General features: G+C 50.7%; 1 protein-coding gene across 1 annotated transcript; it reads left to right on the top strand.

Annotated features, from left to right (window-relative positions):
- The first annotated feature begins 37,573 nt into the window (after window positions 1–37,573).
- On the top strand, window positions 37,574–48,774 carry PRDM8 (PR/SET domain 8). The gene is made up of 3 exons (XM_060247461.1): window positions 37,574–37,801; window positions 41,324–41,558; window positions 47,363–48,774. Exons 1-3 carry the CDS (start codon window positions 37,577–37,579, stop codon window positions 48,763–48,765), a joined length of 1,863 nt encoding a protein of 620 aa, XP_060103444.1. The 5' UTR covers window positions 37,574–37,576; the 3' UTR covers window positions 48,766–48,774.
- Window positions 48,775–70,533: the final 21,759 nt, after the last annotated feature.

Genomic DNA, 70,533 nt, shown 5'->3' with positions numbered 1-70,533 from the left:
ACTAGATGGATCTCTGGTCTGATCCAGCATACTCTTCTTATGTCCTTAGGATGCCGGACTGGTCCAGCAGGGTTCTTGTTATGTCCTTAGGATGCTGGAATGGTTGGCCTTCTCATCTGATCCAGCAGACCTCTTCTTATGCGCTTGTGTATCCACACTATTTAACCTGTGATGGCCTTGTGTATCCACACATGCAAGTCTTTCCTGCTATTGCAATCATCAACTGAAGAGCATGCATGTGTGAATGACATTTCTATGCATGACCCCCATGCCTGTGAACATTTGCCTCCTTTCCCTAAGCACAGCTCCAGTGCTGCAAACCCATCCTCATGGGAGCCAGATCCAATCCCTCGTACAGGAAAAGTTCCTCGTGTAGCGTGCCCAGCACTTCCCAGGGCCCTGCTGCCAAGGCGTGGCAAGGAGCCATCCCCCAAATGGATCTGCCTTTGGATTGGCAAGAAATGAATGACTGGCATCAGGCAGGGCTGTCAGGATTTCTGGCATCTCCCTGAGCGCAAAAGCTTGGCTAATGAATGCTCCCCACACCTAGCAGATGTGCCACTGTGTGATTTTCCAAATCTTTGACACACTAGAGCACAGCTGGACACCAGGCGGCACAGGAGGAAGCAGTGGCAGGGTTCCACCTTGAATGCAAATTGGAGTGTAGCTCAACATCTCTGCAGGTGGGGTGGGGGTGGAAGACACCCACAGAGACCACAGAAAAGCTACAACTCTCTCTCACACACACTATATCCCTTGCTCATAATGGAATGCTCTGAACAAATCACATCGGTGTCGCTGTCACATGTATCAATAGCAGGGGTGGGATTCTAGCAGGAGCTCCTTTGCATATTAGGCCACACACCCCTGATATAGCCAATCCTCTAAGAGCTTTCAAGGCTCTTTTTTGTAAGCTCTTGGAGGATTGGCTACATCAGGGGTGTGTGGCCTAATATGCAAAGGAGCTCCTGCTAGAATTCCACGCCTTATCAATAGACCCTCAACAACAACAGCAGCAACAAATCAGGAGTCGGGGCCAGCCCTGCCACTAGGCAAACTAGGTGACTGTCTAGGGTGCCAGCCTTCTGGGGGTGCCAAATTGGGTGCTCCCCATGTGACTCAGTGACATGCAGGGGGTGGGCACCAGAAGATAGTCTTGCCTAGGGTGCCAGACAGTCTAGGGCTGGCCCTGTCAGGAGTAGTACCCATGCAAAGTGGGGCTAGCAACTAGGGATGCCAGTCTCCAGGTGGGACCTGAGGATCCTCCCAGAATTTACAGCTCATCTCCAGACCACAGAGATCAGTTCTCCTGGAGAGAATGGCTGCTTTGGAGGATGGGCTCTCTGTGGCGTTGTACCCCACTGAGGTCCCCATCCTCTCCAAACTCCATCCCCAAGTCTCCAGCACAATCCTTGGCACCTCCAGTTAAGAAACAAAAGGACCAGGCAGTAGGTGAGGTTAAAAGCCTGAGATCCTGGAGAGCTGCTGCCAGTCTGAGTAGACAATGCTGGCTTTGATGGACCAGTGGTCTGATTCAGTAGAAGGCAGCTTCTACTGAACTCCCTTCTGAATTGGTCACTTTGCATGCAGGAATTCAAGAGAACCGACAACTCACCTTGTTAGATGGTGTTGGGAGTGGGACTCCAGACTCACCCTGTGTCGTCTGTAATGTGCAGATGATCACCTCAGCACTTGAGCTTGTGAATGTATTTCAGACTGAACCGGGGCAGAAAAAGAAAGTGCATTAAAAGTTATGTTTACTGAACTATGTAAAATGGCTAGCGTTGGATGCCTCAGAATTCTGCAGAGGGGCAAAAAACACAGAATTCAGAATGAGTTGCAGAATCAGTAGCATTATTTTATTTATTTAGCAAGAGCAATGCGTCTGGTGCTTTCTAGAGTACAAGAGTCGCAGGTCTGTGCCCCAAAGAGCGTACATTCAAGAAAGCTACAAAACTGCTTTACTCAGACAATATAGCTGGAAACAGATTTGGCAAGAGTTGACTGGACAGATAGGTTGAAACTCCCCATCAAGCCAAATAGGAACAATTATCATTGCTTCTTGGAGGAAAAGAAAAATAATTCCTGCCAGTGAATAGGGGTTGCTCTGAGAAGAACTTGGGTCTTGAGCGGAGAGAGATTAAGCTTTGGACAACCTCAGGAGTTACAAGGAAACTGCAGCATCTGAAGAAACCAGATTTCTGAGTGGAGAAAGCAAACACTGTTCTCCTGAAGAAACACTATTAAGAACTGTATTAGAGCTAAACTATATAAGCAAAGTACCTCTTGAAGAAAAGAACTTTAAACACCTTGAAACAACTACAAGTACACTCTCTTGAATGTTCTGAGAAATCAGATCTGTATATTAGGAAGTTTTTACCTTAGCAATCTCTAAATCTTGATTCTTTCTATTCCCTGCCTGTTTAACAAAACCTTTGTTCTGTTTTTGAAAGCTGAGCTGCCTCAAGTGCCATTTTCAACAAGGGCTTAAATATAAGACAAGACATCTCCTGTGTTTTCCCCCGAGCTCCTGCGCTGAGTGCCTAAACCAATATCTACGCAAAGGGTGGGACGGTTTCAATTTATTTCAGTAGAGAAGATATACGTGCTACTGCAGGGCGACTCAGTCACTGAGGGGAACGGAAGTTTTGGCGGGAAGAATCTGCCTGAGAGTTGGGGAGATACAGGGGGCCTATCAGTTGGGAGGTGGATGACTGGGTGGGAAGGGAAGGAGGGCATGGCATGACAGAAGGGGGCGGGGGCTGAGAGCTCTCTGCTGAGGGCCTCTCCAAACCTGGAACTGATCAGTGGCATTTAAGTATTCCAACGATCAACACAATTAAAGCAATCCTGTTTTCAAGCTCCAATGTTTTCATGTTTGCCACCTTGGGGACGCTAATTGAGTGGAAAGGTGGCATTAAAATGTTCTAAATCGATAAAGAAGAATCTAATGTACATGGTTTCTGCAATAAACTATCAAGACACCCCACTAGAGCTGTTAAGTATAATGTGTAGTACATGGGCTTACCAACCTCAAGGTGGGGCCTGGAGATTTCCAAGGATTACAGTTGATCTCCAGGCTACAGAGATCAGTTCCCGTGGAAGAAATGCCAGCTTTGGACAGAAGAGTCTGTGGTATACCAAAAAGTCTAGGAGAAACAGGAGTCCTAGAGTGACATCCTATCCTCACTGTACTCCCTCCTCTCCACAAACTCCCACTTACCCAAGGATTCCCCACTCACCCAAATCTCCAGAATTTCCCAAGCCTAGCAGTCAAAAAAGGCGCTCAGTAGAGTTCAAACTCACCCTGATCTGGATGGCCAGGCCAGTCTGATCCCATCAGATCCCAAAAGCTAAGCAGGGTCAGCCCTGGTTAGTATTTGGTTACAGAGCCAGCTCTACCACAAGGCAAACTAAGTGATTGCCTAGGGTGCCAAACTGGATGCCCTCCATGTGACTTGGTGATGTTATCAGTGCAGGGGGGGGGGGCACCAGAAGTTAGCCTTCCCTAGGGTGCAAGACAGTCTAGGGCTGGCCCAGTTTGGATAGGAGACCACCAAGGAATTCCAGGGTCTCTGTGCAGAAGCAGGCAATGGCCGACCACCTCTGTTCGTCTTTTGCTTTGAAAACCCTCTGTGGTTGGTGAGAATTGGCTACAACTGGATGGCTCGTTCGACGCACTCCTCTAAGGAGAAAAGAACACTTTACACAGAGAGAAGGCGAGATCAAACTTGAGGAAGGGCCGCTATGCAACAGCTTCCTGATTTATGTAGATTGAAATCACTTCTGCAACAGGCATACCTAGCACATCAACCCATTTAACAGTTTTTCAAACCAGTTAAAGTGTGCCAAAGCAGCAAACTGGCCAGAGATCTAGGCATTTGTGCCGAACTATCATGTGCCCTGAAACCAAGTGATGTGTGTGCTATATGCCCTCCCTAAACAGCAACCCCCAAGCCAGTCCAGTATGTTTTCATCCCCCCCCCCCTCACATCCTGAATACTCCAGTAAACATTAATCAAAATGGAAAATATGTCTCTTTGCAATATCTGCCTCTTAATCCCGAGAGTAATTCTGAAAAGCAGCATTATACCAGGAGGCCTCCCATAATCCCTTACACGGAGGACAAATGCCTTTTTTCCCTGACCTACTACATTTATGTGAGCAGGTCTTTTAAGTCTGATTGTCGACTCGTTAGGGAAATACTCATATGCAAAATAAGGAGGGTGAGGGCTCCCCGAGGAAAGACTATTAACATAATCTGATGTATGTGTTCCCCACCCCCCACAAACAGCTTTCTCTTAGGGGAAACAGATAGCTCACGGCTTAATGCTGCATAATTACACCAGGAGGGCATTGAGTGCATTGTTTCTATAACTCACTCCAGTGGGGTCTTTGTGCTTTAGGTTCCTTGGGGATATGGGATGCAGAGAATGCTGCAAAGTTGCACGAGCATGATGTGTGCGTGGGTTGCAGGGAGGGTTGCCAATCCTCAAATGGGGGCAGGGGATCCCCCGGTTTGGAGGCCTTCCCCCCCCTCCCACTTCTGGGTCATCAGAAAGCAGAGGAGGGAAATGTCTGCTGGGCACTCTATTATTCCCTATGGAGAGCCATTCCCATAGGATATAATGGAGAATTGCTCCACAGTTATCTGTGGCTCCGGGATGGTCGTTTTTTGAGGTAGAAACTAAGCAGGGTTAAGCAGGGTCACCCTCCAAGTTTCAAAAGGACTGGACCAGGGGATCCAATTCTATGAGCTCCAAAAGAAGGTGCCCCTATTCTTCATTATTTCCATTTAAAAGGTGTGTGGTCCCTTTCAATGTGATGGCAAGAACTCCCTTTGGAGTTCAATTATGCTTGTCACAATCTTGATCCTGGCTCCACCCCCAATATCTCCTAGCTCCACCCCCCAATGTCTCCTGGCTCCACCCCCAAAGTCCCCAGATATTTCTTGAATTGGACTTGGCAACCTTAGTTGCAGGGGAAGAGTGAGGAGCCAGGAAGGAGAACACAGTGTGCCCAGACAAAGCATTGACTGTGTATCCGTGGTGGTAGTTTTTCTGGCATTTTCCTTGCCATCGTCCCCTGTGGCTGCCATTCCCTCCCGCCTCCAGGCCACTGACATATCACTTGTAACGTACTCAATCGGGAGACGCGAGTAGGGCAACATTTTTTATTGGGAGCACGTTGCAAGAGAGAGAACACGCGGGCCGGGTCCCGCTTATATACAGTCCCCGGTACAGCCTACTGGACAGGTCAGGCCAATCCTGACTTGTTAAACTTCCCGCCACAGCTGGTGATTGGCGGGGGATTCCGCGCCCCGCGCTGGAGGCGTCTGGGACAGCCCAGTCGCCTCTGCGCATGTCGCGTCTGGCTGCTGATACACTACATCACTACAACAGGGATCCCCAACAAGGCGCCTGTGGGCACTAGGATGGATGTGAAGAAATGCATTTTCCCCTGGGAGATTTGAAATGAACAAAACCTTCATTTTGCATTTAAAAGTTTCCTCCCTCTGGGCAGAGACTTCCAGGTGCCACACACAAGCAAACACACAAAATAAAAAACCAAAAAAAAGTTAAGCTGCAACAGCTCCAAGCCCAGGTAAGAAAGAGACAGAAGACTGGCCCTTCCAGTCCAACACTCTGTGTCACACAGTGGCCAAAAAAGAAAGGAGGTTCACAAGTGGAGCTAGAAGCCCTTCTATTTTGCACCCTCCCACCCCAAACACCAAGAATACAGAGCATCGCTGCCTCAGTCAGTTCCAATAATATGCTGCAGCGAATAGCCACTGATGGATCTCTGCTCCATATTTTTATCCAAACCCCTCTTGAAACTGGCTATGCTTGTAGCTGCCACCACCTCCTGTGGCAGTGAATTCCACATGTCAATCACCCTTTAGGTGAAGTACTTCCTTTTATCCGTTCTAACCCTAGTGCTCAGCAATTTCATTAAATGCCCGCGATTTCTTGTATTGTGAGAAAGGGAGAAAAGTACTTCTTTCTCTACTTTCTCCATCCCATGCATAATCTTGTAAACCTATATCATGTCACCCCACAGTCGATGTTTCTCCAAGCTACAGAGCCCCAGCCGTTTCAACCTTTCTTCATAGGGAAAGTGTTCCAGCCCTTTAATCATTCTAGTTGCCCTTTTCTGGTCTTTCTCCAATGCTATAATATCCTTTTTGAGGTGCGGCGACCAGAACTGCACACAGTATTTCAAATGAGACCGCACCATCTATTTATACAGGGGCATTATGATACTGGCTGATTTGTTTTCAATTCCCTTCCTAATAATTCCCAGCATGGCGTTGGCCTTTTTTATTGCACACACACACTGTCTTGACATTTTCAGGGAATTATCTACCACGACCCCAAGATCTCTCTCATGGTCAGTCTCTGCCAGTTCACACCCCATCAACTTGTATTTGTAGCTGGGATTCTTGGCCCCAATGTGCATTACTTTGCACTTGGCCACATTGAACCTCATCTAGCTTTCCACCGCTTAAAGGAATCCTTCTTACCTTTTACAGCTTCCATAACTTTGTTTGTTAACCATGCAGGCCTTTTCTTATACCTGTTTGTGCCTTTCCTAACTTGTGGTATATATTTATGCAGCTGCACCTACTACCCAATGGACAAGGTAGGTGGGGAGGAAGAGGGGGAACCCTCCGAAAGGTCCAGGAGCTGTGCTCCTGTGAGCTCCTGCTGAATCTGAGGCCTGCAGGTGAGAGAGGGGGCAACTGCCAAGTGTACCCCAATGGGAGAATTCTCTTAACCCTTTCCCTCCCAGATCCTCTTTCAGGGGGTGATCACATCAGTCCTAAGTCTCTTAGATGAATGCTAGGATAAGATATCTGACTTCCTAGCTGCGGGTTGGATCTAGACTACATTTTCTAAGGGCAGAATGGAACTCTCCTGCCTTCCACCTCCCATTGCAGCCCCCTGATCTCCACCAAAATGCTGCCACTGGGATCCTGAGGAATGACACAAGAGGGGGGGAGCCATGGGGAGGGGGATTCAGGGGGAATTTTCAGTTCTCTGGCTCTGACCCTATATCTCCGGATAACTCCACGGAGACAGCGCAGGCTAGCCAGATCTTGGAAGCTAAGCAGGATCAGCCCTGGTTATCTGATGAGTACTTGGATGGGAGACCACCAAGGAAGCCCAGGATCTTGACACGAAGGCAGGCAATGGTAAACCAACTCTGAACCTCTCTTGCCTTGAAAACCTCATGGAGGGATCACCATAAGTCAGCTGGGGCTTGAGGGCCAAAAAAGATTGCTGCATGCAGAATATCTCTGGTTTCAGGGTGTGCTTGTCTTTTATTCTCTCCGCTCAACGCAGATTCCTAACATGCGGAACCCACTTAGAAGAAGACAACTGTAGATTTATACCCCGCTCTTCTCTCTGAATCAGAGTCTCAGAGCAGCCTACAATCTCCTTTCTCTTCCTCCCCCCAAAACAGACATCCTGTGAGGTGCTGAGAGGGGGGCTGAGAGAGCTTTCACAGCAGCTGCCCTTTCAAGGACAATCCCTGCGAGAGCTATGGCTGACCCAAGGCCATTCCAACAGCTGCAAGTGGAGGAGTGGGGAATCAAACCCGGTTCTCCCAGATAAGAGTCCACGCACTTAACCACTACACCAAACTGGCTGTCTTGTGTGTCTATATCTCCAAGCTTTTCACAATCCCTTTCTCGCCTCCAAAGAAGCAGGCCGATGGAACCTCTTGCCACAACACATGAGTCTAGCAATGGCCACCTCTTTTGCTTGTTTTTAATTCCCTGGAGACATGTAGATTCCACACAATAAAAGCAGGGCAAGAAAAAAACCGGGGAGGGGGACCCACTCCAAATCAGACAAGGGGGGGGGAATCCCAGATTGCCCCCCTCCCCTGCTTGAATTGAACTCATACTGCGTGGCCGAATGTGAAACATTTTGCCGCTCTCTGCTTTTTGGCTTCCCCCTCTTTATCTTGCAATTGAAAACCAATTAAAGGTTTCTATAAATCTGTTCGTCCCCCCTTTCATGCGGGGACCTCGGATGGGCGCCCTCCTTTGCCCTTTCGATGCCTCCTCCTTTGGGGTTCTTTTTGTGGCTGGGGCCGGACAATTGTTGTATCAATATAATACTTCCTTTCTTCCTCTGTCTCTATAGATACAGATTTACAGGGACAAGGAAAGGGGTTTTTTTTTTTTTGCCCCCGCTATTCAGGGCTCCCTCATTTGTCCCCCTCCGAGCTTTAACAGTGGTGTTCTTTCTCTCCGGGCTCCTTTTCCCCTCCTGCTTTCGGAGCTGCTGTTATGGTGGAAGCAGATGGCGACTGGTCGGGTGAGCATTGTCCCTTTAATTCTGAATACTTTATGGAAAAGGACTTTATCACGCTTCATTGGGCAGAGGAACAAGGAGACAAGGTTTACGATGAGAGCAAATAAATCTTTCTCTCTCTCGCTCTTTTCTGAAAGTTGGAAGGCCCTGCCACTTTCTCGCAGAAAGCCTCCACCTCTCCCCACCACACACACACCACCACTTCCCTCTTTCTTTCTCATGTTGTCAAGCAAAAAGAGGGGGGGGGTTTCCCAGCCTGCCAGCCCAGCTTCTCTTGCAGCTGCCTCAGTCTGTTCAACCCTCGAGGGTGGACGGAGGAGGCAAAGGGTGTTTTTACACTGGCAGTTTGTGACTCTCTATCACCGCATTGGAAACTCACCTTTTACACTACCTAACGTTCTCACAACTGTTTTGCATTGTTGCTGCCCGAAGCATCTACATTTGTTTCGGTGAGATGCATTTCGGAGCTGTTGCTGCAACGTATTTTTCCACACTAGTTTTGATCTGGTCTTTTCTCTACAGGCGTTTCAAACTTGTATTGTAGAAGTTTTCATGTGTTTTAAAAGACTCCTCCAAAAGCCACCTCAAGGTGCAGTAATTTGCATGAGAACTGACAGCACTTGAAATTTTTACATATCATTGCTTGCCTCATCTAGTAATTTAAATTTGTATTGTTTTTACAGTGTTGACCGGATTTCCAAGCAATTGTATACATTTAACGAAGCACTGGTATTCATTTCCAGCTGCCCTCTGATCAGAGACACCCCCCCCCAAAAAAAAAAATTGAAACGCTTAAATGTAAAAGGAAAATAACTAAAGCGGAACAGTGGCAGGCGATTTGAAGACTCTAAAACTCTGGGTCAAACTAAATGTAAAAACACCCAAAGTGAACTGCCAGCCACCAAGCCTCTGTATCACAGCAAAGGGAATGGAAGGGAAACAGTCTTCAAGACTTCTTAATAGTTTTTTTAAAAATGCATGCATACCCCGCCGCTCTCCCCAACAGGGACCCACAGTCGCGGAAATCATTCTCCTCACTTCTCTTGTGATTCTCACAACCATCCTGCCAGGTAGCCTCAATCGACAGGGTGTGCTTGGCCCAAGGTCACCCAGTGAGTTTCCATGACCAAATTAGGATTCCAACGTGGGTCTCCCAATTCCTAGCCTGACACTCTAACTCAAGGGTGTTCAACTCATTTGTTATGAGGTACGGATCTGACATAAATGAGACCTTGTTGGGCCAGGCCATATCCGGCTGGGCCTTGTGTGTTCCTATTTAAGATTAGGTAGCAGAGATAAAAACATAATTAAAGAATTTTTTAAAAAAAAACAACTTAAAATATTAGCACTCATTGGTCTTAAAGGTGTTTTCTTTGTATCTCTCACATACAAGCCAGGGACAAAGGAAGCTCTGGCTCTTTCTTTCCTTCCTCAGGTGACTGGGAGGGGAGCCTCAGCCGGTAGAAGGAAGAGAGGCCTGGCTCAGTAGCTCTGCTATGCAATTGAGAGAGCCTGGCAAAGCAAGCTCTGCTTTCCCCCCTTCCTCTCCAAGGGAGGAGCCTCAGCCAATGAAGAAAACAGAGGTTTTGCTCTGTAGTTCCTGTGCAATTGAGCAAGCCTTGCAAAGCAAACTGTTATGAAGAAGGAAGCAAGAGAAAGGGAGAAGGAAGCAAATTACAGCCAGTTGCTCGGGGGCCTGATTCAGCCCCCGGGTTGCATGTTTGACATCCCTGCTCTAACCACTACATCACAGTGGTGTGTGTGGGGGGGTGCTCCCACTAGAGAGAGAATGATGAACAGATTGAAGAGACAGACAGATAGAGAAAGAGAGACAGATGCATCATCCCTCCGCATCCTAGAGGCTTAGTTCATCCAGAGATACTGATAAGCAGTAGGCTGAGAAAAGATCAGGTGCTGTGTCCTATCACCCACGGTTAATCTGTGGAACTCCCTGCCACAAGGTGAAGGACTGGCCATCAGGGGCTACTAATCATGATGGATATCTGCTCCTTCTAGTACCACAGGCAGTATGCTCCTTTAGAACAGTTTTGTAGGGCCTGTTTTGTAGCAGGAACTCCTTTGGATATTAGGCCACACACCCCTGATGTAGCCAATCCTCCAAGAGTTTACAGGGCTCTTAGTACAGCGCCAGCTGTAAGCTCTTTCACACATATTGTGTGGCTTTCAAAGCCCCCACCACCCCATTGGTCAGCTTGGAGATGGCATTTGTCTCTTTAAATCACTTCTCTAAGTGAAGTCAGCTGGCGACTGAGATAATGCATTTTAAATTGCTTTCTTTCCACCTCTCTCTCCCTCATCTATCTATCTCCCTTCCTTCCTGTCTTGTGGCTCTCAAAAGCTGACATTCATGTCTTGCAGCTCTCAAGCATCTGACGTTTATTCTATATGTATCTTACATTAAGCAAGTTTGGCCATCCCTGGTCTAGATGGACCACTGGCCTGATCCAGCAGGGCTCTTTTATTCTTAAGTTTTATCACTTGATTCTACTCAATGTGTGCAGTCTGACGCAGTACGCACTACAGAGGTTAGTTACGCCAACAGCACACACACGTGTTGGAAGGGAGCCCCACCAGTTCAGAACTACCCCCTAAACTCCTTCTCTCCTCTCCTCCTTCTCTCTCCCAGCCACTCCCCCCCTCCAGCAGTGTTTTGATTCATTCGGTGAACTTTCCCAGTCATGATTGATAGGCACATATGTGCACAAGTAAACAAATGAGCGACAAACTCCTGTCTCGATCTTCTTTTTCGAGCAAGAGAACAGGCAGCGGGAGTTTCCAGATCCTCTCTTTACTTGGGGGGGTCTCTGCTCCAAAGGGATCCACAAGAACCAGAGAGAGAGAGAGATACAGCTTCCTCCTGCTATTGAGCTCTGCAAAGGGCATCCCATTGGTTCTTCATGGCCAACCAATGGCATCCTGTCCACAAAAAGGAAAGCAAGCGATACGGCCAATCCCAGGTTTTGAGGGGTCCTAGGCAGAGTTTCCAGCCCTGCTTCTCAGGGCTTGCCCTAGGATGCCCAGTGCCTTAGGAAGACCTGCTGCCTTCCTCTGCGGCCGCACAGCAAGGGAGGAGAGATGGAGGCAGGAACTTGGCAGGAGAGCAGGGAAGCCAGCATGAGAGCTGGAAAGGCGGAAGGAGAGCAAGAAAGCTGGCACGAGAGTGGGGAAACCAGTGCGAGAGCGAGAGAGCCGGTGCCAGAGCAGGGAAGGCAGTGCCAGAGAGGAAAAGCCTCTGTGAGTCACATAAAAAAGGTAAAGGTAGTCCCCTGTGCAAGCACCAATCATTTCCGACTCTGGGGTGACGTTGCTTTCACGTTTTCACGGCACACTTTTTTTTACGGGGTGGTTTGCCATTGCCTTCCCCAGTCCTCTACGCTTCCCCCCCAGCAAGCTGGGTACTCCTTTGACCGACCTCGGAAGGATGGAAGGTTGAGTCAACCTGGAGCCGGCTACCTGTAAACTCAGCTTCTGCCGGGGATCGAACTCAGGTCGTGAGCAGAGGGCTCCGAATGCAGTACTGCAGCTTTACCACTCTGCACCACGGGGCTCATGAGTCACATGGGGGTGCCCAGTTCAACTTCCCCCAGGGCCAGCACCCTGGACAAACGCCTGATTTGCCTAGTGGAAGGGCCGGCCCTAACCCTTCTTTTTCTACCTCCCCAGCCACCGCCACCCACATGGAAGGAAGTCCAAGGTTGCTACACAGAGGCTCAGTGGTAGAGCTTCTGCTTGGCATACAGAAGGTCCCAGGTTCAATCCCCAGTATCTCCAGCTCGTTCTAAAAAGGTAGGCAATAGCAAACCACACGCCCTCGTTTCCTTCCCCCAGCTGTATACCTCCCATCTGCCAGTGTCTCCTTCCTCTGATTTCTCGTGAGCTCTCCCACTTCCTGTGCTCACTGCTGCTTACAGCCCTTTTCCCAGTGAAACTGGCCAGGGAATGCAGGGCTTTTTTTTAACACCAACCAAGACTCCTTTAGCCAGTTTGGTGTAGTGGTTAAGTGTGCGGACTCTTATCTGGGAGAACCGGGTTTGATTCCCCACTCCTCCACTTGCACCTGCTGGAATGGCCTTGGGTCAGCCATAGCTCTCTCGCAAGAGTTGTCCTTGAAAGGGCAGCTGCTGTGAGAGCCCTCTCCAGCCCCACCCACCTCACAGGGTGTCTGTTGTGGGGGAGGAAGGTAAAGGAGATTGTGAGCCACTCCTTCTTCTTCTTCAGGAATTGGAAGGAGGGCCTTATAACCAAGGATGAATATAAACAAATCACCAGTGCTTGTAGAGAAAAAGTTAGGAAAGCTAAAACTCAGTATGAGCTGAGGCTGGCCAATGATGCTAAAAGCAACGACAAAAAAGAGTTCTTTTCTTTCTAAGATTTTGGGATATGAATTCAATAAAGTGGCAGAGACTTTTCTGCTGGGATTACAAATGGAAAATTTTCCAAAAGAAGACAGAACTTTAATATGGTACTTGCTCTCAGCTGCTAGGACATTGTATGCGCAGCTGTGGAAGCAAGAAAAAATACCAGAGAAATGGGATTTGATTACAAAAGTTATGTCATGGACTGAAATGGACAAATTAACAAGAAAATTAAGAGACTATGATTTGGAACTTTTTAAGTTGGAGTGGAAGAAATTCAGAAGATATGTAGAAAAAGAGTGGAAAATAAAAGGACATTGGACAATCTTTGATAACGATTAAGGTTTTTAAAATAAGAATATAACTTTTGGGTCTTTTTTAACAGTTAAGGGTACCTTTAATATTTGTTTCCTTTAAGTAAATAACACTGGCGGGGGTCAAGTAACGGGGGGAGGGGTGGGGGAAAAGTAAGATATGGGGTAGAAAGTTTTTTCTTTTACTTTAAGTTTTTATAAGTTGTAGATATAGTTTTGCTACCATATGTTACTAATAAAAATTGTTTATTAAAAAAAGGGTTCTTTTCTTATGTTCAGAGAAAGAAAAAGAGCAAGGACATGGTAGGCCCATTGCGAGGGCAGGAAAGTGAAATTGTAACAGGTAATGAAGAGAAGGCGGAACTGCTCAATTCCTAGTTTTCCTCAGTCTTCTCTTCGGAGGGAAACGGTGCTCAACATGGCAAAAACAGAACATATAAGGAGGGTATGAAGTTCCAACCTAGGATCAGCATAGGGAGCATATCTTGCTGGATCAGGGGAAAGCTGTAGACATCATTTATCTTGATTTCGATAAGGTTCCACATACTGTCCTTGTTGACAAGTTGGTAAAAAGTGGATTGGATCCTGTTACCGTTAGGTGGATCTGTAACTGGTTGACAGATCGCACCCCAAGAGTGCTTGTGAATGGTTCCTCATCCTCTTGGAGTGACAAGTGGAGTGCCTCAAGGATCTGTCCTGGGACCTGTTTTGTTCAACATCTTTATAAATGATTTGGATGAAGGAATAGAGGGAATGCTTATTAAATTTGCAAATGATACTAAATTGGGAGGGGTTGCAAATACAGTAGAGGACAGAAACAGGAAACAGGATGATCTTGACAGGCTGGAAAACTGGGCTAAAACCAATAAAATGAATTTTAACAGGGATAAATGTAAAGTTGTGCATTTAGGTAGGAAAAATCCAATGCATGGTTATAGGATGGGAGAGACTTGTCTTAGCAGTAGTATGTGCGAAAAGAATCTCGGGGTCTTAGTGGACCATATGCTGAACATGAGTCAGCAGTGTGATGTGGTGGCGAAAAAGGCAAATGCAATTTTGGGCTGTATCAACAGAAGTATAGTGTCCAGATCACATGAAGTGATGGTATTGCTTTACTCTGCTCTGGTAAGACCTCACCTGGAGTATTGTGTTCAGTTTGGGGCACCACATTTTAAGAAGGATATAGACAAGCTGGAACGGCTCCAGAGGAGGGCGATGAAGATGGTGAGGGGTCTGGAGACCGTCCTATGAAGAAAGGTTGAGGGAGCTGGGCATGTTAAGCCTGGAGAGGAGGCGGCTGAGAGGTGATAGAATCACCATCTTCAAGTACTTGAGGGGCTGTCATATGGAGAATGGTGTGGAATTGTTTTCTGAGGCCCCAGAAGGTAGGACCAGAACCAGTGGGTTGAAATTAAATCAAAAGAGTTTCTGGCTCAACATTAGGAAGAACTTCCTGACCGTTAGAGGGGTTCCTCAGTGGAACAGGCTTCCTCAGGAGGTGGGTGCTCCTTCCTTGGAGGTTTTCAAACAGAGGCTAGATGGCCATCTGACAGCAATGAAGATCCTCTGGATTTAGGGGGAGGTGTTTGTGAGTCTCCTGCATTGCGCAAGGGGTTGGACTAGATGACCCTGGAGGCCCCTTCCAACTCTATGATTCTAAGTTGAATTCTGGGTATGAGGTTTTGTGGGCCTGCGCACTTCTTCACGCACAGGAAAACTTCTACCCAGACTCAAAACCTGGTTGGTCTTCCAGGCGCCAGCTGGACTCTGACGGGGTTCAGACCAACAGGGCGACCCACTCGCTGAATCCACCTCGATGGACCGAGTCTCTCGTTCAGGAGAAGGTTTGCAAACTCGCCAAGAAGCCGGGTCGCCTCCTTTCCCAGCCACGTGGCCGCAGCTCGGGTCTTCTCCGGCAAACTCGGCTTCCTCGTCAGCCAATCAGCCGCCGTTTTCCTTCCACCTTCCCGGCGGGGGGAGCATTTCACTAACTCCCTCCCTCTCGGCTCCGTTCCAAATCGCGGCTGTCAATCAAAGCGCTGGAGGGTGGGAAGAAGACTCATATGAAGCTGCCTTCTACTGAATCAGACCCTGGGTCCATCAAAGTCAGTATTGTCTTCTCAGACTGGCAGCGGCTCTCCAGGGTCTCAAGCTGAGGTTTTTCACACCTATTTGCCTGGACCCTTTTTTGGAGATGCCAGGGATTGAACCTGGGACCTTCTGCTTCCCACACACGCACACCCCTTCTGGAGGCCCCCGGATCCAGCCGCTCCTTCCTTCCCCCCAGCAGCAGGAGCCTGCAGGCTTTCCGGGGAAGCGTCACGTGGCCGGGGCCTCCACAGGCCGGAACAAAGTTGCCATTAAGGGATTCGCCTCGCTCCGGGCCGGCCCGACGGAAGCTGGCTTCTTGCCAAGCAGCTGCTCGGGCCGGAAATGTTGCAGGTTCTTCACAGCCTCCCCTCGAGTCCGGATGGCATCAGCGGCTGGGCTAAGCGAGACCCGCCCTAGCAATTAGGGTTGCCAATCCCCAGGTGGGGGCAGGCGATCCCCCTCCCCCTTCAGGGTCATCGGAAAGCGGGGAGGGGGAAGGAAATGTCTGCTGGGCACTCCGTTATTCCTTATGGAGACTTTCCCCCAAATAATGGAGAATTGATCCGCTGGTATCCGGGGCTCTGGTGGGGGGGGTCTATTTTTTGAGGCAGAGAAATCCTAGTTTCAGCATCGTATCCAGTGCCTCTCCCCAAACTCCCCAAGTTTCAAAAAGATTGGACCAGGGGGTCCAATTCTATGAGCCCCAAAAGAAGGTGCCCCTATCCTGTATTAATTCCAATGGAGGGGTTTAAAAGGTGTTTGGTTCCTTTAAATGTGATGGCCAGAACAACTCCCTTTGGAGTTCAGTGATGCTTGCCACACCCTTGCTCCTGGCTCCACCCCCAAAGTCCCCAGATATTTCTTGAATTGGACTTGGCAACCCTACCTGGCATGGAGGGGTTCTTTCTCCCCACCCCCACAATGCCCTTTGCCAACACGTAGAGCCAAGAGTCATTTTGCAGAAAAAGAGCTAATTAGCACAACTCATTTGTATAACCTCTTTGCATATGCCATGCACCCCTGACATCACAGGAAGGGGGACTAAATTATATCAGCTCAGCATCTCCCTTCAAAGGCTTCGTGCATTAGAATGATCGTCATAAAACCTTACTCCCATCCAGTGTTCCCTCTAAGCTGAGTGAGCGGGAGCTAGCCCACAGTTTTTTAGCTTCCAGCTCACACGTTTGTCTTCGCTCAGGAGAAATGGCCCCAGAGCAAACGAATCGATGCAGTAGCCAAATGGCTTGCTCGCAACTTTAATACCAGTAGCTCACAAAGTAGAAATTTTGCTCACAAGACTCCGCAGCTTAGAGGGAGTATTGCTCCCATCATACTTTTAAAACGACTTTCTCCTCACAGTGGCATGAGGAAGATTTCCATCTGTCTGCTTGATATGTTTTGGTTCTTTCCCCATTTTTTTGTGGGGAGACTATTAGAAAGTTTGTGTTATCTTAGAGTTCAGCAAAATTCACACAGGGGGGTTGAACAATGGAGCTAAGAAGCAAGGGGGGGCGGGTTGGGGGGGAGCACAATAAAATTTAGAGGTTTCAGAGCTCTGCTCCTGTGAGCTCCTGCCCAAAATGAGGCCTGCATGGAGCACTGGTGGGGTTGCCAGCCTCCAGGTGACTTCCTTGTTGACTGAATATTATCAGTTCTTATGAACTGTTTAATAGCTTGAAAAAGTTCACTGTGGGTTGTGGGTGCTAAAAGCTCCAACAGAGAATAAGAGAGAAGGGACTGTTGCCAATACTCCCTCTGAGCTGTGGAGTCTTGTGAGTAAAAATTCTATTTTGTGAGCTACTGGCATGAAAGTTGTGAGCTGCTGCACAAATTAGATTGCTCTGGGGCCATTTTCCCTGAGCGAAGACAAAAAAAGGGTCAGCCAGATGCTAAAAAAACTGTGAGCTAGCTCGCACTAACTCAGCTTAGAGGGAACACTGACTGTCACTCTTTTCACTTTTTTCAAGAAGAGGAAGTGAAGAAGACAAATGTCGACTGCGGGGTGACATGACAGAGGTTTACAAGATTATGCATGGGATAGAGAAGGTAGAGAAGTACTTTTCTCCCTTTCTCACAATACAAGAACTTGTGGGCATTCAATGAAATTGCTGAGCAGTACTTCTTCACCCAAAGGGTGATTAACATGTGAAATTCACTGCCACAGGAGGTGGTGGTGGCTACAAGCATAGACAGCTTCAAAGGGGATTGGATAAGTATATGGAGCAGAGGTCCATCAGTGGCTATTAGCCACAGCTTATTGTTGGAACTCTCTGTCTGGGGCAGTGGTGCTCTGTATTCTTGTGCTTGGGGGGCACAGTGGAAGGGCTTCTAGCCCCACTGGTGGACCTCTTGATGGCACTTGGTTTTTTTGGCCACTGTGTGACACAGAGTGTTGGACTGAATGGGCCATTGGCCTGATCCAACATGGCTTCTCTTATGTTCTTATATTCTTTTGATTTCTCATGGAACTGTGTTCTGTTGTTGTTTGGATGTGAATAATTGTCAAATGAATACTGTTACTATAGGTTATAGATTTAAAAGTCTGAAATGTTCATGTAATGTTTGGGGACTCATTGTGCTCCTATATTTCAGCTGTTGTGTTTATCAGCCTCAATTGATGCTGAAACTCTATTTTGTACTAGCCTCCCCGGGGGTGGCTGGAGGTCTTCTAGGATTTGGGGTTGTCAATTTTGGTTCATTGTTGAGGCTATCACCAGGACCGACATCTGGGTTTGGTTTTGTTTTTAATCTACTCTGTAATAAATCCATGTATATTCTTGTATATCTGTCAATATTTAGTGGTTTTGAGTGATAGAATTGTTGGGCCTAAGCACTCACATCTTCTTAACCTTTAGGTTCTTGATTCAATTCAGTTTGGGTTAAGATCCTCCCCGCCCCCACCACCCTGGTTTTCAGTTGTGATCTCCAGGGGTACAACTGATGTCTCCAGCTGGCTGAGATCAGTTCCCCTAAAGAAAAGGGCAGCTTTGGAAGAAGAAGAAGAAGGTGGTGGTGGCGGCGGTGGTGATGATGATGACGATGATGATATTGGATTTATATCCTGTCCTATACTCTGAATCTCAGGGTCTCAGAGCAGTCACAATCTCCTTTACCTCCCCCCCCCCGCCCCACAACAGACACCCTGTGAGGTAGGCAGGGCTGAAAGAGCTCTTACAGCAGCTACCCTTTCAAGGACAACTCTTGCAGAAGCCCTGGCTGACCCAAGGCCATTCCAGCAGCTGCAAGTGGAGGAGTGGAGAATTAAACCTGGTTCTCCCAGGTAAGCGTCCGCGCACTTAACCACTAAACCAAACTGGCTCTCTAAAGGGGGGACTCTATGGCATTCTACCCCATCCAAGTCCCTTCCCTCCCCAAAACGTACCCTCTTCAGTTTTAGCACCTCAAATCTCCAGATATTTCCCAAACCACCGGAGCTGACAAGCTGATGGAGCAGCCATGAAGACACAAGTGTCTCCAAACTGTTAGATCGAGGGCAGTGGCACCTTGAAGACCCACACAGTATGCGTGGACCTTGAATAGAATTTTGTGCCACTGGACTCTACCTTTGTTCCAAACCATTAGAAAACCAAAGGACCATGCACTGTCTCAATCTTCAGGAGGTCACCATAGATTTAGTCAGATAGACAAGACACATAGAGCAGCCTTTCCTTCCTGTTATCTGATTGTGTCCCTTAGAAGTAACATAGAGCAGCCTTTTCTTCCTATTATCTGATTGTGTCCCTTAGAAGTAGAGTGGTATTTTCAGGGGGGTGAGTTTCCTTCCTCCTCCTCCTCTTCTTCTTCCTTCTCCTTCTCCTCCCTGTTCCATACCTATTTGTTGTAGTCACCATGAACCAAGAGGAAAGGCAGGGCACGGTTGTGTTAATAAATGTAAATAATTTTAATAAATATTTCAATAAATGAAAGGTTTACTTAAAGGTAAAACTCTCCCAGCATTCAGTGAGTTGTGCTCCCAAGTGAGTGTGCTTAAAATTAGGTTATGATTGGAGGAGGGTGCTGTGGCTCAGTGGCATGCAGAAGGTCCCAAGTTCAATCCCCAGCATCTCCATTTAAAAGGAACTGGCGGTAGATGTTGATGTTGCCCCACATGTTCCCCAGAGAGCACTGCAATCAAGCTCTCAAAATCTTTTGGCTGTCCCTGGGCTAAGGAGGATAGGCTCAACTCCACCAGAGCAAGAGTCTTCTCGGTTGTGGCCCCAATACTTTAGAACACCCTTCCAGAAGCCATCAGGGCCCTGTGGGATTCATCGCAGTTCCGCAGGGCTTGCAAGACCGAACTGTTTCGGATGGCATAACATCTAATGGGAGAGGGCTGCCACTACATCTGGATCCATAGCGCTTTTATTATTACCGTACCTCGGATCTGTGCACGTGAGAAAGAAAATATTACATGATCCGCCTGAAGTAGCACCATTGTCATTTATCTGATTGTTTTATTGTTTTAATATTGCTTTTGTTTACTGTCTATTTTATGCTGTTAGCCACCTTGAGTCTGTACAGAATGGGTGGGATATAAATATAACATAAATAAATTGTTGGGATTTGCATGTCTGCAACACTTCAGTAATTATAGAATTAACCCTGTTGTTATTGTTAGTCAACAGGAAGTCACATGTGTTTACTGTAACCTATCTGTTAGCTAGAGAGAAAGCCTGCAAAAGTCTGTAGGAGGTCTTAGTTAAATGACCAGTAACTGAGTGCTGTGATTGGAAATCAATGTATTGCCTATTCTGCATTTTATGGCATCTCTTCCTCCCTTTGTCTAAGTTTGGAGAAGAGGAGCCATTCCTAGCTTTGTACTCAGAGGAAGAAGAAGATTTTGGATTTATATCCCACCCTATACTCTGGATCTCAGAGCGGTCACAATCTCCTCTACCTTCCCCCCCCTCCACAACAAACACCTTGTGAGGTAGGTGGGGCTGAGAGGGCTTTTACAGCAACTGCCCTTTCAAGGACAGCTTCTATGAAAGCTATGGCTGACCCAAGGCCATCTCAGCAGGTGCAAGTGGAGGAGTGGGGAATGAAACCTAGTTCTCCCAGATAAAAGTCCGCACGCTTAACCACTACACCAAACTGGCTCTCTCAGGAGCTCAGGAGGTAAAGATGTAGGAGTTAGCGTCTGCTATTTTACTCCCAGTTTACCCTTCCCTTGTAGTTTTAAGTAAAGCAATCATATTCTTTTAAACACACAAATGATCTCTGCATATTTCTCTGCTGTGCTACTCGTTTCTAACTCTGCTAAATAATATTTTTTTCTCTAAGACTATCCAATATAAATAAATAAATGGTGTAAAAGGCCTCCGCCTGAGGACCCTGGAGAGCTGCTGCCACTGAGTAGACAATACTGATCCTGATGGACCAATGGTCTGCTTCTGTGGAAGGCAAGTTCCTGCATTTTGCCCAGGTAACTGCCAAATGTAGCTGAGAATCCTTACCTCATGGTTGGAAGTGGAATCTAAAAGATCTTGCTGAGCAAGCATGGAACAGGAAGCCCAAACTCAGTGCTTATAAGCTCTATTGAGTCCGGTGAGACAGTTACCATGCACTCTTCTAAATCCATTGAAGTCAGAGGACTTGGAAGAGTGTGACTGTGCTTAGGGCTTCACTGTCATGCAAATCCGACCCTTTGAAATGAATGCGACTCTAAAGCCCTTCACTTTGACTCAGTGGGTCCCTGCCTGCAAAACATCTTAAGTTATGGTTGCATCAGTCACAAACTTCATAAAGTGAAGAATCAGAACCAGCCGATGGATGGCTTTGAGAGCAGTTTGATTTCAATGGGATTGGCTTTCCACAGTGAATTACCCCCTTCTAAATCTTTATTATTATTATGTTCAATGAACTTAGAAGAGTGTTTCTCTGGCCAGAGCTGCAGTGCCTCTTATGTCTGTGAATCTAAAAGGCAGACCTTCATGTCGTCGTTAGTGGAGTCATCCGGGATCCCTCAGGAGTAAATTGAGCAGAAATGTGGCTTAGCCCACTAGTACTTTTTTTTTGTGGGGAGGGGGGAGGTGTTGTGTATGTGGATCTATGTTGCCTTTATCCGGGTTCCTGCCTGGCTCATTGGAGCCTGGAGGACTGAGCTTGGGGACTCAGGAACATTGGGCAGTAGCCTCCAAATCCCTGCTGCCCTTACCCAATCACGAGCCCCCTGCTGGTTGGAATGAGCCAATGGTGTCCTAGCATGGGAATCTGGTCCTTAAACTGCATATAGTTGGCCTCGTTAGCCTAGTTAAGCAGTCTTCTAGATCAGGGGTGGCCAACGGTAGCTCTCCAGATGTTTTTGTCTACAACTCCCATCAGTCCCAGCCATTGGCCTGGTTGGGGCTGATGGTTGGGGCTGGTTGGGGCTGATGGGAGTTGTAGGGAAAAAACATCTGGAGAGCTACCGTTGGCCACCCTGTTCTAGATCACTGCAGATGGTGACTGTAGCCATGAAATTAAAAGATGTTTGCTCCTTGGGAGGACAGCTATGGCGAACCTGGGCGGTATAATAAAAAGTAGAGACATCACCCTGCCAACAAAAGTCCATAAAGTCAAAGCCATGGTATTCCTAGTAGTAGTGTATGGCTGTGAGAGCTGGACCATAAGGAAGGCCGAGCGCAGAAGAACAGATGCTTTTGAGATGCGGTGCTGGAGAAGACTCTTGAGAGTCCCTTGGACCGCAAGAAGATCAAATCAGTCAGTCCTAAGGGAAATCAACCCAGACTATTCCCTGGAAGGCCAGATGCTGAAGCTCAAATACTTTGTCCACCAGATGAGAAGGAGCACTCACTGGAGAAGACCCTGATGCTGGGAAAGACAGAAGGCAGAAGAAGGGGAGGGCAAAAGATGAGATGGCTGGACAGCATTACTATGAAACTAACACGAAATTGAGCAGACTTCGGAGGATGGTGGAAGGCAGGAGGGCCTGGCGTGACTGTCCAAAAAGTCGGACTCGACTGTGGGACTGAACAACAGCAGCAAAAGTTTACACCTTACCATGCTGTAAGCAATAAAGAGAGCTAGGATCCCTGCAAACCGTGTCTCCTGGTGCATTGAACCCACTATATTATTGGGGGGGGGGGGGGGGGCGGCGGTTCGCAAGGTTTCTTTCTGCAAGCAACTTCCCTGGAAAGGGAAGGGATGTTCCTAGACGATCTGAAGAAGTGACTCACGAAAGCTCCTCCCCTGCCACCAATATTAGTCTTTCAAGTGCTCCTGGACTCTTGCTCTTTTCTACTGCTCCAGACCGACTATCCCGGCTCCCCATTTTCATCTGTTCCCAGATGACGTTTCCCAAGAATTAAACTCCGTTGGGACAGCTGCAACAGGATGAAACTGCCTTCAATCCCGAATAAAGATAGCGGGCTGTACTTGCGTGGAAGAGCGGTTGCATTTGTTCCTTTGTCCCCAACAGCAAATGCGATGCAACTCTATAGAAACAGGGCTCAGACACACGTCGGAGAGCGAATTCGCGTGTGCCTTTCACTCATTGAGCGACGGGCAACAAGAGGGCTGCTGCTTTTGGGTGGAGCCCGTTCACACGTTCCGCGGCAAGTCACGGAGAGTCTGGTACTCGCTCGCTGAGCAATCAGGTGACAGGCACGCACGTGTAACCCGAATCCCGCGGGAATCTCTAGGTCAGCAACGCCTTGCAAGTACGGTAATTGGGCTGGGGGGAACAGCGGTCTGACGGGGTGTCGCTGTCCAGCGTGCTGGAACTTGGAATCAAAGTTCGAATTACTATAGACCAGGGGTGCCCAACGGTAGCTCTCCAGATGTTTTTGCCTACAATTCCCATCAGCCCCAGCCATTGGCCATGCGGGCTGGGGCTGATGGGAGTTGTAGGCAAAAACATCTGGAGAGCTACCGTTGGGCACCCCTGCTATAGACATGGTGTGGCCAAACTTGCTTAATGTAAGAGCCACATAGAATAAACATTAGATGTTTGTGAGACACGAGACACGAACGTTAGATGTTGGAAGGGAGGGAGGGAGGGAAAGCAACTTTAAATGCATTCTCCAAGCTGCTAGCTGGCTTGGCTTGGAGAAGTGATTTAAAGAGAGACTTGCTTTCTCCCAGTCTTCTGACAGGGCAATAGGGACTTCGAGAGACTCACAATATGTGTGAAAGAGCCACGTGTGGCTCCGGAGCCACAGTGTGGTCACCCCTGCTATAGATGCTTTCGTGTCCGAGGTGCTGCAAACTTCTCTTCACTGCCTCTCTGAAACTCCTGAACTGTAATGGTTCGTGAGTCTTCTGCGCCTTAAAGACTAGCATGTTCGTGGTCTTTAAGAGAGCCTGCTTCTCAGATGCGTGGACTGAATTCTCACTCAGCAGAAACATACACACTGCAGAAGGGAAGACGTGTTTTGCTAAAGGAGCGGATGAAACGCCATCAGGTTTTCTGACATTTCCTTGCAAGGTCAAAACCACACGAGAGAAGCCCAGGGATCGTTCGCCACGGCTGTCTTTGGTGGCCAGCGAATAGCGAAGCTGTCAGCCTGGTGTGGCCTTCAGACCAGAATCTGGGAGAGACCCAGGTGTGAATCTCCACTCTGCCATGGCATCCTGCCGGGTGACCTTGGCCCATTCTCACACTCGCAGCCCTAACCTACCTCCAAGGGTTCTTGTGAAAACAAAACGGAGAAAGACGTCCAATAGGAGAAGGGCTTGGTATAAATAAAGTCAATTTAAAATAAGAAGTTCTAGGGCAGGGGAAACACCCAGACGCAAATCTCTAGGATACTGAGGACCAAAGCAAACCTCAGTTCCGCTGTGGTTTAAACCCGGCGCCTACTTCGAAGTAAATTCCCCTTTTAACAGTGTGACTTACTCCAGAGTAAGTGTATTTCGTGTGTTTCGGGTCCGCAGAGCGAAAAAAAGAGACTTCCCATCCATTAAAGTGGGGTACCGATATGACCCTACGCGTTTACCCACGTCGACGTTTCCAATCCATTGGACACACGTGAGCGTCTGAAGACATGAGGCTGACTTATACTGAATCAGACCCTCGGTCCGCCCAAATCAGTATTGTCCACGCAGACTGGCAGCGGCGCTCCAGGGTCTCAGAGGGGCGGATCTTGCACACAAGGTTGTGTGTGACACTGTGTGTGTGCGCGCGCGCGTGTGTGAGAGAGAGTGAGAATGAGAGAGAGAGAGAGAGAGAGACGGAGTGAGAGGGACACAGAGAGAGAGACAGACACTCCTTGAGTACATGACCCTGATCGCCAGGTCGCAACCGATTCATGGCAACTGGGGTCGCCCCCAGTCCGCTGTGACTTTCCACCACCGAAGTGCTACTAACTGGACTGGACTGGAAGGGTTCAGCTGCAGCCCAACCCGGCTCCCCTCTGACGCCTTCGTGGGGTCTGCAGGTTCAACTGGACACCAGCGGTGTTGACGTGGAGGCAGCCGGGTTCCTAGTCCTGCCCCCGCCCCCCCGTCCAGCTGCAAGAGCCGCAGGACTTTCAAAACAAGCAAGCCATGAAAGGGGGAGGGGGGGTCATTTAAAATCCTGCATCGTCCAAAGTATCTGGGAAATAAATACCTTTTAGGCAGGAATTAATATCTGGGAGTTACTCTCATCTGTATTTTAAAGTCTGTGTCTGTCTCTCCCTCGCTTTTTTTAAAAAGGACAATGGTTTTTGGAGACTTAATGAGATCCATGCTGGGAGCGTATTATGGGTGACCCTTAATCCTAATGGAAGGGGAGGGGGATCGCAATTACAGGGAATCCACAGACCTCCCAGTAGCCTCGGACTGTACAGAAGGACTCCTGCTCCTATTATTATTATTATTATTATTATTATTATTATTATTATTATTATTATTATTATTATTATTATTATTTCTGATCTCAATCCACCGCGCAGTTCCCCCTCGCAAACCCCCATGCATGCCCTTCAGTGGGGCTTGTGCCAGAAAACTTCCCGTTGGATCGCGCCCTTTGAGTCCTCCTGCCCTCTTCAGCAGAGAGGGAAGTCCCAAGAAGTACAGAAGCGGGGGGGGGGGGGCGGTTTCCAGTGGTCTGGGAAGTTCGCGACCGTCAGAAAACCCCGCTCCACTTTAAGGATTAAGCGCTGCTGGGGCCTCCTCCCCCCCCCCGCCCGCCCGCCCATTACAGTTGCCAACACAAAAGGAAAAGGGTGTGTGAAGGTCCTGGGGCTGGGAAGGTAGGCCCTGGCCATGAAGGGGTTAAGGCAGGTGTCCCACCCACCCCGCGCAGCCGGTAACTGGGCAAGAGGTGGTGGCGGAGGAGGAAAGAGACCAGAGCGGGGCGGGGCAAAGGACTCGCCTGTCAAATGGTTTTGCTTCATTAAGCGTTGTTTTTAATTGCCCTGTTTTAATAGTAAGCCTGCTGGGGTGGAGCCCTGGAGACGCGGCATAGACGAGATGATGGATAGGTAGATAGACAGACAGACAGATGATGATGATGATGAAGATAATGAAGACAGATAAATGATGCTGAAGAAGATGATGAGGATGATAGACAGAGAGACATCAAGTCATCGCTGATTTATGGAAACGCCAGCCAGGGGCTTTCAAGGCAAGTGAGAAGCAGAGGGGGCTTGCCTTTGCCTTCTTCCGCAGCGTCTTCCTTGATGGTCTCCCTTCCAAGTCCCGACCCTGCTTAGCTTCCGAGATCTGATGGGCTCAAGCTCTGCCATGTCTCCCGAAGGACAGAGAGAACAATTTTAGCCGTGGATGAGCAGGGGGGCAACTCCTTATGGTGCAGCATGGTGGTGACTCTTTCCGCCTCCTCCCTTGCAGTCTTCCATCTTGTTGCTGTTTCTTCCAAGCTCCTTTCCAGAATCATCACCAGCTCCTCTCCCCTCCTTCATCCATGAATGAAATGGCTCAGGCAGTCCATGGCTCAAAGAAGGCCCGGGTTGTCTACTATGGCCCGTCCCGGACCTCCAGAGTCCCAGGCTTCATAGCACCCCACTCCCTGACTAGGCCCGACTGACCCTTCCAATTGTTTTCCTACCCCCACCCCCGTGGGGCCGCAGGACCTCTGCCCAGAAGGATGGGTGTGCAGGGGAACCATGTGGAAAATACAACATAGCCAGTCCAGCGAATCCTCCTTAGGCAACCTTCCCGCTGGGGAGGAACACTTAGGAGTGGGGATTCGAACCTGGGTTTCCCAGATCCTAGTCCAACACCTTAACCACTGGGCCACACAGGGTCTCCAAAATGTATACATAATTTAGTATTGATAACCATTTATTTATTCAGCACGTTTTCCTACAAGGGTCTTAGAATCCTAGAGTGAGAAGGGACCTCCAGGGTCATCTAGTCCAATCCCCTGCACAATGCAGGAAACTCATAAATACCTTCCCTATGCACATACCTATATCCCCAGTGACCCCTGCTCCATGCCCAGAAGATGACATAAACCTCCAGGATCCCTGGCCAAACTGGCCTGGAGAAAAATTGCTCCCTAACCCCAAAGTGGCAAACAGCATTTCCCTGGGAGGATAAGAAGAAGAAGATATTGGATTTACGTATATCCCGCCCTCCACTCCAAAGAGTCTCAGAGCGGCTCACAATCTCCTTTACCTTCCTCCCCCACAACAGGCACCCTGTGAAGTGGGTGGGGCTGGAGAGGGCTTTCACAGCAGCTGCCCTTTCAAGGTCAACCTCTGCCAGAGCTATGGCTGACCCAAGGCCATGCCAGCAGGTGCAAGTGGAGGAGTGGGGAATCAAACCCGGTTCTCCCAGATAAGAATCCGCACACTTAACCACTACACCAAACTGGCTCTCCTAAGGGCCCCGAGAACTGAGCACTGATGCAGCCCTTCCTGCTCTCCCTCCAGTGATCTGCCTAATTCACAGAACGAGCATTGCTGTCAGATGGCCAGCTAGCCTCTTTCTTAAAACCTCCAGGAATCCCAATAAGTTATGCATAGTTCTTTCTCCCCTCCTTTATTTTATCCTCACCACAGCAAACCTGTAAGGAAGGTTAGGCTGAGAGAGAGAGAGAGAGAGAGCACTCCAAGGTTTCCCTTTGAGTTTTATGGTACATGAGAATCTGAACCAGGTATTAATTCAAGCTAGGTAGCTCTGTTAGCCTGTCCCTAGCAGTCGAAAAAAGCCAGGGCCCAGTAGCACCTGAAGGACTAACACAATTCCTTCGTCACAGCTCACTTCTTCAGATAACAGCTAGAATGAGAGTCCATCTGTCCTTATACCTGGGAGAGTGGCGTGATTTCAGACGCTGAATGACAAGTTCCGGCAAATGACAACAGCAGGTGAATGGCAATAAGAATAATGTTTTTATTTATACCCCGCCCTCCCCGCCAAGGCAGGCTCAGGGCAGCTTACAAAGCATGATATAATATCATGGTATAACAATAAACAGGTAATCAAAAATAAAAACAGCAGGCTTGACTGGATTGGGTGTAAGATGCCGAGGGGGGGTAGGCCTGGAGAGATCAGCATTGGGAATGAGACAGGAAACTCAGAACTGGATTCAGTCCAGGAGATTGCATGGTCTTGAGCTTCATTATCAGTTACTCTTTTGAAGTATCTCCTAATCTCCATTTGAAATCCCTTTGTAAGGCCACTGCTGCTCTTAGGTCAGCAACTCTCCAAGGACAGATGGATTCACATTCTAGCGCAGGGGTGGCCAAACTTGCTTAACAATAAGAGCCGCATCGAATGAACGTCAGATATTTGAGAGCCACAAGACAGAAAGGAAGGAAGGCAAATAGGTGGGGAGGTGGAGGTGGAAAGAAAGCAACTTTAACTGTAAATGCAATTCTCCGAGTGATTTAAAGAGCCAAATGCCTTCTCCAAGCTGCCTAACAGTCAGTGGGGACATCGGGAGCCACACAATATATGCGAAAGAGTCACATGTGGTTCCTGAGCCACAGTTTGGCCACCTCTGGTCTAGCTGTATCTGAAGAAGTGAATGAGTGGTGACTCAGAAGAAGAAGAATTGCAGATTTATACCCCGCCCTTCTCTCTGAATCAGAGACTCAGAGCGGCTTACAATCTCCTTTATCTTCTTCCCCCACAACAGACACCCTGTGAAGTGGGTGGGGCTGGAGAGGGCTCTCACAGCAGCTGCCCTTTCAAGGACAACTCCTACAAGAGCTATGGCTGACCCAAGGCCTTTCCAGCAGCTGCAAGTGGAGGAGTGGGGAATCAAACCCGGTTCTCCCAGATAAGAGTCCGCGCGCTTAACCACTACACCAAACTGGCTCTCAGGAAAGTTCATCTCCTGCCACAAATTGTGTCAGTCTTTCAGGTGCGACTGGGTTCTTGCCCTTTTTTAACAGGTAACAGTCCGGCACTTTAGCCATTCTGCCCTATCGGCGTTCATGGAAGATGGGTGTCTTCATTTGGTGCTTAATTTGTCCCACCTGTCCTGGGGTGGTGGGAGAAGGGTGTCTGGAGGGTGGCAAGGGCTAACCCACGGTACTAAATTTACCCAGCTGCCCAGTTGATCTGCAGTTACAGCTTTGTTCAACTGCTTCAGACCAACACGGCTGCCCGCTTGGATCAGTCAACAGACTTCCTCTCGGGGAATTATTTCTGCAGACCCCTTGGGGAATTCGACTAGAGGATGTTGGTCCTACAGAATGGAAACCAACCGTCTCCCCTAAGGTGACTTCAGCGGGGCAAGGACTCCCATGACAAACATCTGGGAAGAAAGCTGGGCTGAAAATATACCCAGAAAGAAGCCCCACTGGTTCTCGGTTTAACCCAGACTTGCAAACAATAGAGCAACTAACAGACTGCATTTATTGCCTTATGACACTCTCACCATCATTCTCCCATTCTGACATGTTACTGTTTGATTGGTTTCCCACGCAAATGCTACCCAGGCCAAAGGTTCTTTCCGTTTATTAATGTCACTGTTTTGCCATTGGATTCTAACTTTGTACCGCTTTGCAGCAGCTATACGTAGCTCTGCTCACTGCGCTCCATTCCATTGTCTGATGAAGTCTGCATGCATAAGAAAGCGTACAGTCTGAATAAAACTTTGCCGGTCTTAAAGGTGCTGCTGGACTCCTGCTTTGTGCTGTTGCTTCAGTCCACCTGGATCCAGCAGGATCACTTCCCGCATCAACACACCTACGGCAAGCTGTTGTCGTTCACTTCCACGGAACTTCCTGAGTGGTAAAGAAGCTGCTTCTTCGCGCCCTCTTCTTCAGAGCCAGTCTGAAGACCAGGAATGGAGGAGTCCACTGGCAGTACCGTGTAGAGACCAACAAGGCTTTCGGGGTAGGATCCTTGGAGAGTCGAAGTGCGGGGCTCGGATCTGGATGCTTGCAAGGCGACATTCTCTCGGCCTGGTCGACTCCACGGGGTTGTTGTGAGGGCAACGGAGAAGAGCGACCCCTTCGCGCCGGGGTTGAGCTGTGCGAAGTAAAGGCACGGGGGAGAACAAAGAGAGAGGTCAGCTTTGTGGAGGGGAAGAGAGCTCCGGTTCCGAACGGTTTCCCAAGAGATGCCCCAAGAGACCGAGTCGTCCTGGACTTGGAAGAAGCCACCGAAACCGCGAACGTGAACCGGAGGGGAGGGATACAGACACCCCGCTTCCCCCCCCCCCCCCCCACACACACATCCTTGGGAATTCCCACACTGGAGCCCATTCATGGAGATTTCTGCTGGGAGGCATTAGGGGTTTTTTTAATGGGAGGGAAGAAAAGAGCAGAGAAAGGCGCGGGTGGGTTGAGCTCCCGCTCTATTCATGCGAGGGGACTTGTTCCTAGAATCATTGGATAGGTTCAGTATGGGAGTTCTACTGGATCCACTGAGATCCAGTGCGTGAACGTCCGCAGCACTGACCCGCCACTCGAACGACCTGTCAGAGACCCAAAGGAGTTAGCAGGGTTAGTCTGTGGCTGCAAAACAGCAAAGAGACCGGTAGCACCTTTCAGTCTAACACATTTTGTCGCTGCATAAGCTTTGGGGAAGCACAGCTCTCTTCATCAGAAGGGTGCAGAATAGCAAGAAGTCCAGTAGCACCTTTAAGCCTAACACATTTGATTGCAGTATAAGCTTTCCAGAGACACAGCTCTCTTCGTCAGAGGCGTGCACGCCTCTGACGAAGAGAGCTGTGTTTCTCGGACGCTTATGCTGCAATCAAATGTGTTAGCCTTAAAGGTGCTACTGGTCTCTACTAATTTTCGAACTACCACCGGATCTCAGCGCTGATGAAGCCCCCCTGAGATTCTAGGAACAAGCCCCTCGGATGACTAGGCCGGGAGTGGGCGCTCAGGACCCTCACTCTGCCATTGGGATGACCTCCCGGGCCAGACCCTCTCGCCTAATCGAGCCAGCCTGCCTTATGGGCAATGTTCCCTCTAAGCTGCAGACTCTTAGGAGCAAAAACCCTGCTTTGTGAGCTCCTGGCATGAAAGTGGCGAGCTGCTGCAAAAACCAGTGTGCTCTGGGGTCCTCCTTCCCGAGCGAAGACAAAAATGGGTGAGCTGGAGGCTACAAATCTGTGAGCTAGCTCACACCGACTCAGCTTACAGGGAACACTGCTTCTGGGAGACCCGGACTGGGAACTGCCTGAAGGCAGAAGCGGAGAGAGACGCGGCCTACAGACAGGCAGGACCAGCCTGCTGCCCAACAGCCCCAGGAAGACCAGCGAGGTTTCCTCTTGGGAGAGCTAAACTCACCTGAAAGCGCTTCTGGCTTGTCTCGGCGGCGACTGGGCGGCTCTTGACACGCGGGGAGAGAAGCCAGCGGGGCTTGCGGCGGAATCCACTTCGAAGTCCCTTCCTAGCAGAGAGGGGTCAATGGAGTTGACTCCTTCGCTTGGCCGACTGCCGTCGAGAATGGTTGGATAACAGGAACACCTGGTCCAACATGCGCAACCACGCTAATGTCGCGTGTTGCTTACAGGAACAGAATCATCCTTGAGCGTAGAAATCGGCTCTGTCTGCCCATCTGTTTCCGGGAGCCATCCAAAGGGCTGGTTCTTCCTACGAAGGACCGAAATGGCTTCGGACCCGGTCTCCTCCCAAACCCTCCATTCCCCCCTCCCAACTAAGAGCCTCCTCCCAAGCCCTGCTCTCTGCGCCCGGCCTTCACAGGTCAGGCTAAGGGAGACCTGTGACAGGGCCTTTTCAGTGGCGGCGCCCGGAATGCCCTTAGGATAGCCTGATGCTTCACTTCCGTTCTCTTAGAAGCCTTTTCTGTTTGGTTAGACTTTTAAACTAAGGGGTTGGTTTTTTAAAATCACTCCATAGTCCTTTTTGAGGTCGACAGCAGTGTCCAAACCCATTTTTCAGCTGGTCTGTGTTCTGTTTTGCCACCGCAAGCCCGTTTTCAAGCCCATTTGAAGGGGCTCTTAGGCTTCGCCTATTTTCTAGAAGGCTCGCTTTTCCCACCTTTGATGCTGTTTTTCCTTTTTTTGCATTGCGTCTGTCTTGCAGGCCGCCTCCAGCGCGTTCCCTGGAGAGGCGGCCTAGGATAATTTCCCCAAGGATCCAAGAAGCGCGCCCGCGGTTGCAGCGTCGGGGGAGGCTTGGCCGCTCCCAGTTCCCAAGGGATCCGAATGAATCTCCCAAGTCCCGAAAACCCACCGACCAGGGGTGCGGCTAGGGAGCCACGTGTGGCTCTTTCACACATACTGAGTGGCTCTCAAAGCCTCCACCACCCCATTGGCTGGCTTGGAGAAGGCGTTTAAAGTTGCTTTCTTTCCACCTCTCCCTCACCCCATCTATTTTCCTTCCTTCCTTCCTTCCTTCCTTCCTTCCTTCCTTCCTTCCTTCCTTCCTTCCTTCCTTCCTTCCTTCCTTCCTTCCTCCCTCCCTCCCTTCCTCCCTTCCTTCCTTCCTCCCTCCCTCCCTCCCTTCCTCCCTTCCTCCCTTCCTTCCTCCCTCCCTTCCTCCCTTCCTTCCTTCCTCCCTCCCTTCCTCCCTTCCTCCCTTCCTTCCTCCCTCCCTCCCTCCCTCCCTCCCTCCCTCCCTCCCTCCCTTCCTTCCTTCCTTCCTCCCTCCCTTCCTCCCTTCCTTCCTTCCTCCCTCCCTCCCTCCCTCCCTTCCTCCCTTCCTTCCTCCCTCCCTCCCTCCCTTCCTCCCTCCCTTCCTTCCTTCCTTCCTTCCTTCCTTCCTTCCTTCCTTCCTTCCTTCCTTCCTTCCTTCCTTCCTTCCTTCCTTCCTGCCTGCTTTCAAACATCTCACCTTCATGTCTTGTAGCTCTTCTGTGTGGCTCTTACTTAAAGCAAGTTGACTTAAAGCAAGATCTGGACCCAACGACGTCCTGGCTTTTCCTTCTTTTTTCACACCCCGCGCCCTTCCTTTCTCCCTGCCTTCGGGCGCCTGCTCCACCGGCTGGAGAGGGCGGGGGGGGGGGCCTTTCTTTTTTGGCCAAGGCCGCCGAAGCCGGGCGAAGAGGCGAGGAGAGGCGCCCAGTGAGTTCCCCGGCAGCCAGGCGGCGAGGCAGGCCCGAGGGCCGCGCCCCGGCAAGGGTTAAAGGCGGGCGGGCGGGGAGGTGGGGCCGTCACGCGTCATTGGGCCGCTGAGGCGCCGCCAACAAAACCGGTGCGCCGGGGTGTCAGGCAGCCACTGCATCGGGCCCATCTGCCCAAGCCTCGCCTCGCCTCGCCTCCTCTCTCTCCAGCCCTCCCTCCCGCCCGCCCGCCCGCCCGCCCGCGCTCCGCTCGCTCCCTTCTCCTCCAGTCCCTCTTTGGGCACCCAGCGCTCCAGGCAGCTCCCCGCCGCCGGCCATGGGAAAGCCGCTGCTGCAATAGCCCTTGGTGGGACGCGCCCCCCCCCCACGCAACCCCTCCCCAGAACGGCGCCCCTTCCTTTCCTTTCCTTTTTGGGGGGTCCCTTTTGGGCCACTTTCCGCGGGAGAGCGCGCCTCTCTGTCTTTTTTGCGCCCCCCCCCCACCCCGGCACTCTCCCTTCTCCCTGCTGTCTTTAGGATTACCATCCTGACCGTATCCCCGGTAAGTACAGATGCCTGCAGCCCCGCCACCCCCGTCCCCAAAGAGTGGTGAAATTGTGGGGCGGGAGGGGGGGTTCGTTTTCCCGGCACGATTGAATTTCATCTCTTGGCGCGCCAACCAAACCCCCCCCCAAAAAAAGGGGAAGGGGTACAGCAGCGTGGAGGGAGGGAAATTGCACAAGGGGGGGGGGGGGTCGCTGCCAAGGGGAGAGAGAGTGTGCCGAAGGGGGAGACTCGTTGCTCGTGCAACATTTATTTAGGGGGGGGGGAGAGTGGCTGGAAGGAGGAAGCGCCAGACAATGCCTGGATGCGAAGGGGTTATGTGGGATGAAGCAGAAACCTCGGAGCGGAGCCAGAAGAGAGAGGAAGGCGGCAGGTTGCGGTGAGGGGGGCGGGGGGCGCTCCGGCGGCGGTGCCTCGCTGGTACCCGATTTGGTTTCTTTTTTCTTTTCTTTTTCTCCCAGCTTGGACATTTCAGGCAGGGAGAGCGGGGAAAGAGAAAGCCGGAACGGGCTTTATTTATTCCCCCCCTTTAAAAAAAAAAAATTCCCCTTGGCGCTGGCCTCCCCCCCCCCCCCCAATGACTTCTTTGCATTGTTGGCGAGAATTGCATTTTAATGACCGTCTTCACACAAGGCAGCCCGTTGTAGCGGCGACCGTCCAGCCCCAGTCTGGGGGTTGGGAGAGAGAGAAAGGCTGTCCAAAAGGAAGACTTGTTTGTGTGTGTGTCTGTGTGTGTCTGTGTGTGTGCGAGAGAGAGAGAGACGGACCCCGGGCGAGCCCTGTAGAGAAAGAGCGGTTCTTTCTGCTTTCGAGAATTGGAGGGGTAGCCGGGAGAGGAGAGGAAGGGCGCTTCTCCGCTTCTCCGCTTCTCCGTCGAAGGCAGCGCTTTTTCGCGGGTTCGGTTGGGTCGCGGGTATCAGAAAAACCTCCCAGGGAAGGGGAAAAAACTAGAAAAAATTGGCACCCAGGAAAGACGTCCTTTCCAATCTGGACCACGATTCGCTGAACTTGGTGCCTAGTTGCCCCCCCCCCCCCCCAAAAAAAAAACCATCCTGAAATTGGAGAGGGTCCTCCTAGAGCAGATCCGGATTCTCGGCGCAAAGTTTATTCGGAATGGTCGGGTCGGCTGGAGAGGTTAGTGGGTGTCTTTTTTTAAAAAAAAGGCGAAAAAGATGTCCATATTGTCAGCCGAATGAATTGCCTTGGAGAAGCAAAACGTGAGAGGGAGAACCCGCGGTGCGCGCGGTAAAGATTCTCTGGTCTTATTTTTTTTTCCCCCCGCGGTTCGTTCCGACATGCAGACTCCCGCTGTCCCCCCTCCCCCAAAAAGCCGCCAAAGGTGGATTTCCCAACAGATCATTCACCCGGCTCTATCCTTGCCTTATTTAGAAGGGAATAAAGTCATTGGCCTTGATAGGAGAAAGAGGTGGATAAAGTTCGATACTTTCCTCCGGATCCTTGGCTGCCGCGCCCTTCTAAGGGCTGAGAACCGGAGCCCTCAATTTACGATGCAATCCTATGCAGAGTTGGTCCGGTTCAACCCCGTGGATTCCAAGGATCTTAGAGCCGAGCAAGTCTTTCTCGGAGCACGCTGAGCGGCGCCGTGTTGTCCGAGGCCCCGATTCAGCGGGAAGGTCTCCCGCGCCACCCCAACCACGAGTAAAAACTGCGGCCGCTGGCCGGGAGGCGACTCTCCTTCGTAGAGCTGGGAGGCTCACAGGAGATCTTCCCGCCTGGAGGGCGCCTTTGGCTTCACGGATTGACGTCTCCTTGGTTATATTTTCCCCACCGGTTTTGCAGAAGGAAAATGAATGGATGGAAGAACCGGGAACGTTGTCAACCGGTTCGCCGGGCAGGATTTGTTTTAGGGGATGTTAGAGTTTGATTTGCAGAAAGGTTCGGCAGTGGGGTCGAAGTTGAGGGGGGGGGAGGGAGAAAGAGAAAGAAAGATCTGAATGGTGCGATTCTCTGGTTCCACGTTGAAAGTCCCCCCCCCCCCTTCCGCGCGGCTGGCCTCGGCGGCGTCTGCGAGCTCTAACAAGGGGCCGGGGATGCGCCCTCCGCCCATAAATAAGCGTGTCGAGGTAAGAAATAATTACCTCTGCTGGCTGCTTTTAATTAAAGTCTCGAAGGGGAAAGTGCTGGATTATGGTAATGAAGAGACAGACGCTCCCGCTCGCAGCCTTCCCCGCCAAAGGTTAGCCGGCATCAAATCAGCGGCCACTTGACAAGGCAGCCCCCCAATCCATTTGCCAGGGGGAGCACGGGGAGGGAGGGGGACAGAGGGCTCTGGACCTGGCCCAGAACTAAGCCGGAGAAGGAGCCACCTTCCCTCCCCCTTCACTCCCCCAGTGGACCTCTCTTGGCTGGGCTGCCCCAGATGGGGGGCAGGAGAGCGGCGGGGTTGTCTCCCTCGGTGTGGAAATCCGGGAAGGGGCTGTTCAAACACCTCTGCGGCTCCCTCCAGCCCAGTCGACTAAAATGAGCTTTACTTCCAATGCTTAGCATTGGGAAAACGTGCTCTAAACAGGGTCAGGGAAAACATTTGTTAGTTAGGGAAGCAGCACGTTGGTGGTTTTGTGTTAATGCCTGCGTGAGAAAGCGAGAGTGACTGCCTATTGGATCCAATTTCCCCTTTCCCTTTTCGAGCCCTCTCTCCCCAGTCACAAGCAGTGGCTTGTTCCTGCGGCCGTTCCCAAGACGGGAGATTCTCGAGGACCAATTCCGCACTAGACCCTGAATCCTCGTTTAGCCCATTCCCCAAACTGACATTCTACACTAGAATCAAAGAATCCAACTCTATGACTCAACGATTCTCTGATTTTAGGGTAGAATATCATCTTGGGGCTAAACCAGGATTCAAGGTCTAGTGTGAAATTGCTGCTCCTCTCTGTCTCTCTCTCAATCCTTTCTCTCCCTCTCTCATCCCACCTCTCATCTTCCTCGGGGGTCACCTTCATTCCCAACGAGGGGCATCTGCGCTCCGGCGGAGGAGCGTTATTTGTGTGGGGGGGGGGGGATACCGAGCTGCTGCGGGAGAGTTCCCTTTCCCTGCCTCTGAGAAGCAGCGTCAGCATCGCGGCCAGCGATTCTTATTCATTTCCCCTCCCCAGCCAAAGCCGAGAGGTCGGGGAGGGGGGGCCCTGGGTTTCCGCGGGAGATGCGCCGCCCCAGGGGGAGATGCGGTCCCCCCTCCCCAAACCCCCTGGCCCAGAAGCCTCCCCCATGGAAAGCAACGGACATTCTGCTTGCTGAACGTGGGCTGAGCATTATTATTATTATTATTATTATTATTATTATTATTATTATTATTATTATTATTATTATTATTATTATTATTATTATTATTATTATTATTAGCTGGGTGGTAGATGAGATAACGCGAGTCGAAATCTAGCCAAGTTTGGGGAGTTTGCAGAGGTCTCTGTGGAGGATTTTTCTGCTGATCCAAGCCAGGCTTGTCGTCTTCTTCTTATGGCTTGTCCCCGTCAGGTGTTTGATTGGGCGACGGGGTTCTGCCATTCAGGATCTAGCTAGGTTCTCGGGAACTGCCCACGTCTCTCCGGAGGATTCTTGCTGCTCCGAGCCAGGCTGTCTTCTGGAGCGGAGCTGGTGTCATTTGCTCCGTGCCCAGAATGCCCAGGGGTTTCCTGGGACCTCCCGACACTGCGCCAGAGCCTTCCATGACCACGGGCTGGGTGGTCACCTTCTTCCAGAAGCGCTCTAGCTATTATTATTATTATTATTATTATTATTATTATTATTATTATTATTATTATTATTATTATTATTATTATTATTATTATTATTCACTTCGTAGGAAAAGAGGTGCCGGAGCTCATTAGCACAACTCATTTGCATATGCCACACACCCCTGACATCCCCGAAAGGTGGACTCAATTATAGCAGCTCAGCATCTACCTTAAAGGGCTTCTTGTATTAGAATTGTCATCATAAAACCTTACTCATACTTGTCCAATTACTTTCTCCTCTGTTATTTCCCCGCGTGTGGGGAAACATATTAGAAAGTTTGTCCAATCTTCAGAGTTCAGCAAAATTCTCCCGGGGGGGGGCGGGTTGAACAATGGAGCCCAGAAGCAAGTTTTTGGGGCATGTGTGTGTGTGTGAGGGTAAGAAAGAGCACAATAAAATGTAGAAGTTCAGGAGCTCTGCTCCTGTGAGCTCCTGCCCAAAATAAGGCATTATTATTATTATTATTATTATTATTATTATTATTATTATTATTATTATTATTATTATTATTATTATTATTATTATTATTATTATTATTATTATCCTTTGCGCCCTTCCCTCTGGGGGCGCCTGCCCGCCTGCCCGCCTTCGTCCAGCTCTTGTCCTCCCCAAGGCAGACCTTCTCCTCTCCCATCCTTCCGGCTGCTTCCCGGCTGCCCCCCCCCCCCTTGCTCTGGGGCCGGGGTCCTGCCGGCTGTCTGGGCGGCCTCAGTCTCACGGGGGTCTCTCTCTCTCTCTCTCTCTCTCTCCCTGGGGGTGGGGGTGGGGCGGTGGGTCTTGTTCTGCAGGGATGGAGGAGTCGGGCGGGGTGCCGCGGGGCCCCCTGTGGGAGGGCGAGGCCAAGGCGGTGCAGCAGTGCCTGACGGACATCTTCACCAGCGTCTACACCACCTGCGACATCCCGGAGAACGCCATCTTCGGGCCCTGCGTCCTCAGCCACACCTCGCTCTACGACAGCATCGCCTTCGTCGCCCTCAAGTCCACCGACAAGAGGACCGTCCCCTACATCTTCCGGGTAAGGACTGCCGGAGACCGGCCCCAGGTCAGCGCCTCTCGACTCGGGTCCCCCAATGGCATCGCCGGGGCCCGTCCCTGCCCCGGCCCCGGAGAAGCCGCCCCGGCTGCAGTCCAAGGGCTCGGAGGGAGAGGGAGAGGGAGGGAGCGAGGGAAGGAAGGAGAGCAGCTTCCTTTGCTCCATCCCCAATTGGGGGGGGGGGTTAAAAAGGCCTGACTTCCGAGGAATTGTATTTAAAACAGTGGGGAAGGGGGGTGGTTTATGACATATGAAAATTGAAAAACCATCCTAGGGTCAAGATCTAGACGCTGGTCGGCTTAGACTGAAGGATTTGCTCTCTGTCGGAAGGCAGGAGGACGAAGCAGAGGCTGAAAGCCGTGCCACAGACAACAAAAAAAGAAAGAAAGGATTATTTCTATTTAATAGTTGGTTTGTAACAGAGGAGTCTGCCGATCACATTATTGTAGATGCAATTCGGAGCCTGGACTGTGCGTGTCAGTTTCAATGGAAAGTAGCAAAGGTGCGGATTTGCGTTTCAGCCATTGCTTAGGGCGAAAACGGATTCGCTCTTCGCCGTGATTTTTAAGAAAAGGTTCTTCCCTTCCACCGTCGCTGTAAATCGGTTTCCTGGCTTGAGTGGGGGGCAGACGGGAGACTGGGTCGAGTCCTGCCGGCTGCCGGGGCCGGAGCCACCTGCTCTTGTAGACTTCGAATCAAAAAAGATCCGGAGGCTTATTCAAAGCGCGAGGATCTGGGGTCCCTCGACCGCTCCAGGGCGCAGGCTGGCGCGATTCTTCCGGAAATGAAGCCAACAAGACCGGCAGGCTCCGGCGTCGGAGTGAATCCGAAGTGCTTGGATTTAAGCGGCGAGGTTAGAAGCGGAATCCGTGCAGAAAACGAATCCGTCTCCGAGCAAATATCAACGGGACCCGAGACTCAACCGGCGCCGGTTTCGGGATTTTCCAGCGGGTTCCCCCAGCGCCGACCTCCGAGTCAGACGTTGGAGATTCGCGCGGGTGGAAACGGAGCCATTCCGAATTGCGCCCCGCCCTGGGCTCCTGCCGAAATGTGGATTTCTTCCCGTACAATTGCTTTGACCCCCTTCCTTTATTGAACCCCTTAAAACGGAGCAAAAGGCCGGGAATGACTCGCCTGGGGGAGGCACAGCGGCGCCCTCCGGTCCTGGAGAGAGATGTCTACTGGAGCCAGCGAGGAAGATCTCCCAGAAGCGCTGGAGACGTCCGCAAAGTCTCCGCAGTGGCTCCTTCCGAAAGGCTCCAGTTTCTTCTTGGGGTAGCGGACGCGGGTTCCAGAGACCCCAGGAGACGCCTCGCCTTTGGGAGTTGCTACAAGACCCGGGAGCTTTGGGAACAGAGCAGGCTTAACGCGCCCACCGGCTCCTTTCCAGGCTCCCTTCTTTAAACGAATCTGCCCGACGCTGCGCCGATCTTGACGCTCGGCGTTTGCCGAGGGAGAATCGTCGCCTTGCCGAGGCAAAATTGGAATGGTGCTGGATCCTCCTTCCCTTCCCTTCCCTTCCCTTCCCTTCCCTTCCCTTCCCTTCCCTTCCCTTCCCTTCCCTTCCCTTCCCTTCCCTTCCCTTCCCCTCCCCTCCCCTCCCCTTCCTCCCGGCTTCCAGGCTAGCCTCCCGAGTGGGATTTATCCGCCCACCTCGATCCACAGGTCCAATTCCCAAGAAGTCTTGCCCGGGTAGGTTCCCTCGCTCCCGAAGAAGCCGGTTTGACGTCGCCCAACCCTGAGCCTGACGCCCGTTTGCTCGCAAGTCAAGCCTCGCTGTTGAGCTAAGCGTAGGGAACGAGCCCACAAGCCGAGCCTACTCGGAAGGAAATCAAGATTAGTCAGTGGGGCTTGCTCCCCCGGAAATATCGTTAGGATCGCTGCCAGCGTGGTTGCGACGGGCTGGGAGTGAGACGAAGGGTAATTTTGCCCGGGGTCGCGCAGCGCAATCTTGGCCACCGGCTTGTGCTCACCGAGAAGTCCGTTTTGACGCAGTCCGGGCAAGGAAGCCGGCGGAAGGCTGTAGTCTTAAAGCCCGATCCTAGGCCCGTCTGCTGGCTGGTAGAGACGCTGACTCAGGGGGAGAATCTCCTTCCCAAAGAAGAGGCGCGTCGGTTCCGGCTGTGCTTAGCTGCCAGCGCCGCGGGTCCCGATCCCTCTGAAAGCAGCAAAAGCCCCGAGTCGTCTTAAGGGATCAGGCGTTCAGCCTTTCCCCTCCGCGTTTTGCCACCCCAGCTTCACCCAGGGGCGCGAGGTCTTCTCCAGGTGCCAACCTGCAAATGGGCAAAATCGACAACTGCCCCTACTGGGGCCTTCTCCGCTGTGGCCCCCTCCCCTCCCAACATTTGGAATGGCCTTCCGGAAGAAGTCCGGAAAGCTCCCACTCCTCCACCATCTATGCGACATGGAATTATTTAAGACGCCTTTTCTACACCTGCCAGAGAGCTGCCCTGCAAAGTCACTGAGGGGAGGGGAGGAATTGTTAGGGAGGGGCTGTGGCCTACAGCTTGCTGAAAAGCAAAGGAGGATTCTCCAACGGCAGGGGTGGCCAGCGGTAGCTCTCCAGGTGGTTTTTTTTTTTTGCCTACAACTCCCATCAGCCCCAGCCATTGGCCATGCTGGCTGGGGCTGATGGGAGTTGTAGGCAAAAAAAAAACACCTGGAGAGCTACCGCTGGCCACTTCTGTCCTACGGTGTTTTGTAGGGGTTATGTTCATACCTAACGCTCCGCTTCAGTTCTGGCTGGTTTTACAACCCCCAACCTGTTTCATGGTTTATTGAGATAGACCCCGATAGGTAGCCCTGTTCGACTGTCTGTGGCAGTGGGGAAAAGCCAGGGGCACCTGAAGGACACTAGCCCAGGGGTGGCCAAATTGCGGCTCGGGAACCACATGTGGTTCTTCCGCACATATTGTGTGGCTCTTGAAGCCCCCGCCCAGATAGCGGGCTCAGAAAAGGCATTTCTCTCTTTAAATCATTTAGCCAAGCCAAGCCAGCCAGCGGCTTGAAGAATGTATTTAAAGTTGATGAAGTTGCTTTCTTTCCACCTCTCCCTCCCTCTTCCCTCCTCCATCTATTTCCTTCCTTCCCTCAAGCATCTGACATTAATGTCTTGTGGCTCTTGAACATCTGACGTTTATTACGTGGCTCTTGTGTCAAACAAGTTTGGCCACCTCTGCACTAGCCCAATCTGTGGCAGGGACTGAGTTTCCCCGAGTCACTGTTCTCTTCTTCAATTGAACAAGAAGTGTATCTCCTGCCACAAGTTTGGTTAGTCTTTAAGGGGCTCCTGGACTCTTTCTTCCTGTCGTTTATTGAATGTCCCCTTGTGCAGTCCGCCTTGAGGCCCAGGGAGAAAGGCGGACTAAGAAGAAAACGAACAAATCGACCAATAGGAAGCTAGACTTTAACCAAGGTGCGCTCCACCAGCGCTGGCCGCGCTTCCCCGAAAGCCCCGCGATTCTCAGGGCTCGCCTAACCCTCCGGCCTCTTCTGGTCTTCCAGGTGGACACGTCGGCGGCCAACGGCTCCTCGGAAGGCCTGATGTGGCTGCGCCTGGTCCAGTCGGCCCGCGACAAAGAGGAGCAGAACCTGGAGGCCTACATCAAAAACGGACAGTTGTTCTATCGCTCCCTCCGCAGGATCGCCAAAGACGAGGAGCTGCTGGTCTGGTACGGGAAGGAGCTGAGCGAGCTGCTGCTGTTGCTTGGCCCGGCCAGGGCGCCCGGCAAAATGAACGGTAAGGCAGGCTTGCGCGGGGCGGAGACCCATCTCTGCGGGGCTTGGGAGGGGGAGAAAGCGCCGTCAAGTCGCAGCTGCCTTAGGGCGACCCCTGGGGGTTTTCCGAGGCAAGTGAAGGTCAGAGGCGGTTTTCTCTTGCCTGCCTCCGCCTCGCGCCGCTGGTGTTCCTTGAACATATATGAACATATGAAGCTGCCTCCTACTGAATCAGACTCTGGGTCCATCAAAGTCAGTCTTGTCTACTCAGACTGGCAGCGGCTCTCCAGGGTCTCAAGTTGAGGCTTTTCACACCTCTTTGCCTGGACCCTTTTTAGGTGGAGATGCCGGAGATTGAACTTGGGACCTTCTGCTTACCAAGCAGATGCTCTACCACTGAGCCAACGTCCCTCCCCAAAGTCTGTCTTGTCTGCTCAGACTGGCAGCGGCTCTCCAGGGTCTCAAGCTGAGGTTTTCCACGCTTATTTGCTTGGACCCTTTTTTGGAGATGCCAGGGACTGAACCTGGGACCTTCTGCTTACCAAGCAGATGCTCTACCACTGAGCCACAGTCCCTCCCCCTCGTAGGGTCTCCCCTGTCTAAATAGGAACCTGGTGGCTCCTGCTTAGCTTCGGAGATCTCCAGGGCAGGGGGTGGGGCTTCCAGGGCTGTAGGAAACGCGGCAGACAGCGACAGAAAAGCCCCTGGCGGGAGGGTCCTTTAGTTAGGGAAGGAGGCGCGCCAGATGAGCAGGGAAGGGCTTGTGTGGAAGCGCCAGCCACGCCGCTCCTCACTCTCCCCGCAGCCTCACCCCCTTTAGGACAAATCAAGGGGGAGTGAACAGGCAATAAGAGCTCCGGAGAAGGAGAACTGGGGGGAAGGTTGCTTTGAATGGGGCTTGGGGCGAAGGCAAACGCGCTTTCCCCGAGAATCCGCACGAGCATTGGGAAAAGTGCAGAAAAGGGCAGCTAGAATGATTAAAGGGTTGGAACGCTTTCCCTATGAAGAACGGTCAAAACGCTTGGGGCTCTTTAGCTTGGAGAAACGTCCACTGAGGGGTGACATGAGAGAGGTTTGCAAGATTATGCATGGGATAGAGAAGGTAGAGAAAGAAGTCCTTTTCTCCCTGTCTCACGATACGAGAACTCGCGGGCACTTCATGAAATTGCTGAGCAGTCGGGTTAGAACGGATAAAAGGAAGTCCTTCTTCACCCAAAGGGTGATTAACAGGTGGAATTCATTGCCACAGGAGGTGGTGGCAGCTACAAGCATGGACAGCTTCAAGAGCGGATTGGATAAGCATCTGGAGCAGAAGTCCATCAGTGGCTATTAGCCACAGTGTATTGTTGGAACTCTTTGTCTGGGGCAGTGATGCTCTGTATTCTTGTGCTTGGGGGGCACAGTGGGAGGGCTTCTAGCCCCACTGGAGGCACTTGGGTTTTTTGGCTACTGTGTGACACAGTGTTGGGCTGGATGGGCCGTTGGCCTGTTCCAACCCGGCTTCTCTTACGTTCTTATGAGTCCGGTGCCTCCTTTAAGCTGCGCTGCTGTTCGTAGGGAGTGGAGCAAGCCAGAGGCCCCCCACAGGCCGGGCAGGGGTCTGCTTAGGAGCCATGCGGAGATGTCTGCAGGGCGAAGGGCGCGCAGGCAGGAGGAGGTCGCTTTCAAGTGGTCGCCTGGGGTATAAGGAGCGGCTCGTGCACCGGCGGCCTTAAGGCAAAGCCAGGAGGGGATTCAAAGCGAGAAAGGAACCGGGAGAGGCGGTTCGCCCTTGCTGGGCTCTGCGTGGCAACCCGGACTTTCCTCGGGGTCTCCCATCCAAATACCAACCCTGCCTCGCTTCTGGGGTCTGACCAGAGCCTGCGCCGTCCGGATGAGGGCGAGCGAAACACCCTCCCGAGGAATCGCAAGGACTCCTTTCCTCGCCAGGGTGTTTGGACAGGGCTCTCCTTCTCTTCCCACCGACGCGGGCATTTCAGAGGCCACATCTCTGAGCCAGATGCCTTTTGGCTCATTTCCGCCCCCCCCGCCCCGGCGCCCTCCAAGAAAGAGCACAGCCTTCCATGCTGTGTTATTCCACAGAGCCCCAGAATCCACGGGCCGTTTTCGCCAAGGCCTCCGGGCATCTGGGAGCTGCTAGGATTGGGACAAAAGACGCCGGACTAAGGGCGGGGATCCAAAACAGGGCCGAACAACGAACCAGTTTGGTGCAGTGGTTCAGTGCGCGGACTCTTATCTGGGAGAACTGAGTTTGGTTCCCCACTCCTCCACTTGCACCTGCTGGAATGGCCTTAGAACAAAGCAGGAGTCAAGTGCACCTTTAAGACCAACCCATTCTTATTCAGAACGTAAGCTTTCGTGTGCTCTCTTAAGCACACTTCATCAGACCAGGGGATCAGGTATTAGGTCAGCGATAGCTCTCGTAGAGTTGTCCTTGAAAGGGCAACTTCTGGGAGAGCTCTCTCAGCCCCACCCACCTCACAGGGTGTCTGTTGGGGGGGGGGGGGAAGCTAAAGGAGATTGTGACCACTCTGAGATTCAGCGTATAGAGTGAGATAGAAATCCAATATCGTCCTCTTCTTAAGATGGTGTAACTCTCCTCAAAATTGCACCGTCAATGGACTTGGGTAAGAAACACTTTTGGGTTAATAGAGGTGCACACCGGATATCACTTGATGCTTAGCTAGGTCTTAGCAGGGAAAGTGTTCTGAATGTTTGCAGAGCGTCCATGGCTCAGCAAGAGGATCTGCCTTAGCATGGGGACAGTCCCAGCTTCAGTCCCCTGTATCTCCAGCTATAAAGGATCAGGTAGTACATTCCAGAATAACATCTCAGAAGCAAAACAGGGTTGACCCGGTTAGTCCTTGGTTGGGAGACCACCAGGGAAGTCTAGAGCCGCTAGGCAGAGGCAGGCAATGGCAACAACCGCCTCTGAACGTCTTCTACCCTGACAGCCCTAAGGGGGTCACTGCTAGTCGGATGTGACTCGAGACTATTTCCCACCTCCGCTAAGTGATGGGATAGACTTCTGCCCAGGGCTCACTTTGTAGGAGCTTTTTTGCATATTAGGCCACACCTCCATGATGTAGCCAATCCTCCTGGAGCTTGCAGTAGGCCCTGTAAGCTCTTGGGGAGCGAAGTGCCATTGCCTAGAGTGGAACTCTGTATTCTTGGTGCTTGGGGGGCAACAGTGGGAGGGCTTCTGGAGTTCTGGCCTTGCTGATGGATCTGAGTGCACCTGTGTTTGGGCCACTGTATCGGACTGTTTGGAACACTGGCCTGATCCAGCTGGGCTTCTCTTATGTAATCCTACTTAGATGTTTCGATAGGACTTACTCAAATTTGGGCTTCCAATGTAGCAGAGTTTGCTTTATTGTTGTGGAAAATGTAGAACTTGTACCCAAGAATCACCAATGTTAGCATATCCTAAAAACTTCAGAATTTGCAGACTCACTCTTAATTCCTACGATTATCCAGTCAACAGGGGGTCAGAGTGTCATAGATGGTGGGCAACTAAAGTTTAAATCACCCAGCACTAAACTTCGGGATTTTGAGCAGGCTACAGCCTCTCAAGCCATCCTACCACAAAGGTCTTGAGAGGCTCAAATGAAGTCCAGGTCTCCTTTGGAAAGCCAATGTTACTGGGGTGCTTTCAAACGGTGGGGAGGAAACTGTATAAAAGCCAATGCATGCGAGAGTTCATTTTATCCTGTGACACATCACGTGTGGCCCCAACCCCTAAGTTTATACAAAGAGTAATTTATGTGGAATTCCCTGCAACAGAAAGGGATGGTGGCTACAAGCACAGACAGCTTCAAGAAGGGACTGTCAATGCATATGGAACAGAGGTCCAAAAGTAGCTATTAGCTACTGGAACACTCTGTCTGGGGCTGTGGTGCTCAGTATTCCTGGAGCTTGGGGGGAGTGGAAGGGTTTTTGGAGTTCTGGCTCCACTGGTGGACCTCCTGATGGCACCTGAGTTTTGTCCTCTGTTTGACAAAGTGAGTTGGACTGGATGGGCCACTGGCCAAATCCAACATGGCTTCTCTTATGTTTTTAACTTTTCATCAGGTCAGCAGAATACAATGGTAACTTCTCATGGGTGGGAGGGAAGGCGGCGTGGTAGAGCCCAATCTGGTCAGATCTCAGAAGCTAAACGGGGCCAGTACGTGGCAGGAGACCACCAAGAAGTCTCTGCTGAGGAAGGCAATGGAAAACTACCTCTGCTTCTCACTTGCTGGGGTTGCCATCAGTTGCAATTCAACTGCACTTAGGGACTGAATTTCTTAAAGATACCCCAGTAAGAGCTTCTGTCCCCAGATGAAGGGACCAAGCTTGGTCTCCTTAGGTGAATGAAGAAAGCAGAAGCCTTACAAGCAATGTTCCCTCTAAGTCAAGTTAGTGTGAGCTAACTCACAGCTTTTTAGCTTCCAGCTTCCATTTTTGTCTTAGCTCAGGAAGGATGGCCTCAGAGCAAACCAATTGATGCAGCAGCTCACAACTTTAATGCCAGTAGCTCACAAAGTAGAATTTTTGCTCGCAAGGCTCCACAGTTTAGAGGGAGTACTGCTTACAAGGTGATGCTATCTGGGATAACCCCAGATGAAGATATAGGCGGATCCAGTTATGGTTTTACATTCAGGTTTTTCCCCCTGAGAATCAAGATGGGGACCTGTGTTAGTCTGCCAGCAGCAGTACAAAAGAACAAGATGCAATAGCACCTCCAAGGCTTAAAAATTTGATAAGCTTTCCTGATATCTGAACAATAAAGAGCAATAATAATTGTGTAGTGTAGCTAGAAGATCCTAAGATTGTCTGGCAGCCAGAAGTTCTAGTTCTTTTAGCCTTATGTACCACTAGGTGGCAAGCTAGACTTGTTTTTAAGGCAAGAGATGATCCAGAGGGCATTTGCTATTGTCCACTTCTATGTTAGGCTGCTGGTATTCCTTGAAGGTCCCCCATCCAAAGATTAGTCAAGGTTGACCCTGCTTAACTTCCGAGATCTGACCAGATCCTGCTGACCTGGGCTATCCAGATCAGGGCATCGCTGAAGAAGTGAGCAGTGGCTCCCTTGAACCCTTGCATTTCCAAATACCGCATAAGCAGGGCTAGCCCTAGACATTTGACACCCCCGGCAAGGATAAATTCCGGAGGCTCCCCCCCTCCACTAATTACATCACCAAGTCACATGGGGCACCCAATTCGATGCCCCAAGAAGGCTGGCGCCCTAGGCAATTGCCTAGTTTGCCTAGTAGCAGGGCCAGCCCTGTGCATAAGAACGTAAGAGAAGCCATGTTGGATCAGGCCAATGGCCCATCCAGTCCAACATTCTGTGTCACACAGTGGTCAAAAACCCCCAGTTCCATCAGGTCCATCAGTGGGGCCAGGACACTAGAAGCCCTCTCACTGTGCTCCCCCCGCCCAAGCACCAAGAATACAGAGCATCGCTGCCCCAGAGAGTTCCAACAATACGCTGTGGCTAATAGCCACTGATGAACCTCTGCTCCAAGTTTATCCAATCCCCCTCTTGAAGCTGACTATGCTTGTAATCCCCACCACATCCTGTCGCAGGGAATTCCATACTTCCTTTTATCGCTTCTAACCCAACTGCTCAGCAATTTCATTGAATGTCCACAAGTTCTCCTACTGTGAGACAGGGAGAAAAGTACTTCTCTTCCTTCTCTATCCCATGCATAAGCTTGTCAACGTCTATCATGTTACCCCCTCAGTGGACGTTTCTCCAAGCTAAAGAGCCCCAAGCACTCCCCCTTGCCAGGTGTTGGGTGGGCCATCTGACTAACGGGATCGTTCTTCTGTCTCCCCCAGGCACTCCGCCCTACGCCTGCCTGGAGTGCAACCAGCGCTTCCAGTTCGAGTTCCCGTACGTGGCCCACCTGCGCTTCCGCTGCCCCAAGAGACTGCACGCCCCGGACAACAGCCCGCCCGAGGAGGCCAGCACCAAGGCCAGTAGCCCGAAGGTCCCGGAAGGCGGCGGCGGGGGGCCGCCCAAGTACCCCGCCAAGCCCCTCCACCACGCCACGCACCCGACTCGCCACCACTACGCCGGCGCGCCGGAGGGCCAGGGGGGCGTCAGCAAGCCTTCCACGGACTTTCACAACCTGGCGCGGGACATGGAGAACTCCCGGGAGGCCAGCAGCTCGCCCGCCAGCCGGGAGCCGTCGGAGGGCAGCCCGGAGGGCCCGCCGGGCAAAGCCAAGCGGAAATACCCGGCGGGGGGCGAGGAGCGGGGGGCGGCCGCCAGGGGGCGCCTGGAGCGGCCCTTGCCGTCGTCGCCGCGGGAGGAGCTGGTGTGCACCCCGCAGCAGCAGTACCGGCCGGCGGGCAGCTACTTCGGCCTGGAGGAGAGCAGCCGCCTCTTCGCGCCGCCCAGCCCGGAGACGGGCGAGGCCAAGCGCAGCGCCTTCGTGGAAGTGAAGAAGGCCTCGAGGGGGCTGGAAGGCGGCGGCGGCGAGGAGAAGGAGCGCGGGGAGGGCGCCTCGCCGGGCAGCGCGCCCTCGGACAAGGCCCTGGGCGGAGGAGGAGGCGGCGGCGGCGGCGGCGGCGGGCGAGCCGGCGGCAGCGCCTTCTCCACGGTGCCGCCGTCGCAGGCGTCGAGCGGCGAGGAGCGGAAGAGCGCCTTCTCGCAGCCGGCGCGCTCCTTCGCGGCCTCGTCGTCGGCCCACGTGGCGCAGCTGGTGCTGGGCCCCAAGCTGAGCGCGCTGGCGGAGGGCGGCTGCCCCGAGGGCGCCGCGCGTCTTTACGCCCCAGACCCGCTGGCCGTCAAGCTGCCCGGAGCGCCGCCGGGAGAGCTCAACGCCGGCAGCGGGACTGCAGGCGGCGGGGGAGGCGGCGGCGGCGGAGGAGGAGCCGCGTCGGGCGGCGGCCTGCCCAAGCAGAGCCCCTTCCTGTACGCCACCACCTTCTGGCCCAAGGGCGTGGCGGCGGCGGCGGCGGCGCCCCTCCAGCTCCAGCTGCCCTCGGCCCTCACGCTGCTGCCGCCCTCCTTCACGTCGCTCTGCCTGCCGGCGCAGAACTGGTGCGCCAAGTGCAACGCCTCCTTCCGCATGACCTCCGACCTGGTGTACCACATGCGCTCCCACCACAAGAAGGAGTACGCCCTCGAGCCCCTCGTCAAGCGGCGGCGCGAGGAGAAGCTCAAGTGCCCCATCTGCAACGAGTCCTTCCGCGAGCGCCACCACCTCTCCCGCCACATGACCTCGCACAACTGAGGCCAGGCACCGCCCTCCCGCCAGCGGTGGGGTTTGAGCTGGAGCGCTTTGGCGGATTAGGTCACACCTCCCCCATGTAGCCAATCTTCCAAGAGAGTACAAAAAAAGAGCCCTGTCAGCTCTTGGAGGATTGGCGACATCGCGGGATGGCCTAATATGCAAAGGAGCTCCGCTAGAATCCCACCCCTTCCTTCCTTCCTTCCTTCCTTCCCACAAGGCGGGTTCGCTTCCGCCGGGCTTGCTTTCCTGCTCTCCCCGCTTTGGCATTCTGGGAAGTGTAGTTCTGCGCCTGGCTTGAGGGTCTCTGAGCAAAAGCGACCGCCCAGCACCTTGCCCAAAAGTACAGTGGGTGGGGCTACAGTGCTTGCAAGCAGGGCTTTTTTTTTTTAGCAGGAACTCCTTTGCATATTAGGCTATACCCCTCTGAGGTGGCCAATCCTCCAAGAGCTTGCAGGGCTCTTCTTACCGAGCCTTTTGTAAGCTCTTGGAGGATTGGCTACATCAGGGGTGTGTGGTCTGATGTATGCAAAGGAGTTCCTGCTCCAAAAAAAGCCCTGCACGAGCAACGTCCCCTCAAAGCTGCAGAGTTCTGTGAGTAAAAATTCTACTTTGCAAGCTACTGGTATTAAAGTTGTGAGCTACTGCATCAATTAGTGTGCTCTGGGGTCATCGGTCCTGAGCTAAGGCAAAAAGGTGTGCTGGAGGCTAAAATCTGTGAGCTAGCTCAGCTTAGAGGGAACACTGCTTACTTGGTGCTTAAGATGGTATCAAACTGGTTGACTATAGTGTGCGGGGCATTGCGCAATGTATGCACACAGCTGTAGGGCTGTATCTGTGGGGTGATATATGTGGGTGACAGTCCACATCAAATCGCAGTGGAGTGGACCCCCTGGACATCCTTGGTGGTCTCCCACAATACTCGCTCTAACAAAGGTAGTCTTGTGAGCAAAAACTCTACTTCATGAGCTCCTGGCATTAAAGCTGTGAGCTATTCATCCATTGTCTGAAAACTATGATCTTTGAAGAAGAAAGAACAACGTTCCTAATAGTGGTCCAACAGAATTCATGAAGCTGCCTTATACTGAATCAGACCCTTGGTCCATCAAGGTCGGTATTGTCTACACAGACTGGCAGCAGCCCTCCGGGGTCCCAGGCAAAGGTCTTCCGCAGCACCTACTGCCTGGTCCTTTTAATGGGTGTTGCCAGGGATTGAACCTGGGATCTTTTGCATGCTTAGCAGATGCTCTACCACTGAGCTCTTGCCCCTCCCTACAATAAGAATGGAGAAAAGGATTTTTGTAGACCAAAGGACCAAGGAATCAGAATCATACATGAGGATCTCTCTTTTTTTAAAAAAAGGACCATCAGTCTCTAGAGTAACATCAAAAAGTGTTTTTCCATCTTCTCCTCAAAAGGAGTGCTGTTCCTTGAATTGTTGCTCACAAGCGGGCGTGGAATTCTAGCAGGAGCACCTTTGCATATTAGGCCGCACCCCCTGATGTAGCCAATCCTCCAAGAGCTTACGAGGCTCTTTTTTGTAAGCTCTCAAAGGATTGGCTGCATCAGGGAGGTGTGGCTTAATATGCAAACATGCTCCTGCTAGAATTCCACCGGTCTTCACAAGTAATCCCACTGATCTTTACTGCAGCTGACAGTAAATAGCCAAACACCATCAGGGCAGGAGTTTGCTCTTTTTGCTAGAAGTTTATTTCCACTGGAACTCCTTGTGAGTTTATGGCTCAGCTCTTATGCAAACTTCCTGGGGAGCGAAGTGCCATTGCCTTGAGTGGAACTGACTTCCATGTAAACATGCCTAGAAGCTCTGTGTTGGCTAGTAGGACTATATGCATGTTGTAGATGGGACCCCCCGGAAAAGCAGCTTGGACATTGTGGGCAATTAGGGTTGCCAACAAGCCTGGAGAAAAAAAAATGTCCTGACCCTTTAATAGAGGCGTGATATGTGCAAATGGGCAGTTGAAGCTTTTTGTGACATGTTACCTGCTCGTGAAGTAACATCAGTTGGAAAATAACATCCTTTTTTGTAATCCAGTTACCATTGACATGGGTTTTCAAGGCAAGAGATGTTCAGAGGTGGTTCGCCGTTGCCTGCCTCTGCGTCATGACCCTAGATTTCCTTAGTGGTCTCCAGGGCTTTTTTGGTAGCAGGAACTCCTTTGCATATTTGCCTTACATGGCCTGGGACCGACATATCTACGGGACCGCCTCTCCCCATATGTGCCCCAAAGATCACTACAATCCGGCACACAATTTCTGCTGACCGTCCCTGGCCCGGAGGACGTCTGTCTTGTTTCAACCTGGGTCAGGGCCTTTTCAGCCTTGGCCCCAACCTGGTGGAATCAGCTCCCTCTAGAGATCCAGGCACTCACTGAATTGTTATCTTTCTGTAGGGCCTGTAAAACTGCTATTCCGTCAGACCTTTGGTTGAGGCAGTGGGTGTCCTACTCCACCGACTGGTCCTACATCCCTGCTGTAACATAAATTTATTTTATTTACTATCGTCGGTTCATATAATATGTGCCCAACTGAGTCGCCATGTATAATATCTTTGATCTGTCAAATTGTATTGTCCATGTTGCTCTGTTTTTAACTGTTTTTAGAATGCCCTGAGCCCATCCTTGGGAAAGGGCGGACTATAAATTGCCTAAAATAAATAATAAATAAATAAATATTAGGCCACACACCCTTGATGTAGCCAATCTTCTAAGACAGGGGTGTCAAACTCATTTGTTATGAGGGCCGGATCTGACATAAATGACAGCTTGCCAGGCCTGTGTGTGCCTATTTAAGATTAGGTAGCAGAGATATAAACTCTATAAAGGACATAAACACAATTACATTTTTTTTAAAAAGAATGCTTAAAACAGCACTCGGTCTTAAAGATGCTTTCTTTGTATTTCTCCCATGAGATCCAGGGAACTGAGCAAAGGAAGCTCTGGCTCTTTCCTTCCTTCCCCAGGGGACCAGGAGGGGGGAGGAGCTTCAGCCAATGGAGAAAATAAAGGCTTTAGTCTGTAGCTCCTGTGCGACTGAGCAAGCCTGACAACGCAAGCTGTGATGCAGAAGGAAGCAAGAGGGAGGGAGAAGGAAGCAGACAGCAGCCAGTTGCTCGGGGGCCTGATAGGAGACCTTTGGGGGCCTGATTAGTCCCCTAGGCTGCGTGTTTGACACCCCTGCTCTAAGACAGAGCTCTTTGGATAAGGCCTACTGTAAGCTCTTGGAGGATTGGCTACATCAGGGGATGTGGCCTAATATGCAAAGGAGTTCCTGCTACAAAAACAAGGCCTGGTGGTTTCCTACCATTCAGGTGCCAGCCAGGGCTGACCCTGCTTGGTTTTCAAGACCTGACAAGATCAGGCTAGCTTGCGTTATCCAGCTCAGGGCATTAACCCTCTATTAAAGGGCGTAGGGCATTTCCCCCTTCAGCCAGCTGGCAATGGGAATTGCAAATAAAACAAAGACCCCCCCCCCAACTGCTGATGAAATTCTATTGCCTGTGGATAAGTTTACCTTGCAAAAGAAATTTATAGACCGGCGGGTGGGTTGATTCCCCTCCCCCCCTTTTGTTTTCCAATGCACGCATTTTCACTTTCCAAAAAAAGTAAATAACTTTGAAAAAGTACATTTTTAAAATGTCATATATTGCAACATATTGATGCATTTGTCATAATGTTTCTACTTAAATTATTGAGCACTTATGGTTTAGCTGTAATAAGAACTATATGTAAGGGTAAAAAAAAATTTATTTTAGATATAAAGCAAAATTTAAAAAAAAAACTACTGAAGGAAGATGCATTGCTTTTCTGCATTACTTGATAGTTTCTTTCTTTCTCTCTCTCTCTCTGCAAAAATAATAGTAATAAAAATCCATAAAGACTTGAATCCATGTTACGTTTCCAAGGAGGAAAGTGCATGTTCCTCGTGAAAAAAAGCGATGATGGACTTCGGTGCAGAATGTCATCGGTTCTGTAAATACGGATTTCCTTTTAATACAAAGTGTAATTTTGTGCCAGTGAAATGGAGTCTGAATAGTTATGTGTTTCTTTTCTTTCTTTTCTTGGACAAAAAAAAAGATTTATTAAACTTTATAGTTTATCTGGGTATGTTGGATGCTTTGACAATAAATGACTTTATTTTCTTCAAAGCACTTGGGTGTGTGGCTAAGGTCTTCTTTAGAAAACCAGGGCATGGGGGGGGGGCGGGGAAGCTGTGTGTCTAAGAGTGTTCCAGAGCTCTCCTGTAGGGTGTGAGTTTTGATTCAGATGGGTAGCAGTGTTGGTCTGAAGCAACAGAACAAGGTTTGAGTTCAGTGGCATCTTGAAGACCGACAAAGTTTAATTCTAGCTTTTGTGAGCATGAAGTATAGAAGTATAGTGTCCAGATCATGTGAAGTTCTCTCTATCGCTTTACTCTGCTCTGGTAAGACTTCACCTGAAGTATTGTGTTCAGTTTGGGGCACCACATTTTAAGAAGGATATAGACAAGCTGGAACAGGTCCAGAGGAGGGCAACGAAGATGGTGAGGGGTCTGGAGACCAAGTCCTATGAAGAAAGGTTGAAGGAGCTGGGCATGTTTAGCCTGCAGAGGAGGAGGCTGATATGATCACCATCTTCAGGTACTTGGAGGGCTGTCATATAGAGGATGGTGTGGAATTGTTTTCTATAGCCCCAGAAGGTAGGACCAGAACCAGTGGGTTGAAATTAAATCCAAAGAGTTTCCTGCTCAACATCAGGAAGAAGTTGTTTACTTGAAATGCTGTTGGCCGCCCTGAGCCTGCTTCGGCGGGGGAGGGCGGGATATAAATAAAAAAAAAATTTACATTACATTTACATTACATTAGAGCAGTTCCTCAGAGGAACAGGCTTCCTCGGGAGGTGGTGGGCTCTCCTTCCTTGGAGGTTTTTAAACAGAGGCTAGATGGCCATCTGACAGCAATGAGGATCCTGTGATTTTAGGGGGAGGTATTTGTGAGTTTCCTGCATTGTGCAGGGGGTTGGACTGGAGGACCCTGGAGGTCCCTTCCAGCTCTATGATTCTAAGTGTGCATGCACATGAAAACTTAAACCCAGAATTAAACTGGTTGGTCTGAAAGGCGTCACTGGACCCAAACTTTGTTCTAGTGTGAGTTTTGCAGTTCTTTTAATGGTTACTTGCTCTCCCATTGGGTGCACTGAAGAATCAGTCACATCTCGGGTTTCTTTTAGCCATGGCAATGCAGCTAGCAGCTTTCAGAAAAACTCAGGGAGGGCAAGTTCATGCACATTAACTTGGAAAGAAGTTCCATTATGTTCAGCGGCGCTTACTCAAAGCACTCAAGGGATGCACTCCTGAACACACATGCCTCCAAGCAAGTTCTAGCTAGATTAATGGGGTTTACTCCTGAGTAGACATGCAGAAGTGCAGCCCTATAAAAATGCAGAACCTGACAGGTATAGATTGTTTCTTTTCCCTTCCCCCCCTCTTCCTGCAATTTCAGGTTTTTTAGTCGCAAGCCATCAAGAGCCTTGATGCTGTCCTTGAAAGGGAGTTGTCCTTGAAAGGGCAGCTTCTGGGAGAGCTCTCTCAGGGTGTCTGTTGTGGGGGGGAGAAGATATATTAGATTGTAAGCCGCTCTGTGTCTCTGATTCAGAGAGAAGGGTGGGGTATAAATCTGCAGTCTTCTCCTCCTCCTGGCTGACCCCTTTGCGGTGGATCCTCAACTGACTCTTGTCTCTTTCAGCGGGGCCTGGGTTCCAGACAGGCTGCTTAGAAGGGGGTTGGGTTGGGAAACTCGCGCGAATCTACGACAAACCGAATCAACCCCATCTGCTCTTCAAATCCGCAGCGCTCAGAAGTGGGTGCTTTGAGAAAGCCATCTTCTCCAAAGCCGGTGCCACTGACTTCCGAGGAAGTACGTTTAACGATGCTTTGGTCGGTGCCAAGGAGTCCAGCAGCCCTCAGCAAAGCTCACTTGGTCAGTGTTCTGCTTGGGCACGTTGGTGGGTTTGTTCAGGCTGGGCGTTCCAGCTGCCCCTTCACAGCTGCCAGGCCAATCTGAGAGCCAAGGAGCGCCCCCTCCGGCGGATTATTCCGGCTGCAGTCCCGATTAGAGCAGCCAATGGTGCGGGTTGTGCGCAGGAAGGCCCCTCCAGTCGCGGTCAACTTAGGGCGACCCCAGCAAGGGGCTTTTGAGGCAGGCGAGAAGCAGAGGTTGTTGGTCAGTGTGGCCTTCCTTGGTGGTCTCCTAGCCAGCTACAGACCCTGCTTGGCTTTTGAGATCTGATGAGATCAGACTACACCAGGCTGCCTGGTAGGTAGGTAGGTAGGTAGACAGACAGACAAGAAACAGAGAGAGGGGTAGGTAGGAGATGATAGACAAGAAACAGGAAGGGAGGGAGGTAGACAGACAGACAAGAAACAGAGAGAGGGGGGTAGGTAGGAGATGATAGACAGACAGACAAGAAACAGAGGAAGGGAGGGCGGTAAACAGATAGACAAGAAACAGAGAGAAAGGGGTAGGTAGGAGATGATAGACAGACAGACAAGAAACAGGAAGGGAGGGAGGTAAACAGATAGACAAGAAACGGAGAGAAAGGGGTAGGTAGGAGATGATAGACAGACAGACAAGAAACAGGAAGGGAGGGAGGTAAACAGATAGACAAGAAACACAGAGAGAGAGAGACAGACAGACAGGCAGACAAGAAACAGAGGAAGGGAGGGAGGTAAACAGATAGACGAGAAACACAGAGACAGACAGACACAGACAAGAAACAGGAAGGGAGGGAGGTAGACAAACAGAGAGAGAGGGGTAGGTAGAAGATAGATAGATAGATAGATAGATAGATAGATAGATAGATAGATAGATAGATAGATAGATAGATAGATAGATAGATAGATAGATAGATAGATAGATAGATAGATAGATAGATAGATAGATGATAGATAGATAGATAAGAAACAGAGGTAGGTAGGTAGGTAGGTAGGTAGGTAGGTAGGTAGGTAGGTAGGTAGGTAGGTAGACAGACAGACAAGAAACAGAGAGAGGGGTAGGTAGGAGATGATAGACAAGAAAGAGGAAGGGAGGGAGGTAGACAGACAGACAAGAAACAGAGAGAGGGGGGTAGGTAGGAGATGATAGACAGACAGACAGACAAGAAACAGAGGAAGGGAGGGAGGTAAACAGATAGACAAGAAACAGAGAGAAAGGGGTAGGTAGGAGATGATAGACAGACAAGAAACAGGAAGGGAGGGAGGTAAACAGATAGACAAGAAACACAGAGAGAGAGAGATAGACAGACAGACAGGCAGACAAGAAACAGAGGAAGGGAGGGAGGTAAACAGATAGACGAGAAACACAGTGACAGACAGACACAGACAAGAAACAGGAAGGGAGGGAGGTAGACAGACAAACAGAGAGAGAGGGGTAGGTAGGTAGGTAGATGATAGATAGATAGATAGATAGATAGATAGATAGATAGATAGATAGATAGATAGATAGATAGATAGATAGATAGATAGATAGATAGATAGATAAGAAACAGAGGTAGGTAGGTAGGTAGGTAGGTAGGTAGGTAGGTAGGTAGGTAGGTAGGTAGGTAGGTAGGTAGGTAGGTAGAGATGATAGACAGACAGGTCAGCTAGAGCGAGCTGATTTAGGGCGATCCCCAGCAAGGGGCTTTTAAGGTAAGTGGGAAGCGGAGGTGGTTGGCCCTTGCCTTCCTCTGCAGAGTCTTCCTTGGTGGTCTTCCCATCCAAGAACTGACCCTGCTTTGCTTCCCAGAGCTGGTCAGAATAGACCATGCAATCTTCTCTACCGGGGGTGGGGAAGGGAAGGGTCCTATGTCTTTGATGGTGGCAAACCTCTGGAGACCCCATGGAGGTTTTCAAGGCAAGTGGGGGTTTGCCCTTGCCTGCCTCCCCGTCAAGACCCTCCCTGGACGTCCTTGGAGGCCTCCCATCCAAGTACTAATCACGACCGACCCTGCTGAGCTTCGGAGATCTGACCAGGTGAGGCCAACCTGGGCCGCGTAGTTCAGGGCGTCCTGTTTCTTTAACGGAGGCTTAATCGAGATGCTGGTTGCCAGGCAACGCTATTTCCCTCCCTACTTCCCCTGCCTGTCTCCACCTATTAAAGGGACAGGACATTCCCCACCCCCCTCCAGGGAACTGGTAACCCTAATCCCCATCCTACACTCAGAGCTAAACTCAGTTGTGATTAGATACTGTGGGCTAGAAAAGCGGCTGAAAGTTGACAAGTCAATTGCCCCACCATTTAGGAAGAACAAGAAGACTGCAGACTAATACCCTGCCCTTCTCTTTGAATCAGAGCTGCTTACCACCTCTTGTATCTTCTCCTCCCACAACAGACACCCTGTGAGGTGGGTGGGGCTGAGAGAGCTCTCACAGCAGCTGCCCTTTCAAGGACAACTCCTGCGATAGCTATGGCTGACTCAAGGCCGTCCAGCAAGCTGCAAGTGGAGAAGTTGGGAATCAAACCCGGGTCTCCCAGATAGGAGTCCGCGCGCTTAACCACTACACCAAACAGACGAAGAATTAGCACAGGATGCCAAGTCAACCAGCAAACTATCGCATACTCATGCTGACTTCAGATGGATATTCAACGGGGGACCTCAAAGTAGCCGTTTTGTTGCAAAGGGTTTTCAGAAACAGACTGCAATGGGAGATTGCTGAATTATATATTATTAGAACACTCAGGACAATGGAAACCCCCAGGGCTTAACAGAGATATGAGGTTTCCTATCTCACTACAGATGCTAAGTCTCTCAATTTTGAATTCTGGCTTATATCTAGTCTCTGAATTCTGGTTTTTACCTAGAATTAAACTTTGTTGATCTTAAAGGGGCCTCTGGACTCAAACTTTCTTCTCATGCTAACTTGGCAGTATTTGAACTACTCCAGAGTAAGCGCACGGTTGCCTGCAGCCTCAGTCTGCCATTCTATGCAGGTTTCCTCGGAAGTAAGTCTGAGTGGACTTGGACAAGATCTCGCTTCGGAATTAGCTTGTGGCTGGTGATTTGGTAATATCACCTCCTGCTAATCCAGACTCTTTATACCTGCCCGGACTGGTCAGGAGTCGCTCCACATTGGCAAAGGCGGAAACTGATTCAGAATCCGAAGCGAATTCAAAATCGGATTCGTTCCATCGGGCCGGATAGCCTCGACGTCCCCACGATGTGATTTCCGCGGCACTCCTCCGAACTAGTGTTACACACACTTCTAATCCCACTGGCTTCAAAGGGTTAATCCTGCTTCGGCTCGCCCTATTGGGCCGCTAGAGAGCTGGCTGTGAAGGGGGCATTTTATGAAGGCAGTTAGGGGGCATTTCCATCGTTGGGTGGCCAGTTTCATCTCGACCCCAGACGCCCGCTGTCTTCCACACCCCCTAAAGAATGCACTTTCAACCCACTTTGCAACTGGGTTTTACCGTGCGGACGGGCAAAATCCACTTGCAAACAGTTACTGAAATTGATTGAAACTGCATTAGTTAGCATATCCAAAAGGGAGATCCCGAGGATTCCAGCGCGCCCGAGGCGAGGAGGGCGTCTTTCCAAAGCGGAGGGAGCTCCGCCTGGCGCGCAACTGACCGCGCACACACGCCAGCTTCGGCCCTGAGAGGAGGCGGGGGGGGGGGGAGGTGACTAGGTGGAGGACTGCAGACGAAGATCCTCACGCCTTTCCCCAGGGCTCTCTCCTCGGATCCTAGAGTTGCCTCAATTTAGAACAAAGTAGGAGTCAAGCAGCGCCTTTAAGACCGACAAAGTATAAAATGATGTGGAAAAGTAAATCAGGTGGACAAAAAGGTCACTAGGAAATACATGCCCTTTGGTTTTACCTGGACTTGTAGCAGGAGCGATGAACAGACAACTTGTATTGCTTTTTATTGGTTTCTCACGCAAATGCTATCCAGACCAAACGGTCTTCCAATTTATTACACTGTTTTGCCATTTGATTCTCACGTTGTATCGGTTTACACTCTTATTTCATTAGCCCTTCCTCTCCCCACACTTCTAGGGAATAGCTGTTTCAGCACGTCTGAAGAGTTGAGTATCTGAAGAAGTGTGCATGCGCACGGCAGTTTATACCCAGGATGAAAGGCTGTCGGTCAACTTAATCCTCCCCGCTGTTTCTAAACTCTTTTATGCGTGGGTTGATTTGCTGCCCTTCATAGGTCCCGCCGACAGTTTTAATACAACAAGTCTTAGTTATATTTATTGCTCAGTTACTTCAGCCTCTTGACTCTAAATAGCCCCTTTCGGGAAGCTAACCCTCCAACTATATGTAAGGCTTGAGGAAGTCTGTTTCATTGTATCTGAAGAAGTGGGCATGCACACGAAAGAATTAAACGCTTCTGTTGGTCTGAAAGGTGGCAGAATCTGAAGTGCGCATGCTCACGAAAGCTGAGACCCCAGAATTAAAGTGTGCTGGTCTTAAAGGGGCCGCGGGGCTCATGCTTTACCCTGCTGATTCAGACCAAAGCGGCTGCCCAGCTGGATCGACATTGTTTACAGTCCGCCTTTCTCACTGGGAACCAAGGCGGACTACATAAGGAATTCAGTGGGACGGATTTCTAGGCCAGCGTGTTCATGGTGGTGCTGCACTCCTAAACCCGCTTCACAGTAAGCCCCTGCACCTCAGCGGGCCTGACTTCCGACCCCACAAGCATAGGATCGGGCTGCGCGGCAGCATTCCTGCTCATGATTGACTTACAGCCCCCTTGGGTGACAGCGAATCGCAGTTCAGCCCTAGGCAAACGAACTTATTTTCAGAGAAGGCAGCAAATTTACTCAAGAGGAAGCTGCCCTTTGTCCAACAGGTTTTACTCCAGGCACGTCTGCAGCGTGGGACTGCACTCTTTCTTCTGGAAGAGACGCGCCTCACACATCAGAATCCATTCCGCGGTCGAAACAGAACCATTTTGACTCAAGGCAGTGGGCGCAAGAGGATTGGTCCTGATGCGCATCGCAGCCCGAAAGCCTCAGAAAGCTCAACTGGCCACAATTCTGAGGTATTTCAACACTTAAAAGTGTACTAAGACATCTGTGGCGCAGAGCGGTAAAGCTGCAGTACTGCAGTCCAAGCTCTCTGCTCATGACCTGAGTTCGATCCCGGCGGAAGCTGGGTTCAGATAGCCGGCTCAGAGTTGACTCAGCCTTCCATCCTCCCGAGGTCGGTAAAATGAGGACCCAGCTTGCTGGGGGGAAAGGGTAGATGACCGGGGAAGACAATGGCAAATCACCCCCTAAAAAAGTGAAAGCTACTGGCAGCGGCTCTCCAGGGTCTCAAGCGGAGGTTTTTCAGCCTACTTGCCTGGACCCTTTTTAGTTGGAGATGCCAGGGATTGAACCTGGGACCTTCTGCTTACCAAGCAGATGCTCTACCACTGAGCCACCATCCCTCCCCTGCTCTCCAGGGTCTCAAGCGGAGGTTTTTCAGCCTACTTGCCTGGACCCTTTTTAGTTGGAAATGCCAGGGATTGAACCTGGGACCTTCTGCTTACCAAGCAGATGCTCTACCACTGAGCCACCATCCCTCCCCTGCTCTCCAGGGTCTCAAGCGGAGTTTTTTCACCCTACTTGCCTGGACCCTTTTTAGTTGGAAATGCCGGGGAACTTCTGCTTATGCTCTACCACTGAGCCACCGTCCCTCCTGAACATCCAGCCTTTCTGAATGTAGCGGTTTGATTCCGGTTTTCCCCGCCCGTGTTTTCTCAGGCCGAGGCCAGTTTCCAATCCAACAAGCGGCCCAGGCGATTGCCCGCGGCGACCCAACTGGGAGCAGAGAATCGCAGAATTGCCCAACAACACACCTGTGATTTCCCCCCCCCCCCGTCCTTCTTGCGAGCTCAGGATTGGCGCCCCCAAAGCAAATTCTTGCGCGACCCCTTGGAGGAGAATGCGGGGGCAGGGAACACTGGAGGGGGGGAGAGACTTCCCCCCCACCACCCAAACGCTGTGGGTTCTGCATTTGCAGGGCTGTGCTGGGTTGCAGACTGGAGGAAAGAGACGCAGTGGAAGTTCCACCGTGGAACAAAACCCTTTTTTCTTAGGGGGGGCGGCGGGGCGGAGACGACGCCGTTTGCCCCTAACCCATCCGAGAAATAAAAGCATAAAAGCAGCCAAGGAGATAGATCCGGCCCCGTCTCCAGTTCTAGAGTCTCCTTCCCTCCCCCAAAGGAGAGAGTTTCCACAGTCACCGCAGTTCGAAACCAGCAGGAAATCTTTGTAGGGAGGTTGGCCGCCCCAGTTGTCTTCTCTCTCCGGCCCCGCTCCCCCGGGCCCATTCTCTGTCTAGGGTAGCTCTCCAGATGTTTTTTGCCTACAACCCCCACCAGCCCCAGGCAGCATGGCCGTGTAGGTCTGAAGCAGGAGAACAAAGAAGGAGTCAAGGAGGCACCTTTAAGACCAAGCAAGTTTTATTCAGACTGCTGCTCGCACAGGGGGACTACCTTGACCATGGTTGAAAGCTAAAGCTTAAATAATAATAATAATTAATAAATAAAGGTCAAGGCAGTCCCCTGTGCGAGCAGCAGTCTGAATCAAACTTGCTTGGTCTTAAAGGTGCCACTTGACTCCCACTTTAATTCAAGGCCGTTTTCTGCTGCCAGAGCCGTAACTCCGCCCACAGGAGCGTCACCCGGCGCAATCCCAGAACGCCCTCCCGCCAGCAAGCCCCATGGAGTAACCTTGAGGATGCCTGCGCGTAGACCAACCTAGGCTGGCACTCCATGACGTCTGGTGCGAGTGCGATCCCGCAAATGTTGGGCCAGTTGGCAGTCCCGGGGCAAGCAAAGTTGAGGGGCGCTGCTATTCTTCTGGGGACGCGGGCTCGACCCTTTCAAGGGCCCGTCGGGCTTACTCCCAAGCAAGCGGGTCCAGCATCAGAAACACCTTCTGTGAAGATCAAGTTCTGATCGCCTGAATTCCTTCCCAGCAGTCTCTGAAGCCGTCTCTCGGGATCTCACCCCAAGCGGCTCAAAAGGTTAATCCGGTTCGGATTTTGGCCCTTCTGATCTCCAGGTCTGTCGTTCGGGAGACCAGGTCATCGGGATGCCAGCCTCCAGGTGGGGCCTGGGGATCCCCTGGAATTACAGCTTAAATTCTCCAGACTACAGAAAAGAAGAAGACCACAGATTTATACCCCCCCTTCTCTCTGAATCAGAGTGGTTTACAATCTCCTTCCCCCACAACAGACACCCTGTGAGGTGGGTGGGGCTGAGAGAGCTCTCACAGCAGCTACCCTTTCAAGGACAACCTCTGCCAGAGCTATGGCTGACCCAAGGCCATCCCAGCAGGTGCAAGTGGAGGAGTGGGGAATCAAACCCGGTTCTCCCAGATACGAGTCCGCACACTTAACCACTACACCAAACTGGCTCTCAGTCAGTTCCCCTGGAGAAAAGGGATGCTTTGGAGGGTGGACTCGAGGGCATCGTGCCCCGCTGAGGTCCCTGTTCCCCCCAGGCTCCACCCCCAAACCTCCCGGAATTTCCCAACCTGGAGCTGGCACCCCTAGAAACAGTTGAGGACTCTGAGCTAGTCTCTGGAGAAGGGCGCTTTGATTCTGGAAAGCTTTCCGCCCTCGAAACAGCGTGGGGTGCCCCAGGACGCCAATCTCGTTTTCAGTCCGTTTGCCAGAAGGCGTCTCCAAACGCCGCATCCCCACGACCGCCACACACGCGTGCCTCCCGACTTCACGCATTCCTCCCGATTCTGCCTTCTGTTCTCACCCCCACGCAAACCCGCGCGAAAGTTCTGAGCGACGCTCCAGACCCGCCACAGGCAGCGCCTCGGTCTTTCCAAACGCTTTTCCCGCCCAACTCGGGAGACCCTCTTTCCCAAACGCCCGCAACAGGACACGTGGGGAAGCAAACTCCATCCCCGCCTTCACGGGCAAACCGCTGGCCAACTGCTGCCAGCTCTCGGAGAGCTACCGGAGATCTTCTTTGGAGTACGGCTGACACAGTCGCTTCTATTCCTCGCGAGCCGTCATCTGGAAGCCAGGGGGTCGAGGAACCAGACGCTGCAAAATCGAAGAAAGGGGCTTCATTCAGTCCAGCGTCTCTCTGCAGGTAAAGGGGATGGGAAATCCACCAGCAGAAAGAAGGCGGCAGCGCCCTCTTCTGGCCCCTCGGCGAATCCTGCGGCTGAATTCCTTCGGGCAGCACGCATTTGCAGGGTACCTACATTTGGAGAGCCAGTTTGGTGCGGTGGTGAAGTGTCGGCACTCTTATCTGAGAGAACCGGGTTTGATTCCCCACTCTTCTACTTACAGCTGCTGGAATGGCGTTGGGTCAGCCATAGCTCTTGCAAGAGTTGTCCTTGAAAGGGCAGCTGCTGTGAGAGCTTTCTCAGCCCCCACTTCGCAGGGTGTCTGTTGGGAGGAGAGGGCGGGAAGGTGAAGGAGATTGTGAGCCAGCCACTCGGAGATTCAAGGCGGGATATAAATCCGATATCATCATCACCACTCGTTTTATCTCCTTTGGGTAGCAAAAAAAAAATTAATAGCTTCAGGTGGGTAGCCGCATTGATTTGAAGCAGCAGAACAACGTTTTAGTCTAGTGGCATCTTTAAGTCCAACAAAGTTTTGATCAAGGTATATAAGCTCTCATTTGCATGCATGCTGCTTGAGATACCTCTGGATATAAGCATTTCCAGTTACCAAGAAAGGGGGCAGGGACAGAGGATTTTTGTAGCAGGAACTCCTTTGCATATTAGGCCACACACTCCAGGTGTAGATAATCCTCCAGGAGCTCCTGGTACAGGGCCTACTGTAAGCTCTTGGAGGATTGGCTACATCAGGGGTACATGGCCTAATATGCAGGGAGTTTCTGCTACAAAAAAAAAGCCCTGGTACCTGCCCATCTTAAGTGTGGGTCCGGCCATCCTCGTGTCCAATGAGCTAATCTGTGTGCCTTTTTAACAAAAGCGATCTGAAATCAATTGAGGCTGGAAGATATACGAGCCAATCTCGTCAAATCTTGGAAGCTAAGCAGGGTGGGCCTTGCTCAGTACTTGGATAGGAGACCACCATGCAGGGCCGGCTGTAGACTGTCTGGCATCCGAGGCAAGACTAACACCCGAGACAAGGCTAACTTGGAGAGCCGGTTTGGTGTAGTGGTTAAGTGCACGGACTCTTATCTGGGAGAACCGGGTTTGATTCCCCACTCCTCCACTTGCAGCTGCTGGAATGGCCTTGGGTTAGCCATAGTTCTCTCAGAGCTGTCCTTGAAAGGGCAGCTTCTGTCAGAGCTCTCTCAGCCCCACCCACCTCACAGGGTGTCTGTTGTGGGGGGGGGGGAGGTAAAGAAGATTGCGAGCTGCTCTGAGATTCAGAGTATAGGGAAGGATATCAATCCAATATCTTCTTCTTCTAACTTCTGGCACCCCCTCCCCGCACTGATAACATCACCGAGTCACAATTCTGTGCCCCCAGAAGGCCAGCACCCAAGCCAATCGCCTTGTTTGCCTAGTGGCAGGGCCGGCCCCGTTGCCAGGGAAGTTCCAGGTTGCTACACAGAGGCAGGCAATGGCAAACCACCTTGAAAGTCTCTTGTCTTGAAGACCCCACCAGGGGTCGCCGTTAGTTGGCTGCAATGTGATGGTATCTTCCACCACTACAGACTTCGCTTTCCATCTGTCCGCTTCAGCGGTAGCTCTGGAAAGAAAACAATGGCAGCACTGTAAAGAGCAGCAAACCAAACAACTGTGCTAAAAACAATTAACACTTGATTATAGTAGAAAAGTATTGAAATATTTATCAGCATCCAAGAACTTATTACAACATTTTTTAAAAAAAACACAGAGTCCCATAAAGAGTATGTCAATTTGTGAGTATGTGTGACTCCAGAAGAATTCTCAGTCCTCAATGAGTTGTAATGACTCCCAAATCATTTCCAGTACCGAGTCTATCCACAGAAACTGGCTCCAAAGGAAAGTTCACCTTCACATGATTGCCAGCTTTCAACCACGTTGCGCTGCATACAGCTTTTTCGTAAGCCGAATAAACATACTTGTGATGACATCCTGACTATCTCTTGTAAATGCCCATTTCTGACCTCTCAAATGACAGCTCAGTGGTAGCTCTGGCTAGGAGCAGTGTCCCCTCTAAGGTGAGTTAGTGTGAGCTGGCTCACAGTTTTTAAGCCTCTGGCTCACACATTTTTGTCTTAGCTCAGGAAGGATGGCCCCAGAGCAAACTAATTTATGCAGCAGCTGACACTTTTGATCCCAATAGCTCACGAAGTCGAATTTTTGCTCACAAGACTTCACAGCTTTACAGGAAGCATTGGCTACCAGTACTTATTATTTCCACTAGATGGTGTAACAACTCTGCCATATCTTAGAGAAAAAGGTGATTTGGCAAGTGTTAGAGATGCCTTGTCCTGACCTGGTTGGCTCAGGCTAGCCCAATCTCCTCAGATCTCATAAGCAAAGCAGGGTCACTCCCGGCTAGTATTTCGATGGGAGACCTCCAAGGAATACCAGGGTTGTTACGCAGAGGCAGGCAACAGCAACCCACCTCTGAATGTTCCTTTGCCTTCAAACCCCACTAGGGGGCACCAGAATTCAGTTCAATTTGATGACAAGAGAGAGAGAGACACTTTGATAACCTCTGGCTAGATCTACTGTAATGGGGGCTGCCTTCAAAGAATCTTCTGGAATCCTCCAGAGCATTTCAGCCAATTATTGTCTATTTAAAGGATAAAATTGGAGGGGGGGGACGAGGCTGATGTAAGAACATAAGAGAAGCCATGTTGGATCAGGCCAATGGCCCATCCAGTCCAACACTCTGTGTCACATAGTGGCCAATACACACACACACTGTGGCTAATAGCCACTGATGGACCTCTGCTCCATATGTTTATCCAATCCCCTCTTGAAGCTGGCTATGCTTGTAGCCGCCACCACCTCCTGTGGCAGTGAATTCCACATGTTAATCACCCTTTGGGTGAAGAAGTACTTCTTTTTATATGTTTTAACCTGACTGCTCAGCAATTTAAGCCACTTTGAGTCCCCACTTTGGGAGACTCCAAAGGTGGGATATAAATAGACAGGGCTTTTTTTGTAGCAGGAACTTCTTTGCATATTAGGCCTGATGTAGCCTATCCTCCAAGAGCTTACAGGTCTCTTCATACAGGGCCTACTCTAAGCTCTTGGAGGATTGGTTACATCGGGGTGTGTGGCCTGATATGCAAAGGAGTTCCTGATACAAAAAAAGCCCTATTTATATCCTCAGTGAGGACCCAAAGTGGCTTACACCAGCCTCGTCCCCCCCATTTTATCCTTTCAACAACCCTGTAAGCAGGGCGCTTTTTTTGTAGCGGGAACTCCTTTGCCTATTAGGCCACACACCCCTGATGTAGCCAATCCTCCAAGAGCTTACAGGGCTCTTAGTACAGGACCCACTGTAAGCCCCAGGAGGATTGGCTACATTAGTGGGTGTGGCCTAATAGGCAAAGGAGTTTCTGCTACAAAACAGCCCTGCCTGTGAGGTAGGTGAGGCCGAGAGCCTGTGACTGGCCCAAAGTCACCCACAGGCTTCCTTGGCCAAGTGGGGATTGCTGCCCCTTGGCTTGAAAGATGTCTTATGGGCTTCTTTCTCACATACTAAATTCCTCACGCCTGACTCTTGGGGGTGACAATTTGCTCCCAGGTTTCTCCAAATGCCCAAGGCCCCTCCTCCCTTCTGTCCAATACCTGGCCCCTGCTGGCATCTCCCTTCCTCTGCCCTTCAGCCCTCCCACAAATGTCCTTTCTCCAGTGGCCCCAGGCAGTGGGTGGTTGAGGATTGCCACCACTGTCATTACCAGGCCTCATTTTGGGCAGGAGCTCACAGGAGCAGAGCTCCGGAACCTCTAAATATTATTGTGCTCTTTCTTTCTCTTCCTCCCTCCCGCCCACTCCAATACTTGCTTCTGGGCTCGATTGTTCAAACCCCCTAAGAGAAATTTGCTGAACTCTAAGATTTGACAAACTTTCTAATATTTTCCCCTGCAAAAAAATTGGGAAATAACCAAAACATATCAAGCAGACAGATGAAAATCTTCCTCAGGCCATTGTGGGCACATAGGAGAAAGTCATTTAAAAAGCATGATGGGAGGAAGAGGAGGAAAAAGAATAAGAAGAATTGCAGATTTATACACCGCCCTTCTCTCTAAATCAGAGACTCAGAGCGGCTTACAATCTCCTTTAATTTCTTCCCCCACAACAGACACCCTGTGAGGTGGGTGGGGCTGAGCGGGCTCCCACAGCAGCTGCCCTTTCAAGGACAACTCCTGCGATAGTTATGGTTGACCCAAGGCCATTCGAGCAGCTGCAAGTGGAGGAGTGGGCAATCAAGCCCGGTTCTCCCAGATAAGAGTCCGCACACTGAACCGTTACGCCAAAAGTTTTACTGTGACAATTCTAATCCATGAAACATTTGAAGGTAGATGCTGAGGTGATATAATTTAGTATGCCTTCCGGTGATGTCAGGGGTGCGTGGCATATGCAAATGAGTTGTGCTAATGAGCTCCAGGACCTCTTTTCCGATGAAGTGACCCCTGGTTGCTAGCAACAATGCCACCCCGCTGTCCCACCTGTATGCCCTTCCCGAGTCATGCCAGGAGGTGCATGTGACAAGGTGGCAGAGTGCTAACACAGATGGCGAGAAGGGCAAGCAGGCGGGGGTGGGGGCAAAGGGGGCAGATGTGCCAGAGGTCGCCAGAAGCCCTGGCTCTGCTAGACTTCCTTCCAGCCTTCCTTCGCTTCTTTGCTCCATATGTTGGACTCATTAGAGCCCCGCTTCATTTTTTCCATTGGTCTTACAAGGTCCTTACCTGCTCTTTCCAAGACGTGCCCAATTGCATCTCCCTGTCCTTCCCTTCAGTTATCAGCTGTGGCAACGACCGTATGCATCGGTCTTTTTCCAGTAACGTTCTGTTTCCTGATACATGTGAAAAATTATACACCGGCCTAAAAATAGCTCCGTCCTGGGCCTAAAAGCTCCCCTGTCATACACATATATCATAATATAAATAGTTTGGAGTGTTCCTATGTGTGAAGTCATCCTTGCCAGTGAAATCCAGGCTCACAAACAGGGTAAGAGAAAAACAGAGGAGGCCTTCAGTTTTGCAGCCTTGTCCCTTTTTGATAAAGCCAAGCTATTTTTGAAAAAACAGATTGTTTACGTAGACAAACCCTTTTAATTTTTCATCTCCTATCCTGTAAGGTTTGGGGCAGGGGTGACACCTTTAACTTGGTTAACGATTTCTTCGTCAATGAGATCCTGCGAGATTTGCTGGCAATTGGGGGGAGGAGAGAGTGCTGGGAAATGTGGAGTGAGACAACCAGCCGATGGAAACCAACAGGGACCTGATTTAGTGCTGCCCTTCCCTGGATGGCCCAGGCTAGCCCAGTTGCTTCAAAAACTAAGCAGGGTTGGACCAGTCGCACGCTCTCAGTCTCACCTACCTCACAAGGATGTTGTGAGGCTAAAACAGAGAAGAGGAGAATGAGGTAAGCTGTCTGGGATACCCCTTGAGGAAAAAGACAGAGTATAAATGAAAATTTATTCATTAAGCTTGCCTGCCCACTACAAACATAATTAGCATTAGGAAAAAAACAAACCTTATTTTATCTTTCACTTCAAAGCGTTCCAAGGTGCAACTGGTCTCACATCCAGCTGTTCTTCGGCAGACCACCAAGGCTAGCCTCTGGAACTGTTTTCAAAGAGTTACTTCTCTCAGGGCTTTTTTTGTGTGTGGGAGGAAGCCCAGCAGGAACTCATTTGCATATTAGGCCACACACCTCGGATGCCACCATGGTTTCACGCAGGGCTTTTTGTGGCAAAAGGCCAGCAGGAACTCATTTGCATATTAGGCCACACCCCCTGATGTCACCATTGTTTCGCGCAGGGATTTTTTTTGTCGCAAAAGCCTAGCATGGACTCATTCGCATATTAGGCCACATCCCTGATGCCAAGACAGTCGGAACAGCATTCCTGTGCATTCCTGCTCAAAAAACACCCTGACTTCTCTATTGCAGTAAAACGCTTAACAGGGACCAGGGCCGGCCCTGGACTGTCTGGCACCCTAGACAAGACTAACTTTTTGCACCCCGCCTGCACTGATAATGTCACCAAATCATGTGGGGGGGGGGTGCCCAATTTGTGACCCCAGAAGGCTGGCGCCCTAGGCAATCGCCTAGTTTGCCTCGCGGCAGGGCCAGCCCTGACAGGAACTGAAAATACAGGCTTGCTTCCTGAAGTCACAAAAGGCTTTTATTTTTATAGAACAGGTAGGGCTATACGATCCATACTAAAGCAGTCTGAAAGCACTCGCAGAACGCCTGCAGCGTCCAAAAAGAATTTCTCCTGGGGAAACAGGAGAGCATAAAGAACGCTATTTTCTTTGAAAAGGAATTGATGTATCGCCATCTAGTGGAAAATTTCAGTCATTCCCCCTCTTCATTTCCGTCATGACTTTTTTTGTTATTGGCAGCGTGCTTTTTTTTTTTTTTTTTACAATTTCTAGTAGAAAAGGTTGCGTCTGTTGGCGTTAATAATAGTGGCAATCTTGCAAAGCAAACTCATTTTGGATAAAACCGTGGCTGAGTTAAACGAGGCACAGTGAGCATCATTGTCCGATCACCATTCCATTTGACCTGCCTTGCAGAGATGTGGTAGCAAAAGAGAGGCAAGAAGAGCTGCGGTTGCCACCCTGGCCTCCTTGGTGGGAGGAAAATGCACACCTTGAATGGCAAGAGAAGGGAGAAGTCATTCGCATGTCTTTTAATGGGGTCGATGCTGGTGAAATCCCAGAAACCGGAGATAGACGAAGAATAGCTTTAGAGGACAGTGTTCCCCCACCTTGGAAACAGAGTGAGAAGCTATTCAGAATTGCATGCTACTCCACTAGAATCAATTATGGAACATCCCAACATTCGGGTTAACTTGTCTCAGAATGGAACGCAAAGAGTCTTTGACAAACCCGAAGAAGAAGAAGAAGAAATTGGATATTTTGCTGTGCAGGAAACAATCCATCAACCATTTATTAGCTTTAAAAGCTTATAAGCCATACACCCATAAACCCTTAAAATTGCGAATTTAAAATTACAGTAAAACAGAAATTTGCCACAGCTACTATATAGTCATGACAGAGGCTATTTAACAAGAGTCTCAGTCTTGTGGCTCAGAAAAGGGTGAAAATTTCATGGAGTCATAGAATCATAGAGTTGGAAGGGACCTCTAGGGTCATCTAGTCCAACCCCCTGCACAAGGCAGGAAACTCACAAACAACTCCCCCTAAATTCACAGGATCTTCATCGCTGTCAGATGGCCATCTAGCCTCTGTTCAAAAACCTCCAAGGAAGGAGAGCCCACCACCTCCCGAGGAAGCTTGTTCCACTGAGGAACCACTCTAACGGTCAGGAAATTCTTCCTAATGTTGAGCCGGAAACTCTTTTGATTTAATTTCAACCCATTGGTTCTGGTCCTATTTTCCAGGGCCACAGAAAACAATTTCACACCACCCTCTATATGACAGCCCTTCAAGTACTTGAAGATGGTGATCATATCACCTCTCAGCCGCCTCCTCTCCAGGCTACACATGCCCAGCTCCTTCAACCTTTCTTCATAGGACTTGGTCTCCAGACCCCTCACCATCTTTGTCGCCCTATATCCTTCTTAAAATGTGGTGCCCAAAACTGAACACAATACTCCAGGTGAAGTCTTACCAGAGCAGAGTAAAGCGATACCATCACATCATTTCATCAG

This window comes from Heteronotia binoei, chromosome 9 (assembly GCF_032191835.1).
Source record: "Heteronotia binoei isolate CCM8104 ecotype False Entrance Well chromosome 9, APGP_CSIRO_Hbin_v1, whole genome shotgun sequence".
In the NCBI taxonomy this organism is placed as follows: Eukaryota; Metazoa; Chordata; class Lepidosauria; order Squamata; family Gekkonidae; genus Heteronotia; species Heteronotia binoei.
Note: the sequence above shows the minus strand (reverse complement) of the source record. Positions and strands in the feature narration are given on the sequence as shown.

What these genes read in the sequence shown, in the direction of transcription:
- PRDM8 (XM_060247461.1), top strand. Translation starts at nt 37,577, where the DNA reads ATGGAGGAGTCGGGCGGGGTGCCGCGGGGCCCCCTGTGGGAGGGCGAG. An exon ending in CCGTCCCCTACATCTTCCGG is followed by an intron (nt 37,802 to 41,323) that starts GTAAGGACTGCC and finishes CTGGTCTTCCAG; the next exon opens with GTGGACACGTCGGCGGCCAA. An exon ending in GGCGCCCGGCAAAATGAACG is followed by an intron (nt 41,559 to 47,362) that starts GTAAGGCAGGCT and finishes TGTCTCCCCCAG; the next exon opens with GCACTCCGCCCTACGCCTGC.